This window comes from Lygodium microphyllum, chromosome 3 (assembly GCF_053477565.2).
Source record: "Lygodium microphyllum isolate KBCC chromosome 3, Lygodium_microphyllum_v1.1.10, whole genome shotgun sequence".
NCBI classification, from domain to species: domain Eukaryota; kingdom Viridiplantae; phylum Streptophyta; class Polypodiopsida; order Schizaeales; family Lygodiaceae; genus Lygodium; species Lygodium microphyllum.
Window position 1 is genome coordinate 61,998,527 of NC_141137.1, and position 72,089 is coordinate 62,070,615.

The window sequence follows — 72,089 nt, forward strand, 5'->3', positions numbered from 1 at the left end:
AGTGTATGCCAAAAAGGCAATGAGATAGATCCAGAAGACCATCAAGCTGAACTTTAGAAGCAATAAAGAGCTGAAAGGGCTAGACGGTAGGCCAAAATTATTAGAAGATATTCTCTACAAAGGAGTGGTCTAATATCCTTGCAAGGGTGGGGTCTTAGTAACCCTAGCTCGACGCATAATCCATTAGGAGAAGGAAGTTCGAGCACTTCCCCTTTTCCAACTAGTCCATCCACTTCGAGTGGAGTAATAGTTTTGATCGTTCAAACTCCTTTAGTGAATCTAGTTGTTACTATGGTGCAAGCTATTGCAATCCCAACAGGGACCCTGGACTTGCCATCCTTAGGGTTTCCTCTTCCCATTTTTAATGGGTTAGCAGAGGAAGATGTGGAACTTCATATCAATGAATTCCAAAAGTTAATGTTTAACTATCACATTCAAGATGAAGGACACTTGATGATGTTCTTTAATATGACTTTGAAAGGATGAGTTGCAATATGGTATCATAGCCTAGAAGCTAGAACCATAACTATGATTGACTTTTTGTTTGCGGCCTTTCAAAGAGAATTTGCCCCTAAAAGGGGAGGTCTATATTGGTGGCTATATGTCCTCAATGTAACACGTTAAGAACCTCATGAGAATGTTCGTAGGTATGTCAAGAAACTGAAGGAAGTATTCTGTAAGTTGCAAAGCTATATTCTTATTCCAGCTCTGCTTCTTAGTTGCGATACTTTTTCAATGGGCCAGACTTTAAAATTTAAGTGCAGTTGAGTAGTGTTGCTCTTGCTGACATTGATACGGCTACTACATGAGCAGAAGAGGTAGAATCATGATTACAAGCAACCTATACCTCTAGGAAAAACTAGAATCTGAGTCTAAGTGTTGGAAATACTTTGGTATTGATGAATGGTGGTCAAGGGATACCCATGAGTCCTCCTAATTGGAGAGAAAGCATGATCCAAAATGTGCCTATGTTGCCAACTCCTCCCAATGTGACCATGCCTATGGCTAGTCAGATGGCTCCACCAAATGTTGGAATCCAAATGATAAATCCTACCATTCTTACAAGAAATCAACATCCAATTCATAATCAAGTGGTTAGGCCAATGGAACGATAGGTAGATGGTCATGGCTATGAGTCAAGTGCCTTGAATGTACTTGGCAAAGTTAAGGATATGATGAAGCATTACATTAAGTTCATGATTACTGAACAATATAGGCAAATAGCCATTGATGTCAATTTCCTTAAGAAGCAGCAGAATTTGATAGGGAGTCAACGCCTTGAAGAGGGTGCCCCTGCAAGATTCAGCTGTAAGTTGTGTGGTAGCTAACATTTTCCTAGGGATTGTCCAAATGTTAAATGTGACATACATGGGAAGTCTAGCCACTTAGCTAGTACATGTTGGAGCAAGATTAGTTCTCTCCAAGGCAAGGAAGTAAACAACTAGGTCCGACTAATCATCAAGTGCAAGGAAACAATCTTCAGCAAGATGAAGGACCAAAATAAATACTACAGAGAGGGAAAGCTATGGTAGAGGAGTTGCCTAGTGGTAGTGGAGTTAGCCTTATAGAAGTTGTTTGTGTCAATGTCACTGATGAAGCTCCTAATTCATAGGTTATTATGAGAGGTCAAAACGGTAAAGAAGTTGATAAGGACAATGTAAAACCTATCGAGGGAAACCCTAAGCAAGATGATAAGGGGACACAAGTCCTTAATCCTGTTGAGATATTTGCAATCACACCTACTTTAGTCCCTTTTTAAGGAGCAATGAGGGCTCAGGACCATAATCCCACATGCACAGTAGGAGAAAGTGCCACCACATAATTCCTATAAAGCATTGTACTTGTACTCTTTTTCTAATGCAATGATAGTACTCTTTTCTTTCCACTAAAGTATCTTGTCACTGTCAATACACAAGATTGTGTTTATGAGTCCAAGTCTCAATCTTGGAACCTAATTCACTTGTGTGACAATTTGTCTTTGTCAGGGTCAATGTCTTCACGAGTTTCTTCTTCCTCTTTCAACCTCCATAGCTTCTGCATCTGCCATGCTCTAGAACCCGCATATTTTAACATGGTATCAAAGCCCAGTTGGGCATGTCACTACTCCTCTAGGTTCATTCTACTCTCATCTAGTTCAACTTGAGCTCAGTCCAGCTCAGGTTAAGTCTAGGAGCTCATTTCCTACTCCTTTCTCTCCATTTGACCTTATGGCAACCATAGCCACCCTGCACCTATCCTACTTCAATCCCTTAGGCAGTACCTAGGCATCTTGGAGCCTATGGATCTCACACTACATGCCACCATTCATCATGATGTCTTCTAGGGGAATCTTCCCCAACTTTAGGCGCAGCTTGGCAGCACATCAAGCTCCAACATTGGTGACGATTAGGCCCAACATTGTCATTTTTACATGTCGGTGTTCCAAATTGTGCCTAATCAGGTTGTGCTATTGCTACGTGCTCTACAGGGTGCAATCCCAATCATTACCATAGGGCAATGATAGCCCACATAGTAGGCTTCTATGACCTACAAGGGCTCATGATAATTCCTTTCGTTCTGATCATACAAAGCAAAGTACTAGGTGCATGTTTCTGAAAACCCTAATAAGCCATAGCTCACTGAAGCTTCTTTTTTACTTCATCTACTCACTGATTCCAACACAGTGGAGGTCCTGTCACTCAAATTTAAAGGTACCAGCATCAAATAAGAAGGATAAGATTTGGATTTGAAAGAAGTGAAGGATTTTGTAGATTTGGAAGACTCAAGAAAGAAACATAGTGTCCATTGACACTCATTTAGTGCTCTTAGCACTTGTGTTTTTCGACACATCTCAACCAACTCTTCTACTGCTCAAATCTAATAATTCTGAAGTTGATTTGTTGTTGTTCCCATAAGTCTAACATGGTCAAAGAATCTCCAACTGCTTGCTTCAAAGGAGTCGGGTTTCACACCTGGCAAACCCGCATCAAACTCATCGTAATGAAGAAGGGCCTTTGTGCCATTACCACTGGAAAAGAAAAGAAGCCTCATGATGCAAACCTTGATGTCACTTGGCAAAAGAACAATGATAAGGCTCATTCCATTATCAAACTGGAGCTAGACGACAGCTATATCCACCATGTGGATAGATGTGAGACTTCACAGGATACATGGAAGAGACTTGACACCTTATTTGGTGCACAGTCTAAATCATCAAAGTATGGTCTCTTGATTGAGTTTTTCAGGCTTGAAATGAATTCCAGCACATCACTTGCCACACATCTAAATTATATGGAAGGACTTCTAACCCAACTTGCAGGAATCAACATTAAAATAGAAGAAGATATTTACATCCTGTTCTACTTAAGTGTTTGCCTCTTGAATATAATAATGTATCAACAACTTTAATCAACATGCCAAATCCTGAACTTGTTGATATCCACGCATCATTGTTAGAGGAGGAAAAGAAGCTAAAAACTAAGGAAGAACCAAGCACCTCTAGAGATGAGCATGCACTATATGTTGGCAACAGGTACAAAGGCAAGAGGGATCAGCTCTTATGTGACTTCTGCAAAAGAACCGAACACAGCGAGAAGTTTTGCCACGCCAAAAAGAGGTCTCAAAAGGCCTATCTAGTTGTAGTTAAAGAAGAAGAAGAAGAAAATGGAACAAAGGAAGAAGAAGAAGAAGAAGACCACTAGAAGAAGGACAAACCTCATTAGTCCTTCTATTCAGATAGACTTTTTTAGCTTTGTATTTCCTAATCCTAGTGCTTCAAACATAAACTTATAAAATCCTCAAATAAGCCTTCTATTAAAGCCTCTGTACACTTTTTGAGGCCCCTGCTACAGCCTTTGGATGACCATAATGTTTGTGGTACCCACACTTAGCCTTTTCTGTGACAGCCTCTAGTGTTTTGCCATGTTTATGGTGTGCCCACACTTTGCATGTGTTGCTTTCACTAAAGCCTCTATATGCTTTGTCCTTCTGGTTGTAATTGAGGAGGGTTGTTGAGATATTTGCAATCACACTTACTTCAGCCCCTTTGTAAGGAGTAGTGAGGGCTCAGGAATAGAATCCCATATGCACAATAGGAGAAAGTGCCACCACTCAATTCCTATAAAAGCATTATACTTGCACTCTTTTTCTAATGCAATGATAGTACTCTTTTCTTTCCAGTAAAGTGTCTTATCACTGTCAATACACAAGATTGTGTTTATGAGTCCAAGTCTCAATCTTGGAACCTAATTCACTTGTGTGACAATTTGTATTTGTCAGGGTCAATGTCTTCATGAGTTTCTTCTTCCTCTTTCAACCTCCATAGCTTATGCATCTTCCATGCTCTAGATCCCACGTATTTTAATAAATCCCAATATGGAAGGCAGACCTCTAAAAGGCCATAGAGGTAAAGTTGACCCCAAGAAGGATAAGAAGTTGCTAAGGAAGAAGGAAAAAGCCAAGAAAGAGACACCAAAGCCTATTCAAAGACCAAAGGAAAGAATGCTTTGGCAAGAAAAGCAAGCTCTTGCTAGCTATCATGAATTTGATTTAGCGAGTTCTCTTTGTGAAGTTAAGCCAGATGTGAACCTCTTGCAGTTAATTAAGTTGTCTCTAGGAGTGCGTAAATAATTTAAGAATATTCTTCACACCGGGCATATCATTGAGCCCTTGGGAATAGCGCGAGTAGGAGAAATTGGTGCTAAAAAGTACTATCCAAGGGTAGCAGCATATGTTGATGGAATATTAGTAGACCATGCTATTGTGGACACAGGATCCTTCGTCAACATCACGAGTTTAGAATTTCTGGAGAGGTTGGGATTAGAAATAAAAAAAGATGACTCCTTGATTATCTGAATGGCAGATGAGAGTTTAAGACAACCTAACAATTGCATTACTAAAGTCCATTCCATAGTTGCCAATGTGGAATGTATCCTAGACTTTAGGGTCATTAGGTTTGTAGGGTGACCTAGCTATTAAGTATTGTTAGGTAGGTCATGGATCTTACAAGCAAAATTTCAGGTTGATATACCTGTTGATCGGTTGATCTTTAGTAGAGGTGCTAGACATGTGGTGGTAGATGCCTATCTTGAATCTCCTCAAAGTGAGAGAGTTCCTTTATCCTTGTCAAATTTTGATACATTAGATGCTCCATCTGCTGGTGAGTCATCGTCTAGTGATGAATCCAATGAGGGGTCCACTATAGGGGATATCTACCAAATAACTTTGAATGAGCCAATAGAAGATCAGGAGAGAATAAGGGATGTAGATGTAATTGAGTTAGACCTTGGTATGATAAATGAATCACGCCCCATCAAATTAGGGTCCATGCTCAATTTGGAAGAGAGGAAGGACAATGTGTCCTTCATTCTAAAATTCCACGATATCTTTGCTTGGAGTTATGATGAGTGGAGAGGCATTCCTCCCAGCTTGGATATTCATACTATCCCCTTGAAGGAAGGTAGCCACCCTGTGTGTGACAGAAGTAAGGCATATGACTTTCAAATTAAGGGATGGGCTATTTGAAGAGCTAAGAAAGCTACAGAAAGTTGGCCTAATATTTCTGATTCAACACATGGAATGGTTTTTGCCAGTTGTTATCAGGAATAAGAAGGACAATCAAATATAGATTTGCATAGATTTTAGAGAGCTTAATAAGCAGATGGTTAAGGATTAATATATGTTACCATTTATTGATCAGATTTTGGATTAGTTAGCAAATAGGTAGATGACAGTTAACACCGTTGTGTAGTACCTGATGAGGTAACATTCATTCTTAAGGGGAGTGCTATGATTCAACATGTGGAGGACATTTTGCTGGACGGTTTGTTGCCCAAAAAGCTCTCCGTGCTGGCTATTGGTGGCCATCAAATTTCCAAGATGCTTTTAGTTATATCAAGCATTGTCATGTCTACCAAAGACACGATGCTAGGGAGAACCGTAAGCGACCTCTAAACTCTATTTTGGTTACATTACCCTTTGAAAAATTGGGCATTGATTTTTTGGGACCAATATACCATACGCACAAGCGGTATGTTATTGTAGCAACGGAATACTTTACAAAGTGGTTTGAAGCTCAAGCAATGGTGAAGGATAATTCTAAGGAGACGGCTAGTTTCATTATGGAGCAAATGGTTTGCCGTTTTGGTCCACTGAAGGAGACTGTGTATGATTGAAGGACACACTTCTTGAATAAGGTTATTGTAGCCTTGACGAAAGCTTTGAAGATTCACAACAAGACTACCTCATATAATCCTCAAGCAAATGGTCAGGTTGAGAGTACAAATAAACAACTGGTGGGAATCTTATCTAAGATAGTATCAAAAAGTAAGTGCGATTGGGATAAGAAATTATATGTGGTAGTGTGGGCTTACAACAAGACATTTAAGAGAGTCACAGGTCACACCCTATTCAAGCTAATGTATGGGAAAGAGTGTGTTTTGCCATTGGAAATAGAGCTACCCATTGTGCAATTTTCTCTCAATCATTTGTTGGGAAAGGCAAAAGCGTTACAAGAACGATATACTTCTCATGCACATCTTGATGAGATTTGATTGCAGGCTTTACTACATCAAGAAGTGGGGAAGTGGAGAATGAAAGCCCTTCATGACCTTTGGGCTAAGAAGTAAAAATTTATGAAAGGTCAATTGGTGTTAACTATGATGCCCATCGTGAGCTATTCCTAGGTAAATTAGAACCCAAGTGGGATGGACCATACAAAATTGTATGTTTAGGATAGAATGGCTCTACAACCCTTCTTTTAGATTTGTAGGGGAGTTTAAGAATAAAGTTAACTTTAATAAGCTAAAGTCTTACTATATGTAAGGGATAATGGTGGGCTTGGTGCCTATGCAGGTCCTGCACGATTCAGCTTTAACATGTAGTAAGTACCAAGACAATTGGATAGGACAAATCTTGAGCATCCATATCTTGAGCAATGTTACCACCAAGGTCAAATGATCTGGTGGAGTAAAGGGTATCAGTTTATTGAGTGGCAAGACGGATCTTTCACATGGGAGATTAAGGTCTATTGCCACCATTGTTAACGAATTTTGACTAGCGTTCATATCGAGTTTAGCGAGGAAAGAGGGATTGTACCTATAATACATCCTCTCTCTCGACTTGATTTGGATGATCATAAGTATGAGTTAGTTGGTTAGTATGGCATGGCCTATCATTGAAGACTGGGTCTATAACTTGTATTTTGATGGAGCTTCTAGAGGGTCCGCTGAACATGCGAGCATTGGTGTGGTCATTAAAGAACCACAACATAGGGTTGTCATGAAGATGGGAGTCTATTTAGGACCCTCTTTTACTAATAATATGGTGGAATATAAGGCCTTGATCATGGGCTCCATGTAGCCTGATGTGGTGTTATCAGGCAATTATTGGTTACAGGTGACTCGCAGTTAGTAATCAATTAGCTGAATGGGACCTATAGTGTGCGGGATCCCATTCTACGAATGTACCATCATGCAACCTTGGATATGTTGCATATCTTTGAGATGGTGACTTGTGAATTAGTTCCTCGATAGTGGAATCACTTTGCAGATTCCCTGGACTACTATGCTTTCATTGAAGGTGTATTTTTCAATTGTGTTCCAGGGAGCTCTTACAATTACCTCCTAACATTAGCCCTGGACTGCTTTCAGGTCTTCTTGTTGACACGTCATATTTCGGCTGCCAATGGTTAGTTTGGATTATGGGTTAGGTAGCAATTGAGCACCTTCCTATTTGTCATGGACACATAGGATTTTTTATCATCATATTTGTCTGATACCCCTCACGATTTATGCATAGGGATTAGCTATTAATAACTTGATGCACCTAGTATAGGACCTAAGGAGCCTTCTTCCTTGGTCGATTTTGTGCTTTTGTAGAGTTATATTAGAACAAACAAGGGTTTGTTTTAGTAGTACACTACTGAATGGTAGTGAAGTGCATTAGGTTGTTTCTGTATGGTTCTAATGTTTTATTCCATAAGGCCAAGAGGGCCAATTTATTCGTTGTGAATTGTTATATTCCTTTAGGCCAAGAGATCCATGTGTCTATTTGGTGCGGGTATATTTAATGGTTTTCTATTTTTAGTGATTGCATCAGACATATTTGACGAAGTGCTTAGAGGGAGCCTTTGTGGCACGGGAGCTTCTTGTGGCCATTCTAGGTGGTGTCGTCGCCTTTCCACATTTTTCCCTTAAGTTGATATTGTTATATGTGTATGTAGGGGTTTCTTTTCTTTTTGGGGATTGGCAGTCAAGGCATGAAGTCCTAGGGTTTGGTTAGGTATATCTGGGGGAGATTCAAGTAGTTGTCTACCTCCTATTAAGACATTATCAGGCATTAAAGACCTATTTTAGAAGGTAGTCCTAGTGACCCTATTCTGCTAGCCTGCTAGGCAATCATTCTAGGAGTCCCTGCTAGTGTGAGGCAGTTAGAGAAGCCTATCAAAATAAAAAAGATGAGAATATTTTGACTATATCTAAGGATAACTTATAGAGGTTTGTAAAAAGGGGTTTTAACCCCTCACCTAGAAAAGAAAAGGAAAAAAAAATCCTAACAACAGTTGGTTATCACCTTGTAGAGGTCTGGTAGGCTTATGGGATGAGACAGACCCATAGCTGATGCCTTGTCTTCCTAGGGGGTAGCAGCTAGCCAAAATAAAGTATAAGGAAGGTTGGAAAAAAAATAAAAGTGAGCAATACAAAAAAGGATTAAGTGCCGCCTTGTGAGATCTTAGTAGGTTCTTGGGTACCGAGTCAGGACGACTTGAGGCCTGATGCCCCGTTCTCCTTGGGTCACTCTATGCTTAGCTCCCTCTTTTTTACATGCCCGAGTATGGAATTCTTGAAAGAAAATTGTGTTAAAAGGAAATATCTGATGATCAAGGCTATAGGAGTCCTCACCTCGTAGGAGTTCTTGGTCCAATTGTCCTAAGTTAGGTAGGTAACTCAGACCACCACTAGGATAACCTCTTTGATGGTTCTTTTCGCTAGTCTATGTTGGAGCAATTGGCTAGTGACTTACTCTAGATCTTTGTCAGATTATGCTAGGTCTATCCCTTGAGGATCTTGATGCCTTCTTTTTGTTAGGGGGTAGGGTGAGAGATATTCTTGTGCTTTGTTGAGTATTTTTTGTGGTAGCTTGATGCCTTCTATGGTTGTTGTTTATGCAAATTAGTTCGTGGGATTTGAAAGTTGAGTTGCCCTATTGCATGGTCGTCAATGAGAGCAGATTTTAGAGGCAATTTTTGAAACAGAAAAGAGCATAGGAGGCCGTAAAAGACCAAATTTTGATGCAAAATGAAATAGTTTTGGATCGATGAGCTGGAGTTTTCCTACATGGAATTCGATGCCCAGGAACCCAATGCAAGTCTCAATTCATTGATCAAAGTTCGTTTGACCCCCCATTTAATCCCCGCAAGGTTTCACATTATGAAGCAACTATATAATCTAAATGTCAAAAAGTGCATGATAGTAGCCAGGCTTATAGATTTTGATGTTAGAAGCTAGTCCTCCAAACGAATCTTAAATCCAAGCACGTTTTCCCCCTCAAGCAAAAAAACCACTTGCAAAAAGTATGAACACCAAAACTTGAACCAATTTTTTAAAAAACCAAGCTCTAAGCTTTTTTAAGCTTTGTAGATGTGAAAAGTCACAATTTGCAAAACGTGGGGGGGGGGGGGGGGGAGCCATTTTTTTAATGCCTCCTTCCATGATTAAAAAATGATTTTTGGTGATCAGCATGATGAGAGGAATTCTCTTTGCAACATGCTTCATCGATTCTTTGTCATGACCCCATTATCCCATCTTGCCAAGAGAGAAGGAAATTTAAAGTGGGGAAATGACCAACAAGAGCATTTGATGTGATGAACTGTATGAGAAAGATGCTCGTACTCAAAGTGGTAGACTTCTAGACCCTTTGAAATCTCAACAAATGCATCAAATTATGGCATTGGGGGAGTGTTGATGCAAGATGGCCACCCAATTGCAAATAAATCCAAGAAATTCACAAAAGCAAAAACTCTATTGAGCACCCATGAGAAGGAGATGCTAGCAATGATACATTGCCTTAGGAAGTGAACGCAATATGTGCAAGACAAACACACGATATTCTTCATGGACAACATCTCTCTCAAATACTTCCAACCCCAACATAAGTTGTTCACTGATAAGCAAGATGGCTAGACTTCCTTGCCAAATTTGACATTGAGATAAAGCATAAGCCAGGTTCCACAAACAAAATAACTAATGCACTTATCTATAAAGTGCATTTGAGAGAAGTGAGCATAGCCAACACCAATTTTCTAGAGTTAGTAATACATACACTTGAAGAAGGAATCCTTTTTATAGGCAAGAGATTGTACATCCCCAAATTTAGTGTAGAGTTGAAGAAGACAATTTTACATGAAGTTCATGATGGAAAACTAGCGGGAATAAGGGACAAAGCAAGTCCTTAGAGGCCTTAAATAGTTTTGGCCAAACATGAGGGAGGAGATTATTGACTATGTGAAGACATGCCCACCTTGCCGCAACTAGTAAAAACTCCATGCACAAAGACAGTCAACCACTTGCTTCAACTCATGCCAATACCAAGCCACCCATGGGATGTCATAAGCATGGACTTCATGGTGGAGCTCCTAGAATCCCATGAGAATATCATCATCTTTCTAGTGGTGGACTACTTCTCCAAGCAAGCACATTTCATTCCCCGCCAAACCACCATTGAATGCCAAGGAGGTAGCCCACACCTTTTCTTTACTCATATCTTCAAGTTACATGGACTACCCTTAGTGATTGCATCATATAGTGATGATCACTTCATGAGTGAATGCCAAGGAGGTAGCCCACACCTTTTCTTTACTCATATCTTCAAGTTACATGGACTACCCTTAGTGATTGCATCATATAGTGATGATCACTTCATGAGTGACATGTGGAAGGAACTCTTCAAGACTTTGAAGACACAACTCAAGTTTTCGTCATCCTTCCACCCAAAGACAAATGGACAAACAGAGGAAGTGCACCACGGAATCAAAGAATATCTTAGAAGAGTCTTTCTCTCTCCTTTTTACTCATCTTCTCTCTCTTTTGTAGTCATATCTCTCTCATTTCTCTCTCTCCTCTTGGCTCACTTCTTACATGGGATAGATTGGTTAGACATGGGGTTAACACAAGAAAAATACTTGGTTACACCAAAACAAGGTATATAAAGTGTTGAGAGACTTAGGGCATCAATTATTGCATAATTAAGTCACTTCACCTTTCTCTCCAAATTTCATGAATTTCTCTCTCTTTTTCTCTCCTTTTCAGTCTTCTCTCTCATCTCTTCTCCCTCTCTAGTGGTCTTCATTATCGCTAGTATAAGAGCATAGGTCTTTGGTCCTTTCTCCCTTTCCTTTCTCCATATCAAGTTGCATTTTTAAATTAAAAACCCTACTTTAGATACGTACAAGAGCTATCATGGAGTACCTAGATCTTCTGTAGTGGATGATATGATGGCCTTTCTTAAAGGACATACAAGGCCTATGGTAGGAGCTAGATGCTTATTTGGAGATAACAAGACCAAAATATTAGGTCATGACCAATTTTGAAGGGGATTTTGAAGGCTAGAGGGAAAATAGGGGCTCAGTGGACTTAATGAAGACTATCTTTCCTTCTACTTTTTCGAAGCATGGTATTTCCCTTCTCTCTCCAAGTTCTCCTACAAGCTTCCATGGAGGATTCAACTTAGATCTTGTCTTCAAGGCCTTGAATGCTTTAAACACCACTTCTATTTGGTTGCCCGCAGCAAATGGAGTTGATCAAGCACCTATTCACCATGTGAAGAACCCATTGGATAGGTTGGGAAAAATTCATGTAGCAACAATAGAAAACATCTCCACACTCCACACAATTTGAGCAATAGATGGCATACACTCCTTGATTTTTCAAACATCTTTTCACCCCTTCAACCTTTGAGAGCTTTGTCCAACTAGTTTAGTATTGCAACAGTACAAGGTCAACCACATTGCAATAGTAGGAGTTAACTTGAAGAGAATTGGCCCCCTTTTGGTGTAGTTAAAGACTAGTCATCTCATAATTAACAAGAAGACACCTTATACATACCCCTGCACATCCACTCATAATAGCAACCATGTTTAATATGACCTAAATCCCTCTTATTCTTGTTGTGATGATTAGGCCAATATCCTTGAGTAACAATATTGGCCATTTTAATAGAATCATCCATCATCAACAACACCAACAACTTCAATCAAAATTCTCAGCCTCTCAAGAGCTCATGCTGATACAAATATTCGAGGACCCCAAACTAAGATTCTACCCTAGAACAACACTCTATTGACCATGAGTTGTCTCCAAGATGCTCAAAGCTTTTTGCAAGAGGAAAAGGGCTTTCTTTGGCTCATTTAAGGCTTCATAAACACTTCACGTCTTGAAGCACTAAGTGCTTTTTGGTAAGCAAACACAGCTTCATCAAATGTTTTGAAATAGACATATGTGTCCCCTATGCTTGTGGCTATAGCAACCACCTCAAAATCCTTACTGTTGGCAATCAAATACATGTGTGCAAGAACTAGATGATCAAAGTTAGATTCATATTGACCTTTACTATTGATATCAACCCCATCAATATTCTATGTGTGGCCTTTTCCGCAGAGGTAGATGCATTGTGCTCTTTGTGTATGTCAAGTGCATGTTGGCACAACTCCTCAGCCTTGCAAACACTAGATGCTCGAAGGTAGGTTCGTATTGACATTTTCCATTGAATATCAACCCCATCAATATTCTATCAATGGACTCTTTCATGAAGGCAGGTGCACTATGCTCTTTGTGTATATCAAGTGCACGTTGGAACAACTCTTCAATATTCTCAAATTGCATGGCCTGTGTATGTGCCTTTGTAGCGACAATGCAAAAGTATCCCCAACATGCATGTTACCAGCAAATGCTATTGCACTAGTTGTAGGTTATGAATGCTTGAATGCGTACATTGAACATCTCAATGTTTCTACTATGGATGAAACTCTTGCTATATTGTCAAGTACTGGTTGTTCCCTTGGAGAAATTGTATTCACATGGATGGGTAGATGGACACTAGCATTAGCTATTATTCTTGTATTTACAACAATGGGGCTTAATCTTGTAGGAGGATAGAAAGAAAATAAATGTATTGAAAATCTTCATTGTATAAATTCATTGTCAAACAAATAGGTTTTAACTTTGAATAATCTGGAGGAGTCAGACCTTTCATAGGAGCTTACTTCTTTCCAAATGCTCCTAGTTGAGCAAAGTATGGTGTGATAGTCTTTTCATTGCAAAAAAAGAGATGCTAACCTATCAAAATTTCAAAAACAACTTAAGGTGTTATTGAATATTCTCTCTCTAGCTTAAGAAACAACTTATGGTGTGGCAGCTTATGAGCTTGTATATGCATGGAAATATTTAGCAACAACAACAAAATGAAAACTCAACAATTGTGCTAGATGGGATGTATCAAGGAATTCCATATGAATGGTTGGATGAAGTTGAGTGAGCAATAAAGAAGCCATTGGGCTTCTAGGCACTATCCTTCTGGACAAATCTGCTATGAGCTCAAACCATGAATCTATCTTGTTGTCAATGGATCCCATCTAAGATGGATCATCCATGAGGTCAGACGAGAAAGCTAGTAGCAATAATAGTGATTTGAAGAAGATCCATGAAGATCACTTTAATCTTGGTGAGCTTAGCATCTCAGCACCTAAAAGCTTACTCCAATAAGGATTTTATCAAGATTCAAGAATCCAGATTGCAAGCCCTCAAGCTACTCAAGAGTCATCATTGTCACTATGGGCTAAAGATCTACTTCATTGAGGCCACACCTTACTTCAACAAGCTATAAGAGGCACTGCCTGAATATTTTTATTTCCTTTGTAATATCTCTTCAAATCCATTTGCTGATAGACAAATTGAATCAACCTTGCATGCTACTAAGTCTAGGTCTTATTCGATATCTCATAAAAATCATTCATTAGTTTTTCGTTTCAATCCTAATCTTGACTCAATTGACCTTGGATTGTTGTGTTATTTGTAATCAAGTACCCAAAAAAATATGTAACAAGGGTAAGTGTAGCTCATGAGCCACTGAGGTAATCCCTTTCTCTCTCAGCCCATTTTCATTGTTGCTATTACATCTCATTGAAAGCAAAAGATCTCTTTTTAATAGTCCATCAAGAGATGCCCTAGGAAGTGTCGTCTGAGATTTTGATGAAAACCCTTGGAGTTTGCTAACTAGGCTCGCTTGAGTCTACCCCACAATGGAAGTTCTGGCTGTTCCCACAAGGATTGACCTAAGTATTTCTGGTCAAATCTATTACTAACTGTTGATTAGTATTAGAGATTCAAGATTCCATCCCTTATAGGAATTATTGATTGAAATGGACTTATGTTGTGTTGGGTTCAAAGAGAATAGGAGAAGTATGACACTTTAATTCCTTTTGCTCAAGGTTCTAAGTGATGCGAGTCAGGCTCTCGGATCTGTAATGGTCCATCAAAGATGTAATTTTGATTCCTTCTTAGGAAAGCTCCTTTGCTTACCAAGGCCATCCAATTGTAGATCTGGATCCGCCATCCTCCAGCTTCCCTCGAGAGTGTGCTTTTAATTTTCTCATTACCTACCACTTTAGGTTCAACATATAAAACAACTTCTTTGAATTATCTCTTGATAAAAATTTGTTACATGTCTTTAATTCACAACACAAAAATAGAGTAAAGCAATTCCTTCTTAATAAATCCTTTCAATAAAATGACTTTTTACAATGTTTTCTATTTGATGGCATTATTCTCTCTAAGTTCCGTTCCCCAACTAGTATTGGAACTTCTAGGACACAGTCTGGAAATCAAAGGGTAGTTGATAGTTTGTAAGAGCCTAAGGAGTTTATGACCAGAGTCCCCTAGTATCCTCACCTCCTCATGCCGACTAGAGTTCCCTATGACAAGACCTTTTGCATCATGATTGGTCTATACTCACTAATGCAAAACAAAAGGAAAACCCCCTGGAGTAGGTTTTATTAACGCTGCCTCAATCGGAGATCTGTACTCAGTCATCCATCTTTTAACTTGATGATTTTAGGAGAGATCATTACCTAACTTACAATCACAAACATCTTATTTTGAATACATTACTTTTAACAAATTTATTTCCATGAAAAAACTTTTCTTTCCAAAAATAATAATAGTAAGGCAAAATTAGTGTAAGTGGCAAAATTAGTGCAGTGGCAATACCTTCCAATAGTCTTCCCCGATTTTCCTTTCCTTGGGATCTAGTTGGATTGAATCCAAACAAGAATTTTATTATTGAGAATAACCCTTTTGGAGTTTCGTGGGTCCTTTCCCACAATAAAATAAAATCTTGGTTAGTTTAATTACGAATAGTATTCTTTGGCAATTTTATCTCAAGGTCTCTTATATACCAAGGATTAGTGTCCACGATTACCCATCAGAGGTTCCATTCCATCAGCACAAATAAAAAATATTAAACCTTTTAGGGACATAGTACCTTCCTTGTACTCGCTTAGGTTCATCTTGTATAGACCCAAGTTACCCCTTGGAATTCACGGTTGAGAATTCTTTTAAAATATTATATGTAGGAATTGAATAAAATCTTATTTTACAAATGCAACTTTTGTTGCCCGTTCATAGGATTATGGCCTACTAGCTGCATTTATTTTAAAAAAATATAGTACATGGGGATCCATGATGGGTGCTTGGTTGATGGTATTCATACCTTAGTTTGTAACCCCAGTACTCATCGTTCCGTTTGTAGTGATTGTATTCGTAGTGTTATTCATAGCTCCTGACTTTGCAACCTTTGTAACTTTCTTCTTCGGGGCCATGGTATTTAATCACAAGATTGAAAATGGGATTTTTGGTGTAGGAGCTTGGGGGTAATTAGATTGATGGGGGGTAGATGATCATCAGGAATTTAGAAAAATCAAGAAGAGTCTTGATTCCATAGGAAAGTAGGATAGAAGGGATAGAGAATTTGATTCCAAGAGTTTGTGGAATATCCTTCTTGTCTTCATCATGAGGGTTCTCGCCGTGCTTCTCTTGCCCCATTTCCTCTTTCTCTATACTCTTGAGAAGGGCCTCTCCTCTCTTGCTTGCACTGCCTCAACGACTCCCATCTCGAATTTACAACTAAATTGAAAAAAAAGGGTTGTGGCCAAGAAGAAGAGATCTTTATGGAGGGTATCTTGGAAAATTAGTAATCTAGAAGCTTTTAAGATGCAATTTGATGTTGGCGATTTGATTTTTGAGGTCCAAAGAGGCTGCCAAAGATGCAATGACTGAGTCGTCTGGCCCTTAGATGATCTTTCTTAAATTCAAGCCTTTCGTCGAACTGAGAAGAGGGGGAGATTGCTAGAGTTTGCTACTAAATTACTCTAGGAGAATTCAGGCTTTTTCATTCAGAATCAAGAATGCCAAAATTGGGGATTCATGGTGCTTTCTTTTTCAATAAAAAAAGGGGGGATAGCGACTTGTTCATGATGTCTTCTTCTCTTTCTTCTTTATTTTCAAGGTTTTTAAGCTTTAAATCTTAAATCTTTGTGATTTATTTTACTTGCTAAGTTTAAAATGTGTTTGGTCAAATTTGACTTATGGCTCACAACTCTCATTCACACGGTACTTCCATGATGGATGGCTACATTCCTTGTCAATCTAGGAAAATGTCGAGTTACGATCCTCATGTCATTTTACTTGAGATCTTCTCTATTTAATGATTTAGAGTTCTTCTTCAAGTCCATTTTACGAAAAGTCGAGAAGATTTGAAATTAAAGTCAGGATATCACATCCTCTCCCCCTTAGAGGAATCAAGGTGTCCTCATCTTGAATGAAACTAGGGATATTGGTACATAGTGATTTCTGGTCAATCCAAGTGGCATTCTCTTCAGGGTAGTGTTTCTACTGGACGAGATACTCTCCAAGGGTTTTGCTTCTTAGAGTTTTTTCCTGCATGCCAAGTATCTTTTTTGGTTGAAGTTTGAGGACTCCTTGATTTGACATTACAATTTGTTGGTTGTTAAGTACATGGTCTAGGTTAGGAACATATGCTTTCAATAGACTAATATGAATTACATTATGTACTTTCAATTTATTAGGGAGTTGCAGCTTGTAAGCATTTGGTCCAAGATGCTTTAGCGCCTAATATGGCCCACAATACTTGGGACTTAGCTTCTTGAATTCCCCCAAAGATAAGGAACTTTTCTTTGGATAAACTTGTAGGAAAACCATGTCACCTTCTTTGAAAAGGTGTTCTTGCCTTCATTGATTAGCATATGCCTTCTATCAATTCTTGGTGGCTTGAATATCTTGCCTTATAGTTTTCACTTGCTGATTCATTTCTTCTAGCATTTACCTAGATGCTTCTATCCATAGGGTAGGATCGGAAAAATTTAATGATGTAAGACAATCTTGCCCATATAGTGCGTGAAAAGGAGTCATTTGAATACTTTGATGGTATGATGCATTGTAGGTGAATTCAACTAAGGATAGGTATTGGATCCACCATTTGGGTTTCCTATTACAATAAGCTCTCAATATGTCCTCAATAACTTAGTTGACCCGCTTTGTTGTTTGACCATTGATTTGGGGATAGTAAGCGATTTGAAGCAGAGCTGGGTTCCTAGAGCTTCGAAAAAACTCTTCCAAAAGTTTGAGATAAAGAGAGAACCGTGGTTGCTAATGATTCTTTGGGGTAATCCATGTAACTTGAAAATTTCCTTAATGAAAAGCCCGGTGATGTCAGAAGCTTTGTAACTGGTTTTGACAGGAATAAGGTGTGCAAATTTTGTTAACATATCAATGACTATCATTATGGAGTTATATCCTCATTGTACCAGGGGTAATCTAGCTATGAAGTCCATACTAATATACTCCCATTTCATTTGAGGGATGTTAAAAGTGGTTGGAGCTTTCCTAGCAACTTGACACATTCGGCCTTAATTCGTTGGTAGTTTAGGCATTCGGTGACATATTTGAGTGCATTACCCTTGAGTCTTTCCCAATAGAAGCTTCTTTTGACTGTATTAAGAGTCTTAGCATAACTAGGATGACCCAAAAATGGAGAATCATGAGCTTCCCAGAGTATTTTCCTTTTGAGTTCCTAACTTGCAAGAATACATAATCTTGTCCTATAATAGGCAAGCTCTTTGTTTATGGAAAAATCTTGATACTTAGTCTTGAGTTTTGGATTTGAAACCTTGACAGAATTTTCCCTTAACAATCTCTGATAGCTTGGATCCTTCACTGCCTCTTCTTTAGCTATTTCCATGAGAGGCTTATTGGGGATGGAAATCATTGCAGCAAGAGTTCCAACGTTTGAGGGTTCTTCTAGGATTAGAGCATCAAGGAATGATTTATGGCTTAGGGCATCCACAATCACATTCTCCTTGCCCGGTCTATACTTGATTTCAACGTCAAATTCTTGTAGGGTCTCAATCCATTGGCATTGTCTCATATTAAGATCAGGTTGAGTAAAAATTCACTTTAGGATTTTACGATTGGTGACTAGAGAAAACCTATTACCAAGTAGGTAATGTCCCCATAATTTAAAGGCATGAATTATAGCAAGCAATTCTAGATCACGTGTGGCATAGTTTCTTTCGTGGATCTTTAATTTTCTTGAAGTATAGGCTATTGGATGTCCTTCTTGCATAAGCATATAACCCAAAGCAAGAGAGCTTACATCAGTTATGAATTCTTTGCTTAAGTCGGGTAGCCTTAAGATAGGGGCGGTTACCAAACTCTGCTTAAGCTTTTCAAAGCTAGATTGTTTGGCGGACGTCCATGTAATGGAGACCTGCTTTTTGAGAAGGTCAGTGAGAGATGCGACGATGGAGGCATAGTCTTTAATGAAGACTCTATACCAACCCTTTAGCCTTAGAAAGCTTCGCACTTCCTTGACCGTTGTTGGGGGTGGCCAGTCTTGTACATCTCGAACCTTGGTAAGATCCACTAAAATGCTATTTGCTGATACTATGAATCCTAGATATTCAATTTTCTTCTTGAAGAAGGTACATTACTTCCTTTTAGCATACAGTTTGTGGGCTCTCATTCTTTCAAGAACTATTCACAGTTTTGGGCCCCATGGTCATCTTCATTCTTGGAATATATTAAGATATCATCAAAGAATATGAGGACAAAGTCGTCAAGGTAAGGTTGGAAAATGTCTTGCATCAACCTATTGAAGGTGGCAGGAGCATTTGTTAACCCAAATGACATCATAATAAACTCATAATGATTGTACCTTGTATTAAAAGCAATTTTAGGGATATTTTTCTCCCTAATTATTATTTGATAATATCCTAATTTGAGATCGATCTTTGAAAATGCCTTTGCTCCCTGGATTCGGTCAAGCAACTCATCTATCCTAGGAATTGGATTTTTGTTTTTCACTGTCACCTGGTTTAATCCACAGTAATTGATACAAAGGAGGAGCATTCCTTCTTTCTTTTTCTAAAATAAAATTGGGGCTCCCCATGATGAATTACTAGGCCGAATGTATCCCTGGTCTAATAGCTGCTTGAGTTGTTCTTTTAGCTCAATAGCTCCCCATGGTGAATTACTAGGCCGGTTGGTCTAATAGCTGCTCGAGTTGTTCTTTTAGCTCAATGGCTTCAGGAATTGACATTCGGTAAGGCCATTTGGCGACAAGGGAAACACTTGGAATGAGTTGAATTTCATGATCTACTTCCCTTACTGGTGGAAGAGCTATCATGTCTTCTGGAAAAGCGTCCATATATTCTTTTAGTCAAGATGGTTGATCCATGGCTTCACTATCATGCTTGTCCTTATTGAGTTTAATTAGGTAGATGGGTAATCCTTTCTTCAGTCCCTTTACTATTCGGGAGGCTTTAGCCAACTAAACCTTAGGGTTCCTTGCTTCTCCTTGATGAGTGGTTACTTGTTCTCCCTTTGAGTTTGGGAATGTGAGTTGGCCCTTTCCGCAATGGATGTGGGCATTATTTGGAATTAACTAATCCATTCCTAGCAAACACTCATAAGCCTCGAGGTTCATAATTTGGAAGTTCATTTTGGAAGAATTACCACCCAAGCTAAATTCTACCTTGCTAGTTTGTTGTGTTGATAGAACTTCTTTGCTGTTTGCTAACTCCACAAGCAGTCTAGGTATAAGAGTAGTATTTATGCCTAGCCTTTTCGCACATTTTGGTGATACGAAAGAGTGGGTACTTCCACAATCGATTAAAATTCGAAAGGGTTTACCTTGATAATTTTTTGGTGTTTGAATTACTGAGAATTGGCAATTTGGACCCTTCTTATTGAGAGTGGCATGTACTCTGGCTCTTTCCATATGGGATTCCATTGTGGGATCTTTATCATTACTGAACTCCTTTAGGTTTATTCCAACAACCTTTCCCCTGGTATCTTGGCTTTACCCATGAAACTGACCTTGGCCAAGCTTTAGGCACTACCTCTTGAAATGTCATGGTTCTTTGCAATTGAAGCACCTTGGAGTCTCATTGCTCCTTCCTGTGGATATCAAGCTTCCCATGCAATCTTATTTGGCCTTCTTTGTCTTGTTTGGTTGGTACTTCCCTTGGGCTCTTTTTTGCATAACCTTGGAAGTTGCCCTTATTCTGATTGTTTCTATTCCAAATTTTTGCATTTCTTGGCCTTTTTTCAATCTCTTGAACTATTGGAGCTGCTCAAATTAATGCATCTTGTAAATCCGATGGTCTCATTGATTCAAGACTCATATTCACAGGCGGATTTAGACCATTGCAAAATTTGGACACTTGTTGTGAAACATCCATCGTAGGCGCATATTTTAGAAGTGTTACAAATTTGTAGTAGGCTTCTAGGCTTGGGCTTAACTACTTTAGATTGAAGAACTCGTTCATCTTCTGGACTTGATTTGTGGGTGGAAAATATCTCCTATGCACCGCATCCTTAATCTTGTCCCAAGTGATAGCTCTTTCAGATATTCTTTGGTCCTTGCACCATCGTTTCCACCAAAGACGGGCATCTCCTGTGAGTTTTAGTTTGGTGATCATGGCTTGATTTGACCGTACAGTCCTTGCAGCAGTGAAATAGTCTTCCATAGATTATATCTATGTTTCAGCTTTATTTGGAATGTCCCTTCCTTTACCATCAAACTCCAGTGGCTTGTACTGCTTGAGAGGAAATTTATTCTCTTGAGCTTCCATAGTATTGAGATTCAGGGTGACGTTTTGGAAAATTATGCAATTTTATGATCAATTTTCTCTCCAACCATTAAAAAAAATATGTTTACTTGCTTAATTTACTTCATTAATTTAGGAAGAAAATTACGTACTATGCTTAATTTACTTCATTAATTTAGGAAGAAAATTACGTACTACTTGTCCTTTCGATAATGATCAGGGTTTACACTTCAAAAGAGAGTTTTAATTTTAATTAGAAAAAAATTCACATCAAATGAATAATATATATCCACTATTTTTTATTTATCAAGAAGACAAATGGATGGACAAAAATAATTCTTTACGTCAATAGGAAGGGAATACATTATTCGAGTGGTTCGGGTGCTCATATTATTCTTGGGAAAGGTTCTTCTACCACAATCTAGGCATGGCATTCTGATACATCCATTGCATATTAATTAGGATTCTGATAATAGATATCCAAAAATCTATATTTCAGGGGAAGATTATGTAATCTATCTTTCTTGTAGTTGCGGCAATTGGAGCGTCCTACAACCATGACTTGATCAACCAGTATAACCCTTGTAACCTCCTCGTAGATGTACTAGTTTAATTTGACCTATCGCCCTCTAGTGAACATGTTTCAGTTTACTCTGGCCTCAGAGAAGAGATAAATCTTAGTAATCTTAAGGGCTTACATCCACCTTAACCTCTTTAAAGTATTCTAGAGGTAAGCAAGATAGTTTGCGTCAATGTAACAATACCCTTCGCTAAACATCCATCACCTTTCATAATACAGGGGTGAAGGATTGTATATGTGATCTAATATATGCATCGTCTGGTTTCTCTCACTAAAACTAGAGGAGTGCATTGTGGACATAAATATAACTTGGGAAATCAAGAATCGTTCCCAAGATTTGTCTTCCTAGCAGAAATCAAGAACATATATTACAAGAGAAGATTTTCACTATTTAAGAAAAATATATTTTATGCTATAAATATAACTAGTTTTATTTACTTGTGTCATATCCTATATCAACATGCGCTCTCATACCAGCTGTAATGTGCCTGCCTGGTGGCAGTACATTTTTAGTAGCCCATCAAGAGATGTCCTAGGAAGCGCCATCCGAGATTTTGATGAAAACCCTCATAGTTTGCTAACTAGGCTCGCTTGAGTCTACCTTGCAGTGGAAGTTCCGGCCATTCCCATGAGGATCAACTTGAGTCTTTCTAGTCAAATCTATTACTAACGGTTAATAATTAGTATTAGCAGTTTGAGATTCCATCCCCTATAGGAATTGCTGATTGAAACAGACTTACATTGTGTTGGGTTTAAAGAGAATGGGAGAAGTATGAAACTTTAATTCCTTCTGCTCAGGGTTCTAAGTGATGCGAGTTAGGCTCTCTAATCTCTAATGGTCCATCAAAGATGCAATTTTTATTCCTTCTTAGGAAAGCTCTCGGCTTACTAAGACCACCCAACCATAGATATGGATCTATCGGGGGTCCATCCTTTTGCTTCCCTCAAGAGAGTGTCTTTAATTTTCTAATTACCTACCACTTTAGATTCAACATATAAAAACAACTTCTTTGAATTATCTCATGATACAAATTCATTACACGTCTTTAGTTCACGACACAAAAATAGAGTAAAGCAAATCCTTCTTAATAGTTCCTTTCAAAAAAATGATTTTTTACAATGTTTTCTATTGAAGTTATTATCCTCTACAAGTTCCATTCCTTAACTAGTTTTGGAACTTCCAGAACACAGTTTGAAAATCAAAGTGTAGTTGGCAGTTCGTAAGAGCGTAAGGAGTTTATGACCAGAGCCCCCTGGTATCCTCACCTCCTCCTGTCGCGTCGTGATTGGTCTATACTCACTAATGCTAAACAAAAAAAAAACCTTGGAGTAGGTTTTATTCATGTTGGCCTTGGGGAGGTCTAGCGCCATTAAGAACACTACCTCAGCGACGTTCTGTGCTCGTCGAAATACTGCCTCAGTCTCGACAATCTGTACTCAGTCATCCATCTTTGAACCTAATGATTTTAGGAAAGATCAATAACTAGCTTACAATCACAAACATCTTATTTTGAATGCATTACTTTTAACAATTTTATTTCCAAGACAAATATTTTCTTTCCAAAATAAATAACAGTAAGGCAAAATTAGTGTAAGTGGTAAAATTAGCGTAGGTGGCAATACCTTCCAATAGTCTTCCCCGATTTTCCCTTCCTTGGGATCTAGTTAGACTGAATCTAAACAATAATTTTATTCTTGAGAATAACCCTTTTGGAGTTCCATGGGTCCTTGCCCGCAATAAAAGAAAATCTTGGTTAGTTTAATTACGAACAATATTCTTTGGCAATTTTATCTCGAGGTCTCTTATATACCAAGGATTAGTGTCCACGATTACCCATCAGATCTTCCATTCAATCAGTACAAATAAAAAATATTAAATCTTTTAGGGACACAGTACCTTCCTTGTACTCGCTTAGGTTCATCTTGTACAGACCCAAGTTACCCCTTGGAATTCATGGTTAAGAATTCTTTTAAAAGATTATATGCATGAATTGAATAAAATCTTATTTTATGAATGCAACTTTTGTTGCCCATTCATGGGATGATGGCCTATCAGTTGCCTTTATTTTAAAAAAATATAGTACATGGAGATCCATGATGGATGCTTGGTTGATGGTATTCGCACCTTCGTTTGTAACCCCAATACTCGTCATTCCATTTGTAGTGATTGTGTCTACAGTGTTATTGGTAGCTCTTGCCTTTGCAACCTTTGTAACTTTCTTCATGGTCTTTAATCGCAAGATTGAAAAGGCGATTTTTGGTGAAGGATCTTGGGGGTAATTAGATTGATAGAATTTTGATTGATGGGGGTAGACGATCACCAAGAATTTAGAAAAATCAAGAAGAGTCTTGATTCCATAGGGAAGTAGGATAGAAGGGATGGAGAATTTGATTCCAAGAGTTCTCAGAATATCCTTCTTGTCTTCGTGGCAAGGGTTCCTGTCCTCCTCATGCTTCTCTTGCCCCACTTTCTCTTCCTCTATACTCCTAAGAAGAAGGGCCTCTCCTCTATACTCCTGAGAAGAAGGGCCTCTCCTCTCTTGCTTGCACTGCCTCAGCGGCTCCTCATCCCTCGTATTTATACCTAAATTGAAGAAGAATGGTTGTGGCCAAGAAGAAGAGCTCTTTATGGAGGGTATCTTGGCAAATCAGCAATCTAGAAGCTTTCAAGATGCAATCTGATGTTGGCAATTTGATTTTTGAGGTCCAGAGAGGCTGTAAGAGATACCATGACTGATTCGCCTAGCTTTCGAATGATCTTGCTTCAATCCAAGCCTTTTGTTGAACTGAGAAGAGGGGGAGATTGCTGGAGTTAACTACTGAATTATTGTAGGAGACTTAAAGATTTTTCATCCAAAATCAGGAATGCCAAAATCTCTCTCTCTCTCTCTCTCTCTCTCTCTCTCTCTCTCTCTCTCTCTCTCTCTCTCTCTCTCTCTCTCTACCCTCCCTCCCTCCCTTCCTCCTCCCCTCCCTATGTTCCTTCCTCCCTCCATGTATGTTAATGTGGAAACAATGCTAAAAAGTTTAAGCGCTAAACTAATTCGTGAAACTTATGATAACCTAGGGTAATACAGCTATCACTAGTTTGATTGAAATTCAAGAGAAGTGTCTCCTTAAACAGGTTAAGCCACCAGAATTTGATGGTGGCAAGGGCAAAGATGTCGAATCCGAGGCAAAGATTTGGATTGAGACCATGGAGGACTACTTTACTGCTGGTGGGAACTGCTCCTGCTAATCAGGCTATGATCGCCAAGTTGAAATTGACCGACGAGGCACGCCTATGGTGGAAATAGTGGTGTAAAGACCAGGGACTTGTTGAGACAGCTATTACCTAGGAAAAGTTGAAAGAAAATGTGAATGGTCGATATTTGCCACCAGCTTATCGCATGCTAAAAATGAATGAGTTCTTTAACTTAAGACATCTAGGAATGAGCATGGAGGCATATTACTTAAAGTTTATCTCACTATTTAAATATGCGCCTTCCATGACTATTGCTCAGTAAGTTTCTAAGTTTTATCACGGATTGAATGCTCCTCTAAACGCACGCCTTGAATCTATTTTCCCAACTAATCTGCAAGATGATTTGATTCACGCAGCACCTCTTATTTAGGAGATTCAATCAAGCCAAGGTATAATAGGCTGTGGAATCAAAACAAAGGGATTTCACACGGCTATGTTAAGCAAGCCCAAGATCAACATCCGCTTGGTCAAAGAAAGAGGGCCAAAACAAATGCAATCGAAAACTTCATACCTGTGGGAATTCATTCATGAGTACCTAGGTTTTTTCACTATAATGAGCCAAGCCACTTTAAAAGACAATGCCCAAAGCTTGGCCAAATTCCTCGCCAAGGATAGTACATAGGTCAGAACCAAGCTCCAATTGCAAATGAAAAAGCATTTTTTGTAATTCTTAAAGAGCTTGAAGAAAGGGAAACCCAACTATGGAAGCCAGTATGGAGAGGGCATCAATTCACACCACCCTCCATAAGAAAGGCCCAAATCGCCATTTTTCAGTTATTCAAATACCAGTAGAATATTAGGGTAAGTCCTTTAAAATTGTGATTGACTGTGGAAGCACACACTCGTTCATGTCGCCAAAGACCAAAGTGTGCCAAAGATTGGAGATAGTATCCTTATTTGGTGATAACCAGATAAGGATCAAGGAAGAAGATATCCCCAAAACTACCTTCAATACCAGATATGGTCATTTTGAATTTCTTGTAATGTCTTTTGGTCTAACTAATGCACCTACTACATTTAACAAATTAATGTAGGACATTTTTTGACCTTATCTTGATGAGTTTGTCCTAGTCTTCTTTGATGACATCCTAACATACTCCATGAGAGATGAAGACCACGAGCTGCAATTGTGTATTGTGCTAGACATAATGAGGACGCATAAGCTCTATGCCAAGGAAAAGAAGTGTACCTTTTTCAAAAGACAGATGGAGTATCTCAGATTCATAGTATCTAATGAAGGAATATCTGTAGACCCAGCCAAAGTTAGAGAAGTGTGCCTTTTTCAAAAGATAAATGGAATATTTCGAATTCATAGTATCTACTAAAGGAATGTCTGTAGACCCAGCCAAAGTTAGAGATGTTCAAGAGTGGCAACCACCAACAACAGTTAAGGAAGTGGGAAGTTTTTTAGGGCTGTCTCGATGGTATAGAATTTCATCAAAAATTACACCCTAATAGCTGCACCCCTCACTAATTTGTTGAAAAAGCAAAGTGCTATTGTGTGGATGCCCATTGAGCAAGCTAGTTTTGAGTAGCTCAAGAAAAGTCTGGTGACAACACCCATTTTAAAGCTACCTAACCTAAGTCAAGAGTTTGAGGTCGTAACAGATGCAAGTTCTCTTGCACTAGGTTGTGTGCTTATGCAACAAGGTCATCGATAGCCTATTCCTCAAGGAAGCTGAAAATCTGTGAGAGGAGTTACACTACCCATGATCTTGAGCTGTTAGCTGTGATCCATGCTCTCAAATTATGGTGACACTATCTGCTTGGAAGCAAGTTTACTTTGGTCACTAACCACAAAAGTCTCAAATGGATCTTTACTCAACCAGACCTCCACATGAGGCAACGTTGGTGGACTGAAGTCTTGTAAGAATTTGATTTTGAAATCAAGTTCGCGGCGGCTGTGCCAGAACTCCATTAGGGTTCCCTAAATCCTAACCAATTATTGGAAAAAAACATTACACTCCATGAACCAAGGGTAACTACGATCACTCCAGTCACTCAAGAATCCCTTATGGGACACCTCTAATAGAGCTAGCTAGTGTATCGAGACCTCAGCTATCAAATTAGGACCTCGAGCTTGCATGTTAATCCTCATGGGGATAGTCGATACCTTCTGTTATGGGGTGGACTCTAGGAAACCTAGACAATAGACCCCGTGCATTCTCTTTGGGCTTGAGGCGTTTTAAAAATTACTCATCAAGCTATCACATAAGTGACCGCATGTAATTTTCTTGATATTGAGTCGTTGTGGCAGGAATATTACATAGTCAATGTGCAGCTGTTCTTTCTTGCATCGAATGTTCGCAGGAACTATGTGCACCTATCTCGTTGTCAATTTTTTGGCCAATCTTCTCTACATATCTATGGAGATTGCATTGGTTGACTATTTGTCTCACCACGCCTTCCTTGTTCACAAGCTCTCCCAAATTGCTGGCATTTTGGTACTTTAGATGATTGTAGACTTGTGTTTCAGTGGCCAGTGGGCACCTATTGTGCTCTTCCTCTAAGACAAAAGTTGGCTTGCCATCTCGAGTTCTTGTTATGGCACAATAGCTTACAATTAGCTCATTTGAGAGTACCTTGTGTAAAAAAGAAAAAAAGTTTAAGATCAAACATTATGGAATGGTGCGATGTTCCAGTAGGGAATGATTTTTTTTAAAACTTTAAGCAATCCACACATTCCAAACACAAATTCCATACAAGATTATTTCCAAGTATGAGTTCTCTTTATTCATCATTTCTGCTTATGAACTATTTGAATTTTTGAGGTTCAATTTCTATTTTATTTTCCACCTTACCCCCTCCCCCTCGGGAATGATGAAAATTTTTCCTAGGATTGGAGTGTGAAAGGTTAAGGGCATGAAGCACTTGCTTATTGTGCTTTATTTCTTCATGAGCTAAGCATAAAACCGTGGGTTATACTCTAAGTGGGCGTGATGATCCATGTTTTGAAACCTAATGCCTATGTGTATAATGTAGGTCAAGACATCAAATAGGAAGTCTCCAAAGTTCATCCTGTTGTGACATCTAGTTCTTCCTTAGGAGTTGATCCAAATAGGGATGGGCTGCCATAACATGTTCCTCTAAAGGTCGTTTACACATGATGGCCAATACTTTGAACGAGGTAGGAGCCACATAGATTGGATCATACTCATAGGTTTTGATTTCATATTTTTTCTCTCAGCATTGGTCATAATTTGGCAGCCCTCTTGTTCCCATTAGAGACACAGACCATACCATTTTTGTAGAAAGAAAGAGTCAAACTCGGCTAATCGTTTAAGCTCTTCTAGTTCTTGGGTTGTTGTAGAGAATTCGCCCTTGCTATAGGAGGTGAGAAACCATTATTTGAGAGCTTGCTCTCAAGAAATATCATTGTCAATCAAGGCCTTGGCCACCTCGAGAATGTTGATAAACATCATATTCCTCCCAGGTGCATACTTCCATTGCTAATGGTTCGTTGAGGAGGCCTAAATCCAATCATTCATAACTTTTAGCAAACATGATGAAGTTGGCATCTAAGTGTTTGATGCAAGTGACTAGGTCATCCCTCGTATTTGCGGCTTAAGACTAAAGTAAGGATGGATTTCCACTTATAGGAGCGTCGAAGGCCTATGCAGGAGGTTGGGGTTTAGTTGACCCAAATAACTCCACTATTGATGCTTGCCACCACCACTTGGGTTGTTCAGTGGGGTGTTTGTTGGCCCCTTGTGTGATGGATTGGTCTTACAACTTAGTTGATGTATTGCTCACTACTTGTGGAGTAATTGGAACAAAAAAAGTGTTAGGTTGAGTTAATTCACTACTGCTAATCACAGTTTTGGTCGATAGACTTGTTAGGGCTTGATGGGTTTGGTTCCTTTTGGGGCAATTCGTTTCTCATACCTAGCCGACAGTCTTGTGGAGATGGCTTGGAAAGTAGTGGTATGTCTATGGGATATTGTGCCATTCATGGTCTTGGGCAACCATATCCAAGTGTTTCCTTTGTAATAGCCTTGAGCATGCAATAGGGCTTTGGGCACCCATCACGGCTTGATGGTTCACGTTAGCTCTTGTAGTGCTAGCTTTGTCTCCTAGGCCTAGGAAGTGAGGTTCTAGGGTTATGAGTTTGGCATATTGGCTTTGAGGCAACTGTAATTCTTGTTTGGGTACCCATCTAAGGTGCAACTCAATGGCTTTGGGTGTGTTTTGCTAATGGTTGCATCCGATTGATTGTGGTGGGTTGGGATAAGTCGTGACCCCCTTCTTAGGCTTGGCACTAAGTTACTCTACCGATGGTGGCATTGTAGTCTTAGATGAAGCCATGCTGCCCTTGCTGAAAGCCATCACTAACCAAACATTGCCAATGGCAAGGTGAACAAGATGTGAGTCATAATCGACATTGCAGTGTGCTTGCTTCTTGAATGCATGTCCTAGCAGTGTGACAGATTTGGTGTTAGGCATCAGGTAGAAGATCATTGGTAGGCATTTTGTCTTAATAGAGACCGCCACCTTGCATTTTCCTAGCAGTGAATAGTATTGCCCCCCAAACAAGCTAAGTTTTGCATTAGTGGGTTGCAATTGGGGCTAACCAATGATTGGACCAATGATGGTCCAATCATTGTGCATAATGATATTATAGTCAGCTCCCTCGTCAATGAATGCATCAAAGGCATGTGTCATGTGACTAGTGATTGATATGTGCAGGTATGCAAGTGCCATTGCTTTCCTCATCCTCTTCCTCAATCTTAGTGATGGTGGCTATTCTTATGTTTATAGGCCAGTTCAGCATTGGAGGCTTGTGTAATGGGTGTGTTGGAACTTGAGGCGATTACCATTAAAGAAGCCTATACTCTCCCCCTCTAGAGTCTTGAGCTCTACACTACCAATTTGACTAATGTTGTAAACCTTGAAGGGTTCCAATCCCCTGAACTTCATCTTTTGCTTATGGCCTTTCACGAAGTATAAGAGAACTAGGTTGCCCTACTCGAAGTCACGTTGTTTATCATGCTTGTCAAACCAGCTTTTGTGTCTCAACTTTTCGCAAATCAACTCATGAGTTGTTATGAGTCAAGTTCCATAGAGGTGCTCTAACTCCATTAGGCATTCCATCCATGCTTCTTTGCCATCCCATCTTTCTTGTACTGCCACTCACAAGCTTGGAATGAAGAATTCTACTCACAAGATTGCTTTGGTCCCATAGGATAGCTTGAATGGTGTATGCCAGACATCTGTCTTGTAAGCTGTCTTATAGGCCCATAGTGGTGCCATGAGCTTATTATCCCAGTCACTGCATTGCAAGGTGGAGACTACCTTAGTCAGGACATTTACTAGGATCTCATTTGTAGATTCTGCCTTATCGTTGGCTTGAGTGTAATATGGTGAGGATTTCCTATGGATGATCAAGAAAGTGGATAGCAAATGGGCAATCACTTCATTAATGAAGTGCATGACTTGATCACTAACTAGTTTGATGGGGCAATCAAATCATGAGATCACTTGCTCTCAAAGGAACTTAGATGTGGTTCTAGCATCATTCTTTCTAGTGGCCCAAGCTTCACCCCATTTCGTGAGATAGTCCATTACTAAAATTATGCATATTTTTTGTGAGTGCTGTGTTGTGGGTCTGATTGGCCCAATGAAATCAATTTTTCACTTTTCAAATGGTTGTTGTGCTATCACCAAGGTCAATTCCATTTTGTCCTTTCAGATGGGTACTTTGGTTCTCTAGCACTCATCGCAATGCTTCACAAACTTAGCTGCATCGTGCAATAGGGTGGACCACCACAACTAAGATTACAGTAGCTTGTGTCTTGTAGTGTCTCCACTAAAATGTTTGCTAGTAATTCCACCATGCACTTCAACAACAAGTACATCATGCATCTCGTGCTCACACATGCATCTTTGTAATAACCCATCTTGTCCTAGTCTATAAAGCTGGCTAGCTATCAATTAATAGGGTTGTACCTTGAGGATAAGGCACATTAGCCTTGCCTTCTCTATGGGTCTCTCAGGAAATCCATGCTCTAGGATTAGGACTATTTCATCTACCCAGTATGGTGTTAAATTGGCCTTGAACAGATCTCTCTCACATTGGATGCTCCAAAAAGGTGTGCATTTGGTAGGTTGTCTACGATGCCCTGGTTGGTAGCTTCTCTTATGGGTATGTGGGACATATGATTTTCCATAAAGTGTTGCTTTCCCTTGCGTACAACCACGGAGAAGTCAAAATCTAGTAGCAGAAGTAACCATCTAGCTATGTGTCTTGTAGAGTAGGGTTTATTGAAAAAATAAAGCAAAGCCTAATGGTCAATGAAGAATGTAAAGGGTGTAGCCAAAAGATAATGATGGAACTTCTTCATAGTAAACACCATAGCTAGGCTTTCTCTCTCTGTCACAGAGTAGTGCATTTCCATATCTGTGATTTTTATGCTAGCAAAACTCATAGGATAATCAAGATTATGCTCACCAAGCTGGCACAAAACAGTTCCCATGGCAAACTTTGATATGGGGTGTTATGTGTACATGGAATGTTATATTTCAATCTAGGGCTCATAGGATTGGTGCGGTTGTAAGAGCATTCTTCAGTTCCTTGTAAGTGTGTTGGCATTCCTTGGTCCACTCAAATACAATCAGCAATTTGTAAAGGGGTCTAGCAATAAGTGCATAGTTTAGCATGAATCACCGATAGTACGCTATGTGTCCCAGGAAAGCACTGAACTCCCTTATAGTTTGTGGGTGGTGGTAAATCAACAAAGACCTTGACTTTGGAGAAGTCAGTGGTGTAAAATATACACGGCGCAGCGAACAGAATCTGAGAAAGAGATAGAGAGTACACAACAGATAAGAGGAGAATCAGTAAATTCTTTAACTCCAAACAACTAATACAAAGATGGCTCTGTCCACCCGTGCGCTTCCACTGTGTGAAGCTTAGATGGCGATCTAGACATAAGATAGGTGAAGAGCTTAAGGCTAGCTGGAACAACAACTCTGACTGGGTGAAAGATGAGTGAGTGATGGCTGCGAAGGGGTTTAGCTTTTATAGCCTGCGAAGGTCGTTAGGTCGGCCTGCTGACCGACCTACCATATGAGCCTCCACTAGTTGGCCAGGGAATATTCCAGGGAATATTCCCTTTACCATCGGGCCGGGGGCGCTGCCCCCGGACCCCCGCCAGGGGGGCCGCTGGCCCCCCTGGGACCCCCCAGCCAGGGGCCACTTCCGCGGCCCCCGGATCCCACAATAGGGGCCCCTTTTAACTCCCTTACCACGCAACTCAATGCAATGTGCCTCGAGTTGCTACCAGGTTAACCACTCCGTCTAACCCAAAGATTAGACCCACAACAGTCACCTTTTTGCCATCCGGTCACTTAGACCTCATCTGATATACAAGTTAGGACTCAACCAATGTCCGAGCTCACATTTGGCTTCTCCTCATAATGGGGGCCTTACAACTTTGAGCACCATGGATCATTGGTAGCACCTAATGAGGGTGGGGCATTGATCATATCTAACAAGTGGCAACACCATTCTTAGACATCACGTGCTCTCTAGGATACATCTGTGTTTTACCTAGAATTGGCACTTCAAGGGGTTCAAGGAAAGATTGTATAGCCTATACCGCTCAATCATTAGGTGAAGTTTATCTAGGTGTTCCCCCCAAACTAGAGTGGACACATAGGATAATCAACAAATACCTCCAATTCTTGCATAAGTATGTCTTTGAAGGTGGCGCACATGAGGTGTTGGAAGGTAGCCAATGCATTAATTAGCCCAAATGGCATGACTATGTAGGCAAACATGCCCCATTTGATCGCAAATGTTGTCTTATGTATGTCGTTAGGGTGCACTTGCACTTGATTGTAGCCTGAGAAGCTATCCAAGAGACTGTAGGCTTCCTTTCTTGCTACTCTTTCGAGTCTGTGCTTCGTGTAGGGTAGTGGATAGTTGTGCCTCTTTGTTGCAACATTGACCTTTTTATCATTCACACATACTCGAATCTTCCCATTCTTCTTCAAGACAATCACTCTAGGTGACACCTAGTCCGTGTGCTCAATATTGTAGATGAATCCAACCTTCAACAGCTTATCTATTTTCTCCTTAATTGTGTGTGCATGCTTCAAATTCATTAGGTAAGGTCATTGCATGACTAGCATTGCATCAGGAGTCATGGGGATATTATGAGTCATGACCCTTAGATCTACTCCTTTCAATTCGTCTAAGGACCAAGAAAATACATATATGTACTCTCATAGGAGAGCAATGAGATTAGCCTCTTCTTTTTTAGTTAGATTCTCAGCTATGAATATAGATTGAGGCTTTTCACCTTCTCCTGCTAAGTTGGCTTCCTTGACCTTGGCATGGTTCGATTGCATGTCCTTGCCTCTTAACTGCTAGCATGCAAGATTGCCACTCTATAATCTCTTTTGAACTTCATGAAGCACTTTGCCAGAACTTGGGGATTCCTTTGCTCTTTGGCTTTTCACTCCTTTGATTTCTTCATGTTTTCCTCCCTCAGTCGCCTATGCCTTAGGTGGACCGATAGGTCCCCTTTGGTGCATTTGGTCTTAGGTGGACGCAATATCTCTAGATCGCTCTCAAAGCTCACTTTTGATTTGGAGTTAAACTCGCAACCTTCACTAGAAGGAGTTTCCCCCGGTGGTTGCAACTTTGAGACCGATTCAGTTTTAAAGAGTGGTATGGTACTTGGTTGAACTAATCCAGCATGCTCATAGTCCATTACATCTAGGTGGTTCAACCAAGTATAGTTGCATTTTGTCATGACAACTCCTCTTTCAATCCTAAGGACATTGGATTTCCATGGCTTAGAATCTACTCTTATCTATTCAATCACTTGGATGTCTATATCATGCTCTATCGTATCGGTCTCTTCCTCACTTTTCTCATTCATAGAGTAGCAATTTTCGTACTCATCATCTGAATCATGGTATTTTGATTTCTTCTCATCTCTTAGGCTTCTGCTCTCAACCTTTTTCTCATCTTGATTAGTGCCCAATTGTACAATAGGTTCAAGTTATGTGCCTTGGTCCATTGCCACTTCTGATCGTCCATGATGTCATTGAGAGGTTTGAGATTGGCAACTAGGTTACTAGCTAGCCCTCTTGTCAAGTATTCAAGAATCCCCTAGAGTTCAAGCCTGTTGGATGCGATGTGGAAGGGGGAAGGTATTGGTCCACTACCAAAGCTCCTAGCTATCATGCAAAGTTGTACTAATGGTGGGACTCTACTATTTGGCAATTGAGATGGTGTGACTTTGTGGGACACATCAGGTGCCTTGGCAGCCTACTTATAATCCTCCTCTTCATCTGAGAATGGCATATTGATGTTGGCTAGCACATGCATCCAATCCTACTCCTCCTTGGGGCAAGGGATATACTTTGTTAGTGGCCCGTAGGAATTACTGACTCGTGAGTCTCCTTTCAAAATAGTGGAGATGGCATCTAAATCAATCGGCCTAGTTTTCCAAGTATCCACCTCGACTCTCACGGCTTTCGATCTGTTGCCTAAGAATATTAGACCGTTATCCAATCTTCTATCACTCGTGTGTTTTGCATCCAAGGTTGGCCTAGTAGGATGTCATAGTCCACTCCCTTCATGACTATGAAGTTCACTAAGAACTGGACTCCTACTATCTTCAAGGAACAATCTTTTAGCACTACAAACAGTCTGATGACCTTCATTTAATTAGCCACTGTGATGTTAAACCTAGCAGTCTCCACAGGAGGGTTACCCCAAGCTTGCAAGACTATTTGGCTAAGCACAATGACTCCCGCTCCTATATCTACAATTCCCTTCCTTGTGACATCTCTTAATGCATTGATAGGCAAGACTGTGTGCATCTCGGTGCCTTCCTAAAAGGCATTTACATGTAAAACTTAACCATTAAGTTCAAGGTTAAGTTCAGTATGTGTGTTACTAAATCATGGTCAAGAAACTTGATTGCTCCTATCTCATCAAGTCATTCTACCCATTACTTCATCCCTGGCCATAATGTTAGGTTTTTCCTAAGTAGCTCTCCTAGAGGTAGGGTCATAGGGGGGCTAATATCAATGTCGTGAGCAGGTCACCAGCCGCTTGCTTTTTGTTAGGCTCTACACTCTTTTTCCAGTGATCCCAATTGGTCTACCTACATGTGGTATGTAGGCTTTGTCTATGCAATGCCACATGGGGTGCGGATGTGTCTCTTGATCTTAACCGCATGGGTGAGATTGGTGTGCTCATGCTAAAGAGCTCATCAATCTTGTCTTCCATGATGGTTTTGACATCCTTGAAGTACTCTTGGGATTCTCTCACCCACTCCTTGACCTTATCCACTATATCTAATTGGCACCTTGGGTTGGGATAATCCCCAATCTTGGCACTCCCCTTTTGTGTCATCTTAGGAGTAGATGTTTCTACTTCTACATCTATGACTTGCTTCCCCTAGGATAGTGTGGTGGCACTATTTGTCTTAAGTTTCACCCTCCTCTCGGCCCTCTCTCGCCTCCTCCTATGGCTCCTCTTCCATATTAAACCTATGTCAAGATTTCTAGATCCGGGTAATGAGATACCATCCTACTTCATTTGTGCTCGGGTCATGATATTCAATGGGATCGGGTGGCCTCACCATCAAGTGCCTTGACTCCAAACAACCCCAAGGTAACGGATGGCATGATTATTGAACTATTGGAAGTTTTTCGCCTAAGCCACTTGGCATATAAGTGTGTGATCCTACACTCTAAACATCTTAAGTCTAGTTTGTCTCGATTAGCTTGCTCCCTTTTGGGGTGGTGAGCTGAGATATGCCCTAGGTGACCACAATTTCAACACGCGATGGGTTCTTGGTGATGTCCTCCTAAACCTATTCCTCTTCCCTTGCCTAATACCATCATCGACACCGGCCTGAAATCCATGAAGATGGGGTTTCCCTCTTCGTTGTACGAGACATAAGGGTTTACATTTGCTTTGTCCTCGTTCGGCTCCTCTACGTGATGTATCGGTCACGGATGGGTCACAATGGGTTCAGGTGGTCTAGGTATGCCTATAAGATTGATGTCCATAGGGATGGCTGACTTTAAGACATTGGGTACTAGGAGAGCTAATGGAGCTCCCCTTTTGAAGTTAGGCTACCTATTTCCTAAGTAGTATGGTTGATTGTACGGTTGCGGGTATGAAAATCGTCTTGGCAATTTGCAATGTATCATGTCACATCCAAACCTATCGCAATTAGCTCATGATCTTGACCTAGGATCCAAGCACTCAAGTAGGAGGTGATTTCCTTTGCAATGCATGTACTACTGCACATGAGGTCGAGTGGACCTTCTCATCATCTCTTGAAGCTTAGCTAACTCTAGCTTCATATCCACCAACTCTTGGCTTTCGATGCCCTTTCCTTTGTCTTGTGTGTTATGGCTAGATCTCTCATTAATGGTCCTCGGTCTTTTTTAGGATGTAGAGATAGTGCCCTTTCAGGTTGTGGTTTTGGAGCTTCTCTCCTTGAATAGGTCATCTACGCATATGGCTTCTTCAAAGACCCTAGCTACCATGTCCCTTTGCAGGTTTGAATTACTCACCAAGGCCTAGTAGAGCTCTTCGCTTCGGATTTTATTCATGAATACGGTAGAGACCACCCGTTTGTTAGATCATTTTGCCATTGGAATTCTCTTAAAGAGACTCTATACATGGGTGATGTAGTCATGGATGTCTTCCTTATCCTTCTAGTTGACATTCATCAACCTGACGATGAGGTTGTTGGAGTATCCTGCTTCGGAGAATCTCTTAATGAACAAACTGTTGAGGTTATCAAACTTATTTTGTTTGACATTGTCTAGGCTAGTAAACCACATCTGCCCTTTGTCTCATATGCAAAGTCCGAAAGCTTGTGCTCATTGAGTAAGGTCTGTAAGAGCGTTCTCCCATATACTTGCATGAACTGCTCCACAAAACTATACGAGTCATTGGCGGGAGGATACTTGTCGAGTTGCTTAACAATCGGAGGTATTTTGGTCTAGCTCTCAGAGTTTAGTGTGATACCTAGTCTTGCTAACAATGTAGTTGCTAGGGCTACTCCACTTTGCTTTGTAGATGCATTGTCTAAGAGTCGCTTCATGAGCTCACTCAACGTAAGGTTAGCCTCTAACGCTCTCTCCCTCTTAGCATTTGGTCCTACTCTAGTTCTATTGGCAAGACCTAAGACACGCTGGACCTTGCACATTTCTATGTCTTGTCTCTATTTTTAGGCTCGTTGCTCTTAGTTGTAGGCGGCTATGCTTTGCAGCACTTTCCTTGCTAATCTTCTCTCTTCCTCGAGATGTGCTCTCCTCAGCTCGTTTACCATGATGCACCATTTTGGTTTGTAGGTTGTATTGGTTTATCATTTGCTAAATATCAACTGAAAATTCTCCCAAGGAGCTCGTTATCTACAGGGTTGGTACTAGTTCCTAACATGTCAATGATTTTCTGAACAACTAGTGTGTCGATCAAATTGATTAGCTGGGGCAGAGCCACATCCTTAATTGTGCCAGTTCTCTCTCCCTTCTCTGTCACTTGACAATTTGTCGTTGCTTGCTTCAAGTCCTGGTTCTCAGGTCGTATCTCGCTTCTCATGGTTTGCTCCTATTAGTGGGTTCGTTCCTTACTTAGACCTCGTTAGTGTGTTCCTTGTTATACACATCAGTTTTTTCAACATTACATGAACTCAACACATGAGTGGTGGAGTGGACTTGTGCCAAATCAAGCTTTCTATCTTTCCATGTGCACTTCAAGTGTTTATGTGACGAAGTGTGTAAGTTCAATCATAATCAAAGTAGATCACACTCCCTTTAATTAGTTTTGGCTAGTGCTAACTCTTTCGTGCAAGTGGTGGCTACTCACGATGGTCCACTCTAGGTCCCTGCTATATGTTCGAAGCATGATCTGAAGCATAGTGGGTTTAGGTTGTCTGTCTAAACCTCTATTGGGGTATGGTCAATGACCATAGTCACTCTTGGACTGCTATTGGGTCTCAACTCTTGGATCGATCAGCTCTAATGCCCCAGTCACTCACCTAGGGATCTATTGGGGTGTCCTACAGCTAGGGCTTTGGCTCCTATAGGGTCTATGAAGGTCAGAATTTGTCAAAATTTAATGTTCAATTTTCCCATCCGAATTGTAGGTTTTTGGTCCAATTCCCAGAATCAAACGTCCAATTTTGGGCTATCCAATTCATTCGAATCGGACAGTCAAGCTATCCAGTTTTTGGGTTGTCCCATCCTAGACTGTCTGATTGGACGATCTGATTGCATCTAATTTGGAAAATCAGATGACTTTGGGGAAATCAGACGGTCCCCATCTCTAGGAATTGAACAGTCAAACCCGGCGGTGAAAATAGCTGCAACCTTGATAAAAATCTGACATGATGCTTGCTATATTCCCCTCCAACCTCTAACAAGCTCTAGGATCCAAGAATAAGAAGTTAGCAATCAAACCAACTCACCAATAGCCCGCTAATGCATCCAATCGCATGAATCATAGCTCTCCTCGCCTGACTACTGCACTGCAACCAAGTGTTTCAGCTCTCTCTCTCTCTCTCTCTCTCTCTCTCTCTCTCTCTCTCTCTCTCTCTCTCTCTCTCTCTCTCTCTCTCTCTCTCTCTCTCTCTCTCTCTCTCTCTCTCTCTCAACTTTGAATGCATAAATGAGTTGCCTTTTGCTCTCTTTGCCCCTTAAGCCTCTTGTTATTCAATCTTCCACTCCCCTTCTCTCCCTCCTCTCTTAATGCACTGAAACCCCTTTTTCTCCTTCTTCTTCCCTATTTACAGCAGTAACTCTACTATTTGTTTCTCTATTTTTCATGGATTTTTCTTTACCTAAATGCATCCAAACCATAAATAAACATCTAAGCAAATCTAACCTAATTGCCTAAACTTTAAAAACCAAAAACTTACTTGCGAAAGAGATCGAATGCCTTTCGACTCACTTTGTATCTATCTCAAGCACCGGTTCAAGAGAAACCCTACTCCAATGCTTGATTCAGAGTGTGCAAGCACTCAAAGCTTGAATCTTTTGGTCTCAGTAAGGGAACCAAAATGTGGGAGCTCTTGCTCAACCACCAAGGCCCATAGACTGTTTATTGTTTCAAGTCAAGTGCAATGGCTACCTCTCACATAACCGTACATGCTCTCACACCTACGAGTGTAGTGAGCTTACCTTGATGCCCGATCGAGTTGTCTCCTCCCTCAAGCTCTCCGGTAGCTTCACAATCCAAGGTGAAAGCTTAAGCAAGCTCGATCCTCAAGCTCAAGCTCCGAGCTCCATTGTTGCACACGAGACAAGAGAAGAGAAAAGAAGAGAAGAAAAAGAGAGGAGAAGATGGAGAGCTTCTCCACCACAATCCCTCACCCTCACACACACTCCCTCACACTCCCTCTCTCAAGCACAAGCAAGAGCAAGAACAAGGAGAAGAGAGCTCGTTTTAGCCACACACAAGAATTATCTTCTTCATTCACTTTACATAGGTCCTATTTCCATATTCCCTTCCTATTTACATTGTTCCTTCACCCATGCCCGCCTACATTTACAAATTGCACAGGAGGGAGTGTGGTGATCTTTTACAAGGATATAGGGTACACTTTTATATTTAAAATGCACCTTTCCTCCTTTGTGCTTATCTTGGACTTTTGAGTTTGCTTCTTGCACTTTTGGCTCTTTTCCTCCTGTTTTTCAATTGGTGTAACATGTTCCTCTGTCCACTTGTAGGACATGTCTTAGTAGCCCATCGGGAAGAGAGTCTTGACTAGCCAAAGACAAGCCACTTTTAACCCGGTTGTCAAGCCAACTCCTAAGACTTGTTGCACTAAATAGGTGATTGTTACTGCTAACTATACTAATTATACTAATTTGGTTTAGCTTTCCATTATTTTTACGACGTTTGTTTGTAGTAGTCCAACTATAGATATCTAAACTCCAGTAAACATACTTAATCTCACACTTCGTTTCTTTTAAACTTTCATAGTTAGGTTTTTATATTGGGCACTAAAACACTAAACCTAGGATAACTACAGTTTCCCTCCATCTTTCAGGAGCGGCTCCTCATAAATTTTTCCTGCCATGCTAGTGGCGGTTTTTCCAGGAAGTTTTGATGTTTGACTTTAAGAACTTTGTTTCAAGGTATAGATCCCTTGGATCTATTTAAATATCCCCATTTAAATACTTTTTTATATTTCTCTTCTCCAACTGATTAAAATTAATTCATTTTATTTATTTGATTAACAACAAACATTCAAATCAAAATATCTAACGTTCTAAAAACCCATAATTTTAATTCCTTGTAACGTTTTCCCACTCCCTATTACAATTTCGTCGTTGCTTTTTAGTGTTTAAATACTTAATTCGTTTTGCGAGTATAACGTCCTTTCTTTCTTCTTCTTTACTAAATACAAATCAGGATAAAAATAGGTACTCTCTGCACTCTAACGTAAACACATACATAGTTCATTTTAAATTTCCATATTTCCCTTTAATTTATCAGTTAGTCCTAGTGGCCCTCCACTCTTCCTTGCAATCATATGATAATCATTTTTTAAATTCAAACAAAATATAGATCCTAAATATGGATGCTGAGGCTTTCCCTCATGCCATCAAAATGATTATCTTATTAAGTTTCTTGATATTTGTAATTTAATTTAAGGTTATAATTTTCTTATCATCAGCAAACATCATAAAATACTATTGTATCTCTCATGTTTTTTTACCCATCCCTGTGTTATTGAATAGTACATCATGTATCATATTATTTCCTCAAAATAAAAACACCATGTTTACATGTAAATATTTCTTTTAATAGAATATAATTAATCTGTTGTTTCTTTCCATTTTAAAGCTTACAAAACTTCATCAGCAATCAAGAATTACATTTTCAGCTTTTCATGTAAAAATCCATATTTTTATTGACAAATAACATATTTTACTCAAATGAAAACTATGATTTTTCTTTAAAAATAACACTTTTTGAATTTTTAAATATATCAAATAGTTCTTAAATATTATGAAAAAAATTTAGTAAATTTATAAAGTCACATTCCTTATCAAAAAAATATCATAAGTTATATTGGATCAACCAAAAATTTTATAAAAATTCTTATGTGTCAATTTTGAACCATTTTAGAATATTTTTTACTATTTTTGATTTTTAGAAAATAATTTTAGGTGCACATAAATGCAGAAAATCATTCAGCTCCAAAAAACAGGTTTCAAGGCATTTTTAAAAATATTAAACTGAACATTTACTCATGCTATATCATTTATTTTAGATAAACGGTTTAGGCACGTACTTGTAAATCCCGCGGGTCGTTGTCGCGTCTTTGGAGTCCGTGTCCTCCTATAGTCCAGCCAAGGCAAGTCCGTCGTCTGGCCAGTCGTTTTGATTCTGAGCTCATCAAATTTTTACTCTCTCGCCGACCCTCGTGTGACTGTTGCCCTATGGCAATATGAATGACCTTTTTCTCTTAAGTTAAAGATTAAACTCTTAATCAAGAGTCAATTTTAGCTATGGCTTTTCTATTCTTCCATGTCGATGACCTTAGAAGGGGGTATCTAATTGTATATCTTTTCCATCTGTTCACAGATTCCTGCGCGAGGCCACGCGATGGAATGAGGAGAAATTCTGCATCACACCCATGACCTCAGATCATATCAGTACGTTGAGGCTCTAGATTGGCTCTTAAGGAGAATACATGGCGATGAAGAAGAAGAAGAGACATTGGCTTGAATTCTTCTCTTTTGCTCTTCTTGGTTGCAATTAAGATCTCCCCCTCTATTATCTGAATGATCTTGGTGCCTCCTATCTTTATCTCTGATCAAATTGATGGCTTCAAAAGAAGGCGCCCCCTTTCATGCCTCTCTTTTCAAATAGGAGCAGGCACAGAAGAATGAAGATGATATTTTAGTGATAATTATAATCATTCTCTAATGCATTCAATGCAATGATCTTCTCCTCTCTCCTTCTCGACAGATCGTGCCAGTAAGCGGATTGTGTGTAGAGGTCCAAATTTTTCCATAGATCCTGAAAAACTCGAATGCGGCTAGAATTAGTGGCCTAAAACTTGGTATTTTTGTAATGTCTTATCTTCTGAGCCTGTCGGCCATGGTTTTTCTTTATCTTTTTAAGATGAGAGAGAGAACAATTTGAGCTCGTCCTTGCCAGAATAGCGCTGAGTCCCTTGATGCTTTTATTCTTCAATATCGAATATGTATGGGGAGGAGGCTATGATGGCATAGCCGACAAGCTTCGATAGCAGGAGGAGCAAGAAATCTGACGGTGGGAATTGGTAATGTCACAAGGAGACACGCATGAGAAATCCATGCTTGCGATAAATCGCAATATGCTCTCTCTCTCTCTCTCTCTGTTGTGTTTTCGGGGTCTCTCTCTCTCCTTCTGATCACACAGATCAAGAACGGCGCCCCCTCTTCCTTCACGACCCCCCTTTCCCCAGCATAACTACCACCATACCCCTTTCTTTCTAAACACCTATGGGTATTTTTAATTAATAGCTTGATCTCAGACCTCCACGGTAGCCTCAAGAAATAACTATCCCTTCAGAAATTTGCATCACCCAATAGCTATGGTAACAACTAATTGTTGAAATGATGCATTTTTCTAAATAATAAGGACTTTGATAGTAGCTAGAGATTGTTGTGACATTGATTTCTTTGGGATCAATACTCATGATTGGAGTACTTGCTTTTGTTTAGAAGTCCAAGTAGCAGGGGATTGCATCAAGGCCTTTGTTGTTGATTCTATAAGTCCCTCGAATCATAGGTTTAGTAGGTCCCCTTTGTTATTTTTTTAAACGGGTTCTCACCTAAGATTGTGTGGTCTCTTAGGGTGATTATTGATGCGGTTATTGATGGCATGCAAATGTTTGAGCTGTTGACAAGAATGTCTTGGTAGCTCCAGAAGGAGTATATAGTCATTGAATCTTTGGTAGCAAAACCCATCTATTATTGATATAATAACCTTAGGCACACAATAAGGTCTTGAGGAACTATCACAACTTAGTGTTGATTCTCCTCTGGTATCCACACACATTGGGATCCATTTCTTCTGGTTGTCTCTAGGCTTAGATGGCCAAGTTTGCCCATAGGCACCACATCCTCCAAATTTCTTATGTCTTAAGCTAATCCTGACCCCCTAATGAAAATTATATCTAGCAAATTATATCTAGGTTTGGTTGCGTGTAATCTTGGGGTTTGCACACATGCAAATCAATTACAACACCAATATGGGACCTCTCATATAAGAACTCCTTTGGACAACGACATTTCCTGGTCAAACTGCAAGGACACGGCCTCCAAAAACAGCAACAACGAGCACTGCATCTGCATTAAATTAATGTAAAAGGTTGGTAATAAGATGTCACTTGTGTACAATTTTGCCAAAAATGTGTACAAAGTACGGCAAGTTTCTAGGTGTTGTTATTCTCCCCCACTTAATTGCGCAGTGTCCTCACGAGCACAACTACATCACGAACTTGTAGCATCACGAACATAGCTACCACAAGCACTGCTACGCAACTTCGAAAGAAAAAATATACTCTCCCCTAATTAATTGTGAAGCGTCCTCGCGAGCACAAGTACAAGATCTGCAAAACCGCACATGGACAACTAGTAGACACTACAAATGTAGAAAAATACTTATTGGTGTCATATTAAAACACAAACAATACAGACATTTCAAGTAAATTGTATAAAAACTTATGCAAAAAAACATTCCCCTTTCTCACTTGCCCCACTAAAGTGCATAACAGAGCTTCATCCATTGCATAGAATATACCAACTAGGAAGCTAGCCAGAGCCACTAAACAACAATAATCCCTCGAGGCAATAAATTACCACACTACTATCCTACTAGAAATATTGCTTCAGAAATAGCCTCACTAATAAGATTATTACTTAACAAAGAACCCAAACAAGGCAAGCTAAAACTATAACACCAAATAGGACTCCTAGGGTTTAGCTGCTAACCCTCCATGTTCTACTGGAACAACCAGCCAATGATCCCTTGCTTCCAAGTGTCCAAAATTTTTCTTTGAATTTATGTTTTAATGGCATTCTTTTCAGTGTTAAAAGAGTATATACATTTATTCTCCTTCCAAAAGGTCCCACCCCAAAGAGATGCAAGGCATCGGACGCAGGGCACCCATCAAGGAAATCCCTACAGCCTACCAAGACCTCAGAGGCGATGGTTATCTTCTTTTGGCCTTTTTTTTTTTCAAACCCTGTAGTCTCAGGGCGTTTTTTTTTCTTTCTTTTTTTCTTTTTTTTTTCTTTTCTTATTTTGAAAGAATAAATATATAGACTCTTCTGAACTTGTAATATTTGGATTGGATTTTAAGTAATTTTTTAAAAATTAAAGGATCAACTAGAAGGTTAAGAATACATCACTTAATTGAACGGTCAAACATTTCAGCTCAACAACTTTGCTCGATGAATCTAATCTAGCGCACAATACTAGTCACTCTGCCTGGGCAAATGATAAGCAAAGAATACTCACCAGTTCAGCATCGCTCTTCCACGCTACTCCTAGTCAGAATTTCGTGGAGAGAACCTTGATGCATAGCTACCCTACAGATCGCTAGAAAAGTGACTAAAAGATAGGGGAGAACTCTATAGGATTCCTAATCAGATATCCATACAATGGAATTCACTATGTTATACACGCACATCACCCCCTTTTTAATCTCGTCCTAGTGCTAAATCCCATCCCTTATGAGTGGACTTCATATATACGACATTAGATATGTGTCATTCATATTTGTTTAAAATATTTACTTATCTTTCTTCTATAATTACTTAGGCTATTGAATCTCTGAGTTAGCTCAATCAATTTCTATTTTTATACTTTGCCTTTATACCGAAGGAATATAAATAAAGAGCATAGATATGAAACAACCTAATTTGTACGTGGATATTGCAACTCCGAGAATCATCAATAGAAGCATGCAGCAATATATAACTCAAAATCATAGTCAAATCTGCGCATAAAACATACACTAGCCAGGACAATGTTAAAGGGTTAGATAAATAAATAATAAAACTTTCTCCCAGACAAAAGAATTGGCATATACTCATGTCACAATTTTGATCAACTAGTCTATCGTAATGCTTCCACTACTTAGTTGTTTAGAGCAGTATAGTTTTCCACTTGATAACCATTCTTGCATATAGAACTTTCCATCTCACTAACTTAAGTATCCCAAACTCTAGCACTGAAAGGAATACCCTGACCGTGCGTGCAAGCTAACTACCTAACTATGTGGAAAATAAAACTAGAGTGCACTAAAACCTAAAAAAGACATGAACTCGAAAAGTTTTTTTTAAAAGTTATTTGTTTTTTATTTTTATCTTTTTAAATGCAGAATAAAGTAGAAACCTAAAAAACTAAGAAAACAAAATGTCTAAACTAAAATCCTCAAATTCTCTAAGATCTTCTAATGCAAACAATAATCCTAATCCGAAATCAGCATCACTATCTAAGTCAAATCTACCAACTAAACTATCAGTTACATGATGCTCAGGAATAACCTCTAGCATAGGCACATCAGAGGTCACAGATCCGCTATCAGGTGCATCGCTAAGAACCTCCATCGCATCATGGAGCGGAGCCGAAGCTGCATCATCATAGTAGGGCATAGGGGCCACTGGTAAAGCATCTAAAGAATGCCCCTCGGTCGCATCCATATACCAACAGATATAATCCCAACATGGACATGGAACTCTAGTCTGCAAATCATGGTAAGATGGAGTAAGGTGGTAGACAGTGGAACGATATCTCGCAAATTCTGCCTCCTCTCTACCTACCCTAGACTGACTAGCGCCACACTCAGGAGAAAAAACACTAGTATAATCATGACGCTGGTATGTATAACCAATCATATCCTGCATGGTAGTGGTACCATAGCATCGAAAGTATGTGCGACACTGCCAACACAAGAGCTAAGCATGCACAAATAAATGCTGCTGACAAGACCTAGAACCAAATGGTGGATGGTACTGTAAACGAAAAATCACAAAAGAAGAACCACAACAGGCCTCTCCCCTCCGTGCATATAAAAACCTGTCATGCGTCTGAAAACGCGGAATATCGTAAGGTCCGGCATGAATAGGATCAGAACTATCAGCATCAAGACGAGGGTAAAGTGCATCTGTCCACAAAAAAGCCACACCTGCATCCCATGTAAAACCCCCCCAAGAAAGAAAGGAATCCAAAGGTAGATTAGTCAAAGTATTATTTTAACTACTAACCTAACTATACCTAGCTATCCTAAGTCACAAAATGTTTAAGGCACAGGCCATTGACCCTAAATATCTCAGTTTCAGCATCAATATCGTGCACATCAAGAGAACCATTATCATAAGCCTAAACAACTTTAAAAGGTCCTAACCAGCGAATTTTAAGCTTCCCAGGAAACTTATAATAACGACTATCATAAAGTAAAACTAAATCATCTTCTTTAAACTCCCGTACTTTAATATTCTGATCATGCCATGCTTTGCGACGTTTTTGCATTGCTTCTAAACTTTGTAGAGCTAATAATCTCTCTTCATCCAACTTTACCAATGGTAAAACTTGTTATTTCAAAGATTCAACCTCACCTAGTCGTAATGATAGAGCTACTCGTAAAGTGGGCAACTCTTGTTCAATAGGGAATATAGCATTGGTTCCATAAACTAAATTAAAGGATGTATTTTGCACTGTCACCTTATAAGTAGTTCTATAGGCCCATAACACTTCATATAAACGTTCATCCCAATCTCGCCTGTGAGAAGCAACCGTTTTAGTTAAAATCCCACAAATAATGCGATTGGTTACTTCAACTTGGCCGTTAGCTCTGGGATAATAAGGTGTTGATTTGCGATGCTTAATTTTGTAGATTTCCATTAGCTCGCTGATAAGACCATTCAAGAAATGGGAACCTCGGTCACTTACTAATTCTAGTGGGCAACCAAAACGTGTAATAATATTCTCATACATAATCTTAGCCACGTCAATGGCTTTATCTGTCTTCAACGCTTTCGCTTCCACCCACTTTGTAATATAGTCAATACAGATGTAAGAAGTTGGAAATAGTTAAAATGTTGATAATATGCCATGTCACACTGACATTGGTATATAAGAAGAGAAGTTGTAAATTTTCATATCTTTTTGACAAATCAATACATTTACAATCTTTCTCTCCCTTCTTGCTCACGGCTTCTATGGCTTCCTCACCTTTCCTGTCTTTCTCTCTCCAAATCTAGTCTTTCTCTCTCCTCATCACTCTTATTCTCTCTCTTCCTACAGTCTTTCTCTCTCCTTTGTAGTCTTTCTCTCTCCTCTTTCTCTCTCCCTAGTTCTCTCTCTGACAAGTGGTATCAGAGCCTTGGTTCTTGGTCCCAGTTAGTCCCTCATTTTCACCTAGTTACAACTTTCTAGTTACATGGAATTTTGAGTCACAGGTACACAAGTACGGGAGCAGTAGGGGAGTTTCCAAAGCATCTCTAGACCACAAGGACTGCATGCAGAAGCATTAATGGCAGCTTTCTTGGGAGTTTACACCTCTGGACCACAAGGACTGCATGCAGGAGCATTAATGGTAGCTTTCATGAAGACCACACAGACCATTGTAGCTTTCTTGGAGTCTTAAATGGAGCTTGGACCAAAAATGGAGGCAGACAGACAAAGATGGCAGCTCTTTTGCAAGCTCAAGCCAATTTTGAAGGTATTTTGGTAAAAGAGTGGTAAGAACAGTTAGGGAAGGCTTAAGTCAAGGTTACTTTTGAAGAGAGCCTTTCCTTTCCTCTTCCCAAGCTCTCTTTCAAGCTTCCATGGCAGACTTATGCCAGCAACTTCACTCTTTTGCCTTTAAGATCTTCATTGTGTGGTGCCTCATCCTGCTCATCTGCCTCGAGCAGTTTCTAGACCGAGAGATAGGGGTATGACATCCAGAAGTAGGAGATCTTGAACCTTCTCATTTCCTTCACCGTTCAAAATGGCGGCCTGTACAGTTGCACCATAAGCAACGGCCTCATCTGGATTGATGCTCTTACATAGCTCCTTTCCATTGAAGAAGTCTTGAAGCAGCTGTTGAACCTTCGGGATACGCGTCAAACCTCCCACAAGCACGACATTGTGGATGCTGCTCTTGTCCATCTTGGCATCCCTCAGGCAGTATCCATGACCTTCTCTTGCAAGCCTTGGCCATCTCTACCTCATCCTCATATGTGTCTTCTCCTTCAGAGGGCTCGTTCGGTGCGACCATGGTAGTTCCTGAGAGCAAACTGCTTCTGCTCCATGATTCTTTCCGTGAAACAGAGCGAGGGCGCAGCATTCTCTCTGCTTTGACCATCAAGGAACCATCCTCTGCAGCCAGGGATGTTCTCTGTGTTTCTCCTTCGAAGGGTCCTCCAATTGAGGCATATCCATGGAGTCAACCTCAATAACTGGTTTTGCTTCTGTATTGGAAGGAAAATCTCTACCCAATTTGCAGTGAGCTGATGGATTGGCCTGGCAAACCACCTACATCAAGTGAATAGTCGACAGACTCACTTTCTGCAAGAATCTCCAGTTTGTTTGGAGGATGAATGGACAACGCAGCATTGGAGGTTTGTGGAGAAGTTCCAAGGACCTCTTCGACCTGCCGGCTTCATTGATAATCTGTCTTGATCTTGTGGATGTTGTGATCACGTCCAGGCTCTCCATGGATTCCGCATTAGATGATAACATAGCAAGGCCAGAACATGCTGGATGAATAGCTGTGGAAATGCCCAATCATGCACCATCTTCTCAATCTCCTCCTTGCTCAGTCTCCCCTTGTCATTCGTGATGGTTATTTTGTTCTTCTGGCCAGTGGTCCTATCCTCTGCAGAGACATTGACGATGCCATTGGCATCAATGTCGAAACATACAGCAATTTGAGGGATGCCATGGGGGGCAGGGGGTATGCCAGATAGCTCAAATTTGCCAAGCACATTGTTGTCTCTGGTCCTGGCCCTCCCGCTTAGCAGAGAAAAATCACAAGAAGCCTGTGAATGTGGCGTTTGAGTGCACTCCCTGGACACTGAAGTCACTTCAGATTGTTCACTGGAGGAAACAGAGACATCGTGATCAGAGACGGAGCATGGCTCGATATTGAACTTGTGGTCTTCATCAGCAAACCCAAGCTTCAATATCAGGGAAATAGCACTTGTTGTGCTCATGAATCCATGCAATTGACCGTACAAAACCAGTCAGCACATTCAATTGCAACATGCCCGAGAAGCTGACAACATACTTCTTCTCATCGATGCAAAACTCAGAAAGAGATCTACCTGCTGTACCATATGTTGCATTTCCAGGAAGGGGAGTCCAAGGGTGTTGACTCTGGAACATTCCAAACTCCTTGCCAGCCTCCCAAGCATTTAGAGGAGTCACAGATGCACCATTTGGAGCTTTGTAACTGCTTTCAAACACATTTGAAGCTAATGGAAAGCCAACAGAGAGAGAGTTGTCTCTTGATCTAGACTCCATATACATGCCATCTCCATCCACCAAAGAATTTCTACATTCCCCCTCAGTGATTGAACCAGTGGCTGACACATTTGAAACTACTGGTTCAAGGGGCAAAGCATTTATTCGAGTAACATGAGGAGCCAATATAGCCAATGGAGAAGGAACAGAAGAAGGTAAGGGCCCATGTAATATGTCCCATGTAATATGTTAGCTAGTGCAGAGGGGTTCCAATTATCCCCAAAGGACTCCGAAGCTTTTGTTTGGTTCCAAGAGCTAAATTCAGCATTTCCAACAGAAGAAGATCTCATCTACAGATTCCTTCCGCACTGAAACAGCATTTGCAACATTACCGTCAGAATTCACTTGGTTCAACTTTGCTGATGGCCTGAAGACAATTACTTCATCTTCTTCCTCACCTGAAGTCAACTTCAGTGAGGACAACTCTACCTCTCTTGAAAGATAAGAATCTACTTGCTTTTCATTCAGACTCACAAATCCTATTACTTCATTTGGTGTTTCCAAATCCTTTGATACCAAACACTCATTGGTTGATACAAAGTCACCATCCCTCATTTTGTCCCTTTTAACTTTATCACCTGAACAATAGAGCGTTCATTGTCCAGCTCTGGATCTGAGTACAGCTTCAACCACTGCATCAACCACCTAATCTTGCCAACCACATGCTGATGCAGACGTTCAGCCAAACCTATCAGGCGCTCTTTCTCATTCTGTCCTAATCTAGTGACTGGAATCCCCGTCCATCAACTCACTACCTCAGCTATTTGATCAGAACCAACAGTTTCGGTAAGCATGCCAACATGAAAGGATGCAAAATCTTAAAGGAACTGTTCGTATGTCCAAACTACTAGAGGGGTGAAATTCTTTTTCCAAGATTGATTATGGCGAACCTTATAGCATTCCAAAGCTTGTTGCACCATTGCGGATAGCTGGAAAGGCAATCAAAATCAGGAGGAACTCTACCAGAGCGATGCAAGCAAAGTAATCAGCCTTAGAGAGCCCAAAAGACTTGAGTCACTTCTTTCTTGACTTGCAATTTCTGAAAATGCTTGTTCCGTCATGTCATGGAGTTTGACAGCTAAAGGCCCTTGTTCATTGATACTTGACAACAGAATTTCTGAAGCTGGTTCACAGACTTCTCTAACTTGCTTTCCAGAAAGTTAATCCAGCTTTCACAGTTATGGAGATGATAATGTATGACCCTTGAGATAGTTGGGAAGCACAGAGAACTATGTGCTGAGGGCTAAAACAGGGTGCAGTCCAAACAGGAACAGATTTGGAAAAGTTGCTACAGAAATTAGTAGCATCATTCTAACGGCAAAGAAACAATTGGAAGTGATACTAGATATCATAAGCTTCGAGTGGAGCCATCAAATGTCTCTTTTGGACACATATTTCTCGAGCTAGAGCCTATTTGGTACCGACAGTTCACTAGCAGTTTACTGTGGACAGTTCTGGAAATTCTTAAACAGAGAGGGGTATTGCTACTCCTAAATTCAAACCAGGATTTCTACTTGATACTAGACATCCTAACCTTCGATTCAAGCTATCATACACCTTATTTGGACTTCTATTTTTCAAGGAACAACATATTTCTTCAACTTGACTGCAATGGCAGCTGAGAACAATAGCTCCAGCTCTAGTGAACAGCGTTGGCTTCAAACACAAGCTAATATTGACAAACTTGTAGTTTCGACTGAACAATGTATTGCTCTTATAAAGGCATATATGGAAAAAATAGCAAGACCTGAATCAAATGCTTATGCTCATGGCCAGCATCAATATGCTGATGGTACACTTGGATCAAATGCTTATGCTTATGGACAGCATGTATATGCTGATGGTACACACTATGATCTACATGCATCTTATGAATATGAACAGCAACATCATGCAAATGAATATGAGCAGTATGCTAGTACATCTGGACAGCATGTTAATGCTTATAAATATGATGTATCATATCATAATGTAGAGTATCATTCCATTGAACCTTAGCAGCAGAATGGGTATTATGGTCAACATGCTTATGCTTATGAACATCCATCTCTTCAGCAAAATAGTTCTTATGTATGTAACAGAAATGGTTATGCTTATCAGTACACTTCTAGCTTTGATCAACAGCAAGCAAGTGATTATGACCAATACAGTGGGATCAATGATCAAAGGCAACATGTTTATGAATGTGAGCAGCAAACATCAGTGGAAGCAACTGCATATGCTCAACCTAACTGTCCCTCTGATGTGCAGCAGGGCTATTATCACCATATGCAGTATGAACAGCATGAACAATATGGTTATGAGTATGGACAGCCATCTGTTGTACATGATGAGCATGGACAGCCATCTGTTATGCATGAGCAGCAAGATGACTATGAGCAGCATGTCAAAACTATCATAGAGCTGACCAATGGTGATGAACAGGTGTGTAAATTGCTATCTAAGGCTAAACGTGTTAGACACCTTACTAGTGATACAATACGGGAACTGCATGCTGCGGGCTTATGCTATCGTTGTGCTAAGCCACTATCTTGTAATCACCAAGCCACATGTAGGGCAAAGTCTGCCAAAATAATCTTGCTATTTGAATATTATGATGTAAATGATGGAGAACATCTTGTTGAAGACCATTCTGGTATGAGTCCACAACAAGAAGTTCAACAACAAGAAGTTCAGTTCAAGAAGGCAGATTATGGACATCATGTGGACTTGGAAGACCATCATGCAATGGAGACTTTGTTAGTGAGTACTATCATGATGATCGTGTTTCCAGCAGTATTTGATTTCGATCTTATGAAAGTTGATCCTATGCATGGCAAATATACAACTTTTCCTTTTGATCCGGGAGGCTACAGGCTGATTTTGACCTCCTGTATAGATTAGTACTACTATTGAGTATTAGGTAATCTTTTCCTTTATCCCTTGTAATGCTGTACAGAGTAGTACTCTGCTCTATCCATCTCCTCTTTAGCTTGTTTCTAGGTTTGTTTTTGAGGACAAAAACTTTTGGGAAGGGATGGATTGTAAGAAGTTGGAAATAGTTAAAATGTTGATAATATGCCATGTCACACTGACATTGGTATATAAGGAGAGAAGTTGTAAATTTTCATATCTTTTTGACAAATCAATACATTTACCATCTTTCTCTCCCTTCTTGCTCACAGCTTCTATGGCTTCCTCACATTTCATGTCTTTCTCTCTCCAAATCTAGTCTTTCTCTCTCCTCGTCACTCTTATTCTCTCTCTTCCTGTAGTCTTTCTCTCTCCTTTGTAGTCTTTCTCTCTCCTCTTTCTCTCTCCCTAGATCTCTCTCTGACAACATACCAAAATATAACGATTTGATCGATATCTCGTAGGTGGATCAATTGGGCCCACAAAATCAATTCCCCACTTCTCAAAAGGTGCTAAGGCTAATATGGGTGTCAAAGGCATTGCAAAACTCTTAGAAGGACGACCAGTCCTTTGACATACATCACATTTTCGGCAATAATAATAAGCATCTTTAAATAGGGTATGCCACCAATAACCAGCTAATAGAACTTTCCGTGCAGTCAATTCACCGGCAAAATGGCCACCACACAGCTCATCATGCAATGCCTTAAGAACCACTGGGACTTCATCTTCCCTTACACATCGTCGATAGATACCCTCGCGTGGAAAAAATTTATAAAGGTAACCCCCTAATAATCCATAAGAGCGTGCTTGCATTAATATCTGACGTTTCTGACACTTATCAGCACACAGGTGGATATTGAGCAGTACTAAGAAAATTTGCAATATCAGCATACCATGGAACTTGTGTCTCCACAGTAAAAAGTGATGCATCCGGCAAATCATCTTCCACACCTTCCTCCTTGTCTGATATTAATAATCGTGATAGATGATCTGCTAAGACATGAGCTCTACCAGGACGAGTAACTATTTGAAAATCAAATTCTTGGAATAATAACATCCAACGAATCACACGTCCTAAAAGTTCTGGTTTATTCAGCAAGTACTTTAACGCCTCATGATCAACATATATGGTAAATTTATTCCCTAATAAATAATGATGAAATTTTTCCACCGTAAATACCATTGATAGGCATTCTTTCTCAGTGGTGGTATAATTCCTTTCTGCATCACTTAAATTTCGACTCGCATAATAAATTGGATGATCCACCTTATTATCATCTGCTTGGCACAAAACAGCCCCTACAACATACATAGATGCATCGGCATGAATATGGAATTCTTTTGTCCAATCTGGGGGTGCTAATACTAGTCCTTCAATTAACTTCTGTTTAAGAAATTCAAATGCTTTCTGACAGACATCATCCCAAGTAAAAGGAGTATCCTTTCGTAGCAAATTTGTCAAAGGTGATGCCACGTTTGCGAAATCTGAAATAAATCTCCGATAATAATTTAGATGTCCTAAAAAATCACGCAATTGCTTAAGATTTGTTGGAGGTGGAAGTGCAGAAATCTTTGCAATTTTAGCTAGATCCATAGCAATGCCTTCCTTAGAAACGATATGCCCCAATAAGGTTCCTTTTGGCACTCCAAAAACACATTTATCAGGGTTCAAGGAGATACCTACGTCGTCACTACGCTCAAACACTTGCGTTAGTAGCTCGGGCATTTCTTTTGTTGTCCCATAGATACAAAAATCATCTAGAAAGACTTCCATCCATTGACACAGAAAATCTTGATAGGCTGCAATCATAACCCTTTGAAATGTTGTGGATGCATTGCACAAACCAAAAGGAATTACTTTATAAGCAAATGTACCCCATTCAGTAGTAAATGTAGTTTTGGATTGATCTTCAGGATGAATCAGTACTTGGTTGTAACCACTAAACCCATCCATGAAAGAATACAGCTCATGACCAGCAACCTTATCAAGTACCTGATCAGTAAATGGCAAAGGAAAATGATCCTTATGTGTTTTCCTATTTAGCTTTCTATAATCGACACAAATACGAATCTTCTTACTATTCTTCTTGGGTACTACCACAATAGGGGACACCCATTCACTATATGCAACAGGATATATAAACCCAGCATCTAAAAAATTAGTGATTTCAGCCTTCACTAACTCTGCATATACGGGGTTTCTCCGTCGTTGACGTTGACATACGGGTTTCGTGCCTAGCTCCAGATCAATATGCCAAGCAAAAGCGTCGTTGACGTTGACATAATTCAGCTTTGATACCCTTAAGATCCTTATATGACCAAGCAAAAGCGTCAACATGCGCTCGTAAGACTTCTTCAAATCTTTCACGATGTGGCGATTCCAATTGGTCTCCTAAATTTAAATATTTTCCTTCTGCCATTTTAAGTTTAACTACTTCAATTTCAGGCTCTTTAATAAATAGAGAAGATATTCTTCGTGGCTTAATTGTCGGCACATCTTCGGATATCTGCATTGATACATTTTCAAGCAGACTATGCCTAGTACTTGATTCTGGTGCTTCTTCCCTCACATTCACAGAATGTACTAAGGGTAAAGCCCTATACGGAATAATAGCCAGGTTATCTTGAGTGGCACCATCAACTTCTACTCCGTAGACATTTGCTATCTCAGGAAATGATTTTTCAGTATATCCCTTCCAATATTTATCTAAACAGCCATTATTGGCATTTAAGTCTTTATGAGATTTCATAATAAATGAAGTTTTTACAGAGTCAATTACGCTAGGTATCTACTCTGAATTACATGGATATTGAGCATGTAACCTATGGCGATATCGACGTAAGATTTTGTTATTCTTTTCTAAACATTCTTGATCATCTACACTCCAAGACCATTGATTATCTTTAAGCTTGAGAATTAACGAATGTAGATTCTCATCCTCCTCGCCCTGAATTTGACAGCCCAAATAATGTATGACTTGTTTCAGTTCCACAAAATTCCTAGGTGTTGCAGGTTCAAACCATCCAAGTTGTGGCTCCTGGCCAACCCCATAGATAGTAAAATCCATTACTCTTTCTTTTGGATGAGGCAACACCACCTCTTGCATATTTTGCAATTTGACCTTGATGGATTTAGATTGGACTCGTTGATAACCAATTAGTGGTCCCCTCGAATAGCGATACATCTTCTGTGTAATTCCGTTGGAATGCTTAAAAGAATGACACAACCAGGGAACACTCGTAGGGTTTTTCTCTTGAGTCTCTGGCTCAAAAGTACCCTTAAATTTATCTTTTTCCAAAAACCTATTAGTTTTTTCATATTCTTTCCAATAATTCATATCCATAGGTAAAGCTTGTTCCATCTGTAACTCCCCGCCACTGAATTTAGACTTCTGTTCTTCTAAATAAAATTCTAAAAGTGAGATCTCATCTAGATATCGCCTTTCTCTAAACTGAAATTCTGCCTTTTCCTTTTGCAACTCAGTAATCTTCTTCATTGCTTCATTTACAGCAGTCAACGCTGCCTCACGCTCTACTTCCAATGCCTCGTTCAATTCTCTAATAATCCTAACGTAATTACCATGATGTTCATGAGAAGTCTATGAAAACCTATTAAAAGCCGAAGCTGAATCATCCTCATCCTCACGAGATAGTGGTTTTCGTAAGGGTTTGCACCCATGCTTACTTCTCCTTTCTCTTTCCTTTCTTTCTAGCTGGTAATAATAAATCCTTTTGGCTCTATCTGGCAGTTGTCCAAATCCAAAGGGTAAAGCATTTTCCTCATAAGGAAGACCTGCTAAGATCCTACTCTCAGGCATACTATTATTATTATCAGTAACATCATATTCTTCCATACTTTTTGAAGAGGTTATTGAGATGTCAGCCACATCAACTGTCATTAACTCAGGCATCTCTTCCTCCTCTAATTCATCCATAGAAACCTCTTCTGATCTGCTGTATGCAAAAAATGCATTTTCTTGATTATTCTATTCTTGATCCTTGGATAACTGAAAACGTGTTTCAAGCGAATCATCAAAGTATTTTGCTTCCTCTACAGAAAGCATTAAGCAGTCTAGGGTTGTATCTTTGGATGTAGATAACCAATGGGTAATATCACTCTCCGAATCGTTGTCAGATGAAAACGTTACAACATATTCACCAATACCCATATGTTCTACCTTGTGAGGCTGATGTACTATGTTGACCTCTACTTTCTCTGCTCATGCTGGGTGTTGTGTTTTAAATAACCAGGCATAAGGCCCTTCATGATTAGTCCTCTCCATTTCCAAATTAGGCATAAGGCCCTTCATGATCAGTCCTCTCCATTTTCGAATCATAAAACTCACTGTTGTGTTTTTAATAATCAGGCATAAGGCCCTTCATGATCAGTCCTCTCCATTTCCGAATCATAAAACTCACTGTTGGATCTCTCATCCATTTCACTAACTGCCTCATCTCCTGACTCTTTCAAAAACCCTTTTGAAATAACTTGTATTTTAACCCTATCATTTCTAGGACCAATCACAATTGAACCTTTATACCAATCTTGAATGCATCTTGCTTGGTATAACCAGGGTCTTCCCAGCAGCACAGAATATGATGAAATATTTTTCTGCGAACGAACGATCAAATAGTTCACATGAAATTCTAATCCAGCTACTACAGATTTCACATTTCGCAGTAACCCCAAAGGAGTTACCTTTCTCTGATCAGCCACCCATAAAACAATATGAGTAGGTTCTAGATCCTTCAACCCTAATTCTTGCATTGCATGTTCTGTCATCAAATTAACTGCTGAGCCACCATCCAACTGCACTTCATGTAGCAAGTGGCCATTAATAGTAGTATCGATTGACTGGAGCTCCTGGATCCACAAACAAATCTACTATTTTTACATCCTTAGTTGTTTTTCTTTTAGAAGAATTTTCACTTACTTTGGAAGCATTAATCTCAATCCTCTTCCTTCGACGCCGAACTAATTTACGATAGAGTTGCTTCCGACAAACAGGCGCTATTTCTAGCAATTACCGAAGGTTAATGGGTAACAAATGATATTCCTTCTAATGCAGCCCAAAGATCATAGGTCTTATTTCCTACCTCCGATTGCTCCTTACTTCCTACCTTAGGAGGAATCAGTCTTTCAGGAAAAGGAGCTACTCCCACTTGAATCTTAGGATTTGCTAAAGGCACAGGTAATAATGGGTGGTCAGAGGAATGTTGTGGAGAATCCGATTCAGGTAGTTCTACATTAGGATCTATGTCCTTAGATTTATCATTCACTGCTCCATTTAATTGTGGACTCTCTTCCTCTAAAATTTGCTCCTTTTGTTGTTGCTTTTGTGCCCTCGTAATGACACCAATCATCGGGTCAGCTCTAAAGGTCACCTTATGAGGTATGAATTTTGACTTAACTCCAGTATCTTTCCTTATTGTTTCTACTTCAATCAAATTTGCAGCAGACGTTGAAGGTTCACTAAAAGCTTGTTTACCTTTGTCAATAATTTTGTTATCCTCTTTCTTAGGGCAATTCTCCTCATAATGTCCTTCACCACTGCACTTCCTGCAAAGAGGAGTATAGTCCTGATTTTTACGCGCATTTGGACAATATGTGGCTATGTGACCTTCTTGTTGGCATCGATAACAAATTACTGGTCCCCTAGGCCGCTGTTGTCCACCCTGCCCCATTGGATTATGAAAATTTCCATTGTTTCTTCTAAAAGGAGAATTTCTCCCTCGATTGGTATCACTATTATAATTGTTTCGGGGTACTGGAGGTCTACCCTAGGTTGGGAATCCTCGTGGCCTAAAAGGTTGATTGGGTGGTCCAATCTCATAAGTTGTATTATTATGATCCATATAATTATAATTCGTTTTCATTGAACGAGATTGTTGTTGCTCTTGCCCTATCTTATGCCAACAATTAGTATCCAAATGCCCTGTCTTAAGGCAAAAAGTACAAAACGGTGGATGATCATGTATTAATCTTGAAGGTGTCGGGCACTCTGTAGCCACATGGACATAACCATGACACTTACCACACCATATATTTGATCTAGGTGGGTTCGAAGTTGAATTTCCTGACAATTGTTGTGCATTCGGAACTTGTGTTGTTACCGAATAAATTTCCTTCAAAGGTGCTTGTACTGCACTCATAATTTCCTCCTTCAATTTTCCTAGGGATTTTGCAATAATATCTGCAACTTTTGCTTCATCAAGAGGAGATTGAGGTTGCGGCATAGAAGGCATTCTTGTTTGCATCATATAGGCTGGGATCGAAGTGTACGGATTTAAAGGTACACTTGACACATTTGAATTTGCAGTTTACCGATGGATTTAAAGGCACGGTCACATAAGACACGTTCTTAGGTACCCCGCCTGAAGTGCTGGCAGGGTATTCCATCCGAGGTTCCTTGAAGAGATCTCTCCATCGTTGTTGACTAAGCTGCACTTCTTCCCACCATCTAGCATGCGTTTTAGCATCTGCCAACGTAGCTGGTCGTTGTAAACTAACATGCTGATGAACTTCAGGATTAAGCCCATCGATAAACTTACGTTTTTGTGTGGGATCATTAGGAGCGGGATTCATCTTTCGAATAATCGTCTCCATACGCCTAATGTGATGTTCAACGCTTTTAGTTGCTCCTTGAAATAAATAATCTAATTGAAGAGCCAATCTATCTTGAAAACCTTGTCGCCTAAATTTTTCGAGAAAAGCTCTTGATAAGGCAGCATAGGTTCCTTTATGTTGAGCATCCAGGTTCACGTACCACCTCGTTGCTTCATCTTTTAATGTTGCAGGGAAGATATGAAGCTTTTGGTCGTCGTCTATTATCTCGTTGGTGACACAGGTAACCTCAAATCTTTGCGAATGGGCATCGGGATCTTCATCCCACAGTCCCCTGAATTGCGTAAAGTCAACTAATCTGACTGGGTTTCGAGCCATTGTTTCCTTAAATAGTGTTCCTAGTCCAAAATCTGAAGTAGATTCAAACCACATGGGTTCCTTGGATTCTCTGAATAAGGATCTTAATCCAAAGTCGTATACGGCTCTTGATTTATCTCTTTGATGGGGAATATGAAACAAAGAACGTAATCCCAAATCTGTCACTCTATCTATCCACAAGGGTTCTTTTGGTGCTTTAAATAAGTAGTTTAACCCAAAAGTAGATTCTAAATTCAAACTAAATGTAGATTCATTACTCCCTATAGTGGCATTAGCTTCACTTTCCACGCTCTCACTTTGCGTACTCTTTACCTCAGTAGGACTATCAGTGCTTGAAACCACTCGATCCCACTAGTATGAAGCTGCTTCACTTTCCTTTGATGGTGTTCTATCAAATGATATGTTAGGCTCTAAGGATTCTACGTTTGAGTTAGACACAGCATCTATCCCCAAGTTCAGTAATGCGTTGACCCTCTCAAGCCTTTCTAATAACCAAGCCTCCTGTCGCGCTACTCGTTCTCTAGCTCACTGATCTCTGGCCTCGTTTTGCTACCTCCATCTTTTTGAATTCATCCACGATTACTAAACTAGCTCTTACTATCATACTCCAAAATTATGCACGTTTTATTTGAAGCTATAAAATTAGGTTTTCGCTTGTATGCGTGCTTAGAAGGTTCAAAATAGTCGACAACTCTAGGTCTATTTCCCCATAAGGCAACTTTTCTTCTTGCTCGGGGATTAAGCCTAAGATTTCAGCAACCTCTCTAATGTATTTTGTGTCAAAAGTAATTTTTAGACCTCTGGATACACGTATCCAGGGCAGCACATCATCCCAGACCACTCTTCTAAAGGTTCAGTAAGAGCTGCGATAATACCAATCGAAGTGGTACGATACACTAATTGTATTTATCTCTACTGCGTCTATTAGCCCAAAGTGTGTTGTTAGTAGAACTATGGTTTGTGCACAATCGTTATAACCCCAACTCCAAGAGGATAATTGCTCTATGTCCACAGTTAATTTAGGGCCAAAATATTCGCCTCCCTCTACTAACTCTGTATCTCTTGCCCAATCTAGCACTCTTCTTTGGCACCCTTGGGGCAAATTAGGAAAATAGTCCCTTAAAAAAGAGACTATGTATTCACTCATAAATAACACCTAGGATTTAAATACCCTAGGAAAATTTAGCACCCGTTCAAGTGCACTTGGCTCCCGGCAGATGCACCAAAAAATGACTGGCCAAAGACCAAGCCACTTTTAACCCGGTTGTCAAGCTAACTCCTAAGAGTTGTTGCATTAAACAGGTGATTGTTACTGCTAACTATACTAACTATACTAATTTGGTTTAACTTTCCATTATTTTTACGACGTTTGTTTGTAGTAGTCCAACTATAGATATCTAAACTCCAGTAAACATACTTAATCTCACACTTCGTTTCTTTTAAACTTTCATAGTTAGGTTTTTATATTGGGCACTAAAACACTAAATCTAGGATAACTACAGTTTCCCTCCATCTTTCAGGAGCGGCTCCTCATAAATTTCTCCTGCCATGCTAGTGGCAGTTTTTCCAGGAAGTTTTGATGTTTGATTTTAAGAAATTTGTTTCAAGGTATAGATCCCTTGGATCTATTTGAATATCCCCATTTAAATTTCTTTTTATATTTCTCTTCTCCAATTGATTAAAATTAATTCATTTTATTTATTTGATTAACAGCAAACATTCAAATTAAAACATCTAACGTTCTAAAAACCCATAATTTTAATTCCTTGTAATATTTCCCCACTCCGTACTGCAATTTCGTCGTTGCTTTTTAGTGTTTAAATACTTAATTCGTTTTGCGAGTATAACATCCTTTCTTTCTTCTTCTTTACTAAACACAAATCAGGATAAAAAAAGGTACTCTCTGCATTCTAACGTAAACACATACATAGTTCATTTTAAATTTCCATATTTCCCTTTAATTTATCAGTTAGTCCTAGTGGCCCTCCACTCTTCCTTGCAATCATCAGATTATCATTTTTTAAATTTGAACAAAATATAGATCCTAAATATGGATGCTGAGGCTTTCCCTCATGCCATCAAAATGATTATCTTATTAAGTTTCTTGATATTTGTAATTTAATTTAAGGTTATAATTTTCTTATCATCAGCAAACATCATAAAATACTATTGTATCTCTCATCTTTTTTTGCCCATCCCTGTGTTATTGAATAGTACATCATGTATCGTTTTATTTCCTCAAAATAAAAACACCATGTTTATATGTAAATGTTTCTTTCAATAGAATATAATTAAACTGTTGTTTCTTTTCGTTTTAAAGCTTACAAAACTTCATTAGCAATCAAGAATTATCTTTTCATCTTTTCATGTAAAAATACATATTTTTATTGACAAATAACATATTTTACTCAAATGAAAACTATGCTTTTTTTTTAAAATAACACTTTTTTAACTTTTAAATATATCAATAGTCTTTAAATATTATGAAAAAATTCCAATAAATTTATAAATACATATTATTTATTAGAAAAATATCATAGGTCATATTTAATCCACCAAAAATTTTATAAAAATTCTTATGTGTCAATTTTGAACCATTTTAGAGCATTTTTTACTATTTTTTATTTTTAGAAAATAATTTCAGGTGCACATAAATGCAGACAATCATTGAGCTCCAAAAAAAAGGTTTCAATGCATTTTCTAAAAACATTAAACTGAACATTTACTCATGCTATATCATTTATTTTAGATAAACAGTTTAGGCACATACTTGTAAATCCCGCGGGTCGTTGTCGCGTCTTTGGAGTCCGTGTCCTCTTGCAGTCCAGCCATGGCAAGTCCGTCGTCCGGCCAGTCGTTTTGATTCTGAGCTCATCAAATTTTTACTCTCTCGCCGACCCTCGCGCGACTGTTGCCCTATGGCAATAGGAATGACATTTTTCTCTTAAGTTAAAGATTAAACTCTTAATCAAGAGTTAATTTTAGCTATGGCTATGTTCTTCCATGTCGACGACCTTAGAAGGGGATATCTAATTGTATATCTTTTCCATCTGTTCACGGATTCCTGCGCGAGGCCAGGCGATGGAATGAGGAGAAATTCTGCATCACACCCATGACCTCAGATCATATCAGTACGTTGAGGCTCCAGATTGGCTCTTAAGGAGAATACATGGCGATGAAGAAGAAGAAGAGACATTGGCTTGAATTCTTCTCTTTTGCTCTTCTTGGTTGCAATTAAGATCTCCCCCTCTATTATCTGAATGATCTTGGTGCCTCCTATCTTTATCTCTGATCAAATTGATGGCTTCAAAAGAAGGCGTCCCCTTTCATGCCTCTCTTTTCAAATAGGAGCAGGCACAGAAGAATGAAGATGATATTTTAGTGATAATTATAATCATTCTCTAATGCATTCAATGCAATGATCTTCTCCTCTCTCCTTCTCGACAGATTGTGGCAGTAAGCGAATTGTGTGTAGAGGTCCAAATTTTCCCATAGATCCTAAAAAGCTCGAATGCAGCTAGAATTAGCGGCCTAAAACTTGGTATTTTTGTAATGTCTTATCTTCTGAGCCTGTCAGCCATGGTTTTTCTTTATCTTTTTAAGATGAGAGAGAGAACAATTTGAGCTCGTCCTTGCCAGAATAGCGCTGAGTCCCTTGATGCTTTTATTCTTCAATATCGAATATGTATGGGGAGGAGGCTATGATGGCATAGCCGACAAGCTTCGATAGCAGGAGGAGCAAGAAATCTGACGGTGGGAATTGGTAATGTCACAAGGAGACACGCATGAGAAATCCATGCTTGCGATAAATCGCAATATGCTCTCTCTCTCTCTCTATTGTGTTTTCAGGGTCTCTCTCTCTCCTTCTGATCACACAGATCAAGAACGGCACCCCCTCTTGCTTCACGACCCCCCTTTCCCCTGCATAACTACCACCATACCCCTTTCTTTCTAAACCCCTATGGGTATTTTTAGTTAATAGCTTGATCTCAGACCTCCACGGTAGCCTCAAGAAATAACTATCCCTTCAGAAATTTGCATCACCCAATAGCTATGGTAACAACTGATTGTTGAAATGATGCATTTTTCTAAATAATAAGGACTTTGATAGTAGCTAGAGATTGTTGTGACATTGATTTCTTTGGGATCAATACTCATGATTGGAGTACTTGCTTTTGTTTAGAAGTCCAAGTAGTAGGGGATTGCATCAAGGCCTTTGTTGTTGATACTATAAGTCCCTCGAATCATAGGTTTAGTACGTCCCCTTTGTTATTTTTTTAAAAGGGTTCTCACCTAAGATTGTGTGGTCTCTTAGGGTGGTTATTGACGTGGTTATTGATGGCATGCAAATGTTTGAGCTGTTGACAAGAATGTCTTGGTAGCTCGAGAAGGAGTAGATAGTCATTGAAGCTTGGGTAGCAAAACCCATCTATTATTGATATAATAACCTTAGGCACACAATAGGGTCTTGAGGAACTATCACAACTTAGTATTGATTCTCCTCTGGTATCCACACACATTGGTCTCAAATTGTAGGAAATAGATCCAAGTGACTGTTTTGCAAGAGGTGTAGCACCATTGCTATTGTATTTTTCCTTAAGGATCCATTTCTTTTGGTTGTCTCTAGGCTTAGATGGCCAAGTTTGCTCATAGGCACCACATCCTCCAAATTTCTTATGTCTTAAGCTAATCTTGACCCCCTAATGAAAATTATATCTAGCAAATTATATCTAGATTTGGTTGTGTGTAATCTTGGGGTTTGCACACATACAAATCAATTACAACACCAACATGGGACCTCTCATATAAGAACTCCTTTGGACCGACATTTCCTGGCCAAACTACAAGGACAGGGCCTCCAAAAACAGCAACAACGAGCACCGCATCTGCATTAAATTAATGTAAAAGGTTGGTAATAAGATGTCACTTGTGTACAATTTTGCCAAAAATGTGTACAAAGTACGGCAAGTTTCTAGGTGTTGTCAAGTCTAGAAAGCGCCACCCAGCACTCCCAAGGAATGTCACAGGGTTTGCAATCTAGGTCTTCCCGAGTCTACCACCACAAAGTGGAAGCATTCCGGCTGTTCCCACTTAGGACCGACCTGAATCAGGGTTTTCCTAATGGTCAAGTTCCTAGCAGGTAGCTAGCATCGAGCCCCAAACAAACTACTTTATGCAGAAACATCAGGGTCGAAGCGGATTTATACTGCACTTGGTTCAAGGAGAATGGGAAACGAGAGGGATGTGAAGCTCGACCTCTTTGCCCGTAAGGCATAGTCCCATTCCGTTCCCCTAAAACAGCATAAATCGGGAGTCTAGCTCTATAGATTCTAGGTCATTGTTACCTCCCTGTCAATTTCCTTTGAGAAAAGTTCCCGGCCAACCGGGCCCACCCTTCCATAGGACGGACCCAGGGTCACATCCACTGCACTTTCCTCAGGTTGCTTTAGTTACCTAATTACCTACCACATTTAGTTTGACAAGTAAAAAAAGCTTCCTTAATTAACCAAATTAATCACTGGTTCCTTCACGTAACTTAAGCACTGACATAGAAAAATAATGTCAAACAAGTTCCTTTTCAACATTTGATCTTTATATATCAGTCTTTGGAATACATCATATAATCTGCCCGAAGGCTATTCCAGCAATCCTCAAGGATCACTATTTCCAAGTTTCGCCCCTTGACTAGTATGCGGGCCTCAAGATCCAATCTCGAGCCTCCCCTAGCACCCAAGCATCCTTCTGCTCCAAGTAGCACCCACGGAGAGATCTCTCACGACGGGTTCGGTCCACGCACTCGGCACAACTAACAACCCCCTTGGATAGGGTCAAGCAGACAGTCGAAGGTAACTGATGCTGCCTCTCCCTCCAATCTTTCAACCTGAAGCATTAGTTATTTTTCCAGTATTAGTTCCTTGAGCAAAGAATTACAAAGAGTGCTCCTAAGTGTACAATCATGAGCATTCCAGTGGTCGTTTGTACAGCCAACTGCCAAGGTGTAATTTCTTCTCCCCGAAAGCCTCCAGCATTCGATCCTGGATCAATCGCGATTTGGCAAGATCCCAAGGGTTTCGTAAGATGAGTTGCTTGTTTACCCTCTTTTTCCTTGGGTTAGGGTTTATACCCTGGTGACCCAAATTGTCACTACCTTAGGTATCCTTATGTCTTAGTCAATAAATCCTGGACAACCCCTTTATCCTAACTTGGTAAATCAGCCCCAAGGAAGGGTGATGTAGCAGGATGACTACTCATCCTCTAGAAAATTAGACTTGTATTTAGAACTTGCCAACCTTGTTCTAAGGAGTGGCAATACTATTCTGTGATTTAGATACAAAACCATGCGACATTGCAACTTACTGCACGAGATAGGTGTTAGCACCTAACTTGTGGGATTATTTCTCCCATCACACGGTACTCCTTGGCTAAGAATACCTTTGGTCAAGATGTAGGTTTGGGGGTCCTCTTGACCCAATCCAACCCCTAACCCTACTAGGCCGATAACGTTTTGGCCTTAGGGTTCCTAATTTCCTTACAGAAGTCTAGCATTTGGTCATCCGATCACTAGGGTGAGAACCCTAAATCATTCTTGCACGGTCGATCTGACAACCCTAACATTTTCGAGAATGTGGGTAGGATCTTTGGGATCGAAAATATTAGGTTGGCATCCTAAGTGCGATACTAGGCAGAATTTTAACGTAACTTAATCCTACCTAGAACTTTTAGGTGATCGTCATATGCAATCTAATCGTACCTTTATAATTTTCATGTAAGCTACTCAACTATATGCGGATTACTTAGTTGATCCAACCAACCCGCGAGTAAATATGATCTTCACTTTAAAGATGCAAATACTTTCTTCTAAATTAGCGAGTACTTTCCCCTAAAAGATGTAAGTAACTGCAAGATGTATGCGATGTATCATTCCATGCAAATATGCGATTTCAAGACCATAGACCTTTTCCTTCTATGTAGCTATAAGATCTACAATGATCTTTCTTTGCCTTGCCCCAAACGGTATTAGTTGACATTCAGAACTACTTCTTGTAAATCCCACGTATATGCATCAAATTCAAGGCTTTAGTCTTTTAATGAAAATGCATCCTTTCCCAATTTTGAATTTTGATAAAAGAGCTTCTATGCATGGATGCATCATTCTTTCGTGACGAGATGCTAATGAATACATGGTTGATTTAATCCTTCTTCTACTGCTTATCGCAACCTAAATTGTAACTAACGTTGCATGCGAATTGCATAATATCAAGTTCATAAATCTTTCCCTTTTGGGAGATGCACAATTTCATCTTTTAACTTATGCATCATACGTTTAGAATTGCAGCTACCCTTGACCACGGAAGTGCAAGCAATTGCAAATACACGACATGCAACTAAATTGTAGATCGAATGAGTAAATAAATTTCCCAATGTATTTAAACTTGCCTATGAGAATTAAACACGCTTAGTACGTCCTTTTCATGCGGGAAAATTATCAAAACCTGGGTATTAAGAATCGGGGCATTGTCCACTCTTGTACTCGGGGTGGAAGCTCCCACATGTGCTCCTCTCGCCTTTTGCTTAGGAGCCATTGGCGCAGTGGACTTGGACTCCGCGAACAACGTGCTGGTGGCTGAGAAAATGGAGAAATACTGAAGAATCACATCATCTAACATAGTGACCGTTGATGCACAGGAATATGTTCACCCCAAGGACTTCATGACCAACAAAGTTACCAAGAGAAGGTTAGCCAAGATGCTGAATAAATTACCTACCACTGCACACATGGGTACAGAGGACTATCCAATACACTCAAAGATGTTTCATCTACTACATTCTTCCTTTGCATTCCTTTGCTACTTTTACCTCCTATCAGATGGGAATGACTTGCAAGAGACTTCAACAAGCACTGCACGCTAGCGATAGGAGACAACCTACTATTACTAATAGAGAGGTTGAAGAGACAAAGGAGATTGTACCCTTTGATGTAGAGGAGGAGAAGCGGAGGCTACTCAGCAAAAGGTAATTTTTTTATAAAGCCCTAGTTACTATCCATGTCGACCTAGAGGATGCGCTATTGCTTGAGTCATATGTGAAGAAAGGAGGCATACCTGCTGCCTACATTTACAATGTCAGATGACTAGGACTATGTATTGCTAGGAGCTGACATTATGAGTTTACTAAACATCCACCATGATTATTGTCTTGCTACCTTGCCAGAGTTTAGTGAGACTAACTCAATGTGGACAATGGATAACATAGATCTACATCTCCTAGCTAAGGCTATGGTCGAAGATGCAAAATGGATGTTGGGTGTGAGGAGTTCCTCGAAATTCTTGAACTGGAGGCCAAGGCCTATGAGTAGCCGCAATGGCCTATTGAAGAGAAAATATGAGCAAGAATGCAAAGGCTCAACCTAGTGAACATGGGACAACATGAAATGTCAATGCCACAAGAATAGAGGGGTGGCACAATCCCTTTGTGGATGTTGCATTTGCTTGAAAGTGATGAAAATCAATGGGTGTTTAGTTTATATGCTCTTTTTATTCTTGGTCTACAATGATCCCTAGCTTCTTTTCTAAGAATGTATATTCAAAAGCAAGAGCTATTTGATAGTGAGGAATTCCTTACTCGAGTAGGGGGCTCTAAAACATTGATTACCAACATTTCCAAGACAACAAGCCATAAAAAAATATGGCTCTACCATAATACATTGGCAAATTGAATCATACAAAGATACACATGCACAAACACACTTTCAAGCAATGCATTATAGAGAAATATTGTGTATTGATCTAAATAAATGAGTTTGTTATTACAAATTATAATTTTTCATGACCAAGTTTTGTGAAGTATATGCCCTTCCATTGAATGCAAACCAAATAATTATGGTCAAGAAGATGTATGCAATGTAGGTGTTTGGCATTAGATATGGATGCCAAACTTTGAGGACCCCTTACTATGTGTCGTATGCCACTCATGCCATTACAGCAAAGGTTTGGGAACTAGGTGACTTGCATCCTTATGCAAAATGAGAATTCTTGCAATCGATGAAGTGCAGGGTTCCTATAGAGCATGTCCCTCTAGGAGTGTTGGCTATAGAGTCACTGCCTCCAACAATGGAGCCAACACCACTTATACAACTGCCAACCTCAAGGGATGAGGGTGATGAGGACAAGAAAATTATAACAAAGAAGATGAAACCATCCCCTTCAAGTCCATGTAGCAAAGGAATGAATGTCTGCTTATCCCCTCCTTGAGCCCCATCTTTGGCCTTGTCTATCCCTAGAGGCTAGACATGGTAAAAGTTTTCATTTGCATATGAGTTATTGTATGCTTCTTGTTTCTTTTATATTTTTAATGAAAAAGCAATGTCAGAATTTTGGCACATCCTTTTTTCTTCTTCTAACCTCATTTTGTGCCAAGTTGATTTGTAAAACCACTCAAAAATTTTAAGTAGGTTGTTTGCCTTTTGTGCATCACCACCATGTCTTTCTTGTATGCCTACAGTATTTAGTCCTTGCTTGGTAATGGGACTTCTCTATTCCTTGAGTTGCAATGTTGGGCACCTCATTTCACTAAAGAAACACCTCTCTTAGAGAGGAAGGGCCCCATATTGTTTGGTAGTGACCCCTTTTGTAGGTGTCACTAAAGCCTAATATTTGCTTTCCCTTGGAGGTTTTGAATTTATTGAGGGCCTTCTTGAAGGCCAAGAGATTGTCAATGGACCAAGTTATTTTATCACAATACATGCCCACACTATGTCCAATGCCTCCCAAACTTTAGCCTTCTTGTTCCTTTCTCTTCCATCATCCATGTGGTCTTTGATTGCATTGTGTAGCATTGTCCATTGGCTATAGCGAATGCATGAAGAACCTTTTTTGAGCTTGCCATGGAAACCCAAAAACCTTCTAGCCTTAAACCCACCTATCGAGGGTTTCTTAGGAACACTATTTTCATTTTTGGATCTCTAAGGATCTGCCTCAATCACAACATTCCCCCCATGGATACCAATGTCTCACAAAACCCTCTCAATAGCCCTGATAGCACCATCCTTGGCCTTTTGGGGTTGTGATTTCCATGCAAATTCAATGTATAGTGCACAATTTATCAACTATTTTGTACAAGGCATGCAATGTGCACATGTGAACATATGTTAAAGGGATATCTAGAACAACCTAAAAGTTTGGGTCTTTGGTATATCTATCAGGAACCTTGTTCAACTAGCAACATTACACTCCTTGACCATGGTCATGCAGTAAATGCAAGGACTCTTAGCAGTAGCACCTTTTGAGACATTATATATGTACTTTAGTATCTTTAAATTTGGGGCCATGTGCCACTCCACTTTATATTGTCAAAACCCTTTGATGCATAGTTCCTCCCCTAATTATTGAGCACTTATCACCTTAGGTATAGACATTCGTTGAAACGCCCAATTCAACACATCAAAATCTTTCATGTCAACCTAAAATGCTCCCAAAAACTAGATGTATTTCTCTAATTGAAGTAAATTGAGTCCTCCAAGCCTTGACCCCCCTCAATATGTGGTTGAAAAGCAATGTTCATCAAGGTCATAGAAACTCTCCCCATTTTCTTACCCTTCACAATCTCAATTTCATCCAGCTTGATAACGAATATTGCAATCCAATTGCTTTTGCATGCTTGTGAAACCTGATCATTGCTCTTTGCAACATCCTCAGGTCAAACAATATGTTCTTATAGCTGCTATAGTTTAGCACTCTCTTGTTTCCATGATAGTTGTCTATGATGTGAAAGGGCTCACTAAGGACTTCCAAGTCTCACTAGTTGATGCTACATCTTGTTTGTTGAACTGAAGATGGCTTTGGAAGCAAAGATGCCTTGAAATTTTTCTTCTTCAATGTCTCTTGCATAACTTTGAAGAGTTGGGTGTAGCTTTGTCTACTAATCCCCACACTATCCAAAGTGCTTTGGATGTCCTATTTGACCCTTGTATAGGAACTTTTCAACACACAGCTCCTTAGCTTTTTAAAACCTCTTCTTGTTCAATATGTTCCTTACAACTTTGGGAGGAATGATGTTACTATAGGCTTTTGATGCTTTCTCCATGTTCCTTGTTGCTTTGTCCAGATGGAGAATGGCCATATTGGTTACAACAAGAACATCATGTGTGTGAGTGTGGATTCATAACACATTCATAGAACAATCACTTACATCGGACTTGATGGTCTTGGCAGACATAATACAATAATACAAGTAGTTCAAGATGAGTGACCAACAGTTACCGTATTGCTTTTATTCTTCTCTTGCAACCTCCACTTCTAGGCTTGAGAGTCTTGATATTGTTCATACTTCTCTACCTCTCACACCACCCAAGTGTCATTTCCTTCTACCTAGCTACATGTAGCTGGATTTTGAAGCCTCCTTATTTTTTCATGCCTATCCTCCAATTGTGCAATCATTATAGCTCTCCCCTAGAGTAACCATTAGTTCTACAACTTCAAAATGTTTTAATGGCTATTAGATTTTGTGTATAAGCTAGAAGCCCTTGGCTTCCATCTCCATAAAACCTCAATAAATGAGGCATATGACAAGAATGGAGGGGTGCTTCTCTTGTGGGATCCACATGATACAACTTGCCATCAACTTATAGATCAATATTCTTTCTACCCTCTGATCTCATTAACTCCAGTGCAGTAGATGTTTTAATAGATACTTAGTTTCTCTTGCAAATAGGTTTATACTCATCTTCTTGATCAATATGGAGATGGTCTAGACGTTTACAACTAGCCATGTTTACAATCAAGTTACAAGCATGCTCCATGCTTGCAATGTTGATGTGGTTTAGAGTCCTAGAAAACAAATATTTAAAATGAAGAGGGAAGATTTTGAGAGTCATCGAAGGGAAACTTCTATGCAACAATGAGGCATTGAAGGTGGTGCATGGGATGTCTTCAAAGTTTGTCTTTAATGAATGTTAGACAATAAAAGTGCTAGGCTGAAAGAATGGTTTGGTAGCACAAAACCACATGCCTTTGGTGAATTGTGTATAGAATAAATCAATTTTTAGTTGCTTGATGATTGTGCCTTTGGTGAAACTCAACCCACACACCAACCACTATGCTATGACCCCATTGGCTAGAAAAAACAAAATAGAAGAAATGAAAGGATTAAACTGTTTAAAATTAAATATTGAAGTACCATGGCCCCCTATTAATGGTCATTGCAACTGATTGTGGACATGGTGGGGCTAGGGGGAGGGGTTGAGATTAGGACTCAGCATCTCTCTTTCTCTCTCTCTTCTCATCATTGTCGTAGTAGAAATTCCATAGGGTTGGGGGGAGGAGTCAAGATTAGGACTCATCATCTCTCTTTCTCTCTCTCTTCTCATCATTGTCATAGTAGATATTGCCATAATATATCACCATATTGGGGAATATGGGAATTTCTCATAAGTTTGGAACATACGCTCAAATCTTTGGATTAGTCATAACTTGAACACTATAACTCGAAATTGAGCGCTCTATAGCTCGACAGATTCCATTTTCCAAGAGCTTTCCAATGATAGGTCACATCATATGGTTTTGAGAAACTTATGGGCATGTTATCCGGGTGCCACCTTTTTAGTATTCAAAAAATGGGAATTGGGAGATTCCCAAACTCACTTGAATATTGTGTTCATAGCTCTCTCTCTCTCTCTCTCTCTCTCTCTCTTTGGAGAATCTTGATTATGATGCTTCCTAAGCCGTGATGACTTTAAGTTAGTGCACCCCATGGATGTTGGTCCAAGCA